This window comes from Barbus barbus (assembly GCF_936440315.1).
Source record: "Barbus barbus genome assembly, chromosome: 18".
In the NCBI taxonomy this organism is placed as follows: domain Eukaryota; kingdom Metazoa; phylum Chordata; class Actinopteri; order Cypriniformes; family Cyprinidae; genus Barbus; species Barbus barbus.
The window spans coordinates 2,130,794-2,202,882 of NC_136746.1; the positions used below are offsets into that span (position 1 = coordinate 2,130,794).

Sequence of the window (72,089 nt, forward strand, 5' to 3'; positions counted from 1 at the left end):
ATTGCCAAGTTTCAAAACATGCTACCTGTTTCTGATGCAGAAAAGCTAGTTCATGCATTCATGACCTCTAGACTGGACTATTGTAATGCACTGCTAGCTGGTTGTCCTGCATCTTCAATAAACAAGCTACAGATAGTCCAAAATGCAGCGGCTAGAGTTCTTACCAGGTCAAGAAAATATGATCATATTACCCCAATTTTACAGTCTCTGCACTGGCTACCTATTAAGTTCCGTATCATTTACAAAATATTATTACTTGCCTATAAGGCCCTAAATGGTTTAGCTCCTGCATACCTAACTTGTCTTCTACCACGCTACAACCCAACCCGCTCCCCAATGTCGCAAAACTCTGGACTTTTGGTAGTACCTAGGATAGCAAAGTCCACTAAAGGAGGTAGAGCTTTTTCACATTTGGCTTCCAAACTCTGGAATAGCCTTCCTGATAATTTATGCCCCCATTTCCAAAATAGGGGATGCAAGAGCTACAGTAAATAAAGTGAGAGTATTGCTTTCAATCAGGTGTGTGTTACATTTCGATTATTGCTCACAGGATTTTCAGTCTGACAAAGAGACACTGAGGAATCACAAAACACCAACCTAAATCCAGCATAGAGGGCTTTAGTGAATGTAGTGTTGAATGTGTGTAAGTGTGTGAGTGTGTGTGTGTCAGAGACGCTGTAGAAGGACAGAGTGCCGGCAGACACGTCAACATATGCTCCTACTCTCTTAGAGGAGCCTGAAGGAACTCTTATGTCAGTAAAATTATCATTGTGACAGCAAGTGAATCTGTCATTAGAGCAGAACAGACTCCAGGAGTTTTCATTTAATCCAAAACCACAATCCTCACTCCCTCCTTTCCTGCTGATTCCTTTATACGTCACTGATATATCAGCATATCCACTCCATTCAGCCTCCCAGTAACAGCGTCCAGACAGACTCTCTCGACACAGAACCTGGGGACACTCATGGAATCTCTCTGGATGCTCAGGATACGGCTGCTCCTCTTCTAAATGTGTCACCTTTCTGTTCTCTTCAGACAGAACAAGTTTAGTGTTTGCTGTGTTTGGATCCAGTGTGAGATCACAGGCATCTAAACACAAAAACAGAGATGGTAACACTTAATTTTAAGGTGTCACAATACAGAGTAATTACCTGATTAAGTACTTAATAGTGGGCATGGTACTTACATGAAACAAAATGTACTTACCATGTAACTAAGTTATGGAACAGCCTGTAATTACAGTTTGTAATTATGTAGATGTAATAGGCAGCTACTCTTACGCATATCTAACAGGCCAAGTCTGTTACACAGCTTCTAGTACACTTAAGTACAATCTTGATACACTTTATTTTAAGTAGCGTATGCCTGTATAATATTATGTATTTTTAATGTAATTAGAAAGTTATTACATGTATTTTAGCTGTGTACTGGTGAGTTAAATCAGACTAATGTGCAGCTGGATATGGTGTACAATATAGATACACATGAAATACACTTAAGTACAATCTTGATACACTTTATTTTAAGTAGCTTATGTCTGTGTACTTCTATTTATAATTATGTTGTATAAAGTCTGCAACACATAAGTAACAATCTTTTGGTTACATAAGTAGCTGTGTAACAGACTCAGTAACAGTAGCTGCCTATTACATCTACATAATTACAAACTGTAATTGCAGGCTGTTCCATAACTTAGTTACATGGTGTGTGTGTATACTGGTTTGATCTACATTGAGGATATATAATGTGGTGTGTATTCGTGTTTCAGGCCTCTTCCTCTACAATCATGAGCACAGCCAACTGTCCTCATAATTATAATCACTAATGAACATACTAAACATGTTTTAATCAAAAATGTAATAATGCAGAAAGTTTTCTGTGAGGGTTAGGGGATTGAAAATATAAAAAGCATTACACATAAATTCCTCATAATGTGTGTGTAGACCTACATTTGTGTAGTCCTGCTGCAATCCTGAGCTCTCCTCCATGATCTACACTATAAAACACAAACAGTATGACATTCTGCACATATGATATGATCAGTAAACACATACACCCATGCAAAAAAAAAAAACAGCAGTTCGACGCTTCCTGATCAACATACTTGAATTTGCAGTTTGGATGATTGAGTTTATCTGAGAGCAGCTTGACTCTCTGTTCTCCTGGGTGATTGTAGCTCAGATCCAGTTCTTTTAAGCGTGAAGGGTTTGAGCTCAGAGCTGAAGATACATAACCACAGCCTTTCTCTGTCACCATACAGCCAGACAATCTACAAACACACACAGCAGCCCACATTACATTAGTTCAACAATCAGACTTTACTTTCACACAGTGGTCTGCAAAGTTTAGTCTGCAGTTTCAATAACAACAGAAAACAAGTGTCTGTGGAAATATACCCGAGTAAAATGTTGTGAAGTCAACAGAAATATTTACAGTATACTCCAGTAAAGTCCAATTTTTTTCAGAGCAGAAACTAAGTATTTCTACATTATCACTAGACACCAGGGTGGCAACGTAAGCATTATATGGTGTGACCATTCAACAAACAACTCATTCTGGAACTGGATGATGGTGGAGCATTTGAAGCAGGAGGGGACTTCACACAGCTCCAGTGATTTGTTGCAGATCACTGTGAAGATGGATGAAAGCTGGACAGCACAGGCTTAGAGGCAGGCTGGAGAGACACCATCTGGGCCTTTGGCTTCCTTGTTTTCTGAAGAATTTGGGTACATCATCTTCACAGATCTTAAGTGCAGGCTGAGAAGCAGTAAGGGGGAGGGAGGGAGAGTGTTGATGGCTGTGTTGTGAGACAATCAGAGCGGGTCTGGGGTATCAGACCAGGCTTTTGCTTTTCAAACCTGAAGTAAAACTCATTCAGGTCTTCAGCCAGTTGTTGATTTGACTCCGTGCTGGGCGATGGGGTCTTATAGCTGGTTATGGATTTCAGGCCCTTCCACACTGATGCAGGGTTGTTGCTTGAAAAGTTGTTTCTTTGCCACTCTTATCTCCCTATTTAGTGTGTATTTGGCCTTTTTGAATAGGGCTCTGTCCCCACTCCTGTAGGCATCCTCTTTGGCCTGGCGAAGCTGTTTGAGTTTTGCACCGACCCAAGGTTTTTTGTTGTTAAATGTTAAATAAGTCCTGGTGGGAACACATCCTCACATAAAAAGTGTAATATGTCAAAGTGTCAGTGAGCTCATCTAAATCAATAGCTGCAGCCTCAAAAAACTCCAATCACTGCAGTCAAAGCTGCTCTGCTTCATTAATCCATCTCTTTACAGTTCTTACTACAAGCTTAGCAGATTTACGTTTCTGGCTGTAGGCTGGTAGAAGATGAACCAAACAGAAACAAACAGAAACAAAATATTATAATATAGATGGATTAAGATACGGAGAGTAGACGTTAACTTTAGATAATATAGCATGATTAGTATTGTGGTGTGAGCTGCCATTTTGTAAAATACATTTTTATGAAGTTTGTCACAGATGTTTAATTATGTTAACACCTGTGACTTGGTTTAAAAAAGAGAGTACACATATCATGATGAACTCTGCTTATTTAACATTTTATTTGTCATTATTTTTGTTCCTTTAGTCAGGTTTGGCTGTCATATATGTATTTGCTTCCTAGTCTCTCATTCAATGTAATACCATCTCAAACCCTCCTCAGTCACTCATTGTTTTCTACCTTCTACTGCATCGGAGTGGATCAGTATAATAATCTGGATAATATTTTCAGATTAACAACTTAAATTCTGCTCTGCACCCCATACAAAACTATTGTATTCCACCAGAGAGGACTGCGGATGCAACACATCATTATTTGGATTAATTTTGGCACTGCTTTTGACATTTTTGTAATAAATAAATGATTGTGATTGCACTTTTCTGTCTATCTCTCCCGAGCCCGCCGCCGTTCGCAGCTCCCCCGAGATATGGCAAGCCCGCCGCCCAAAAATATAGCAAGCCCGCCTGCCGAAGATAAGGCAAGCCTGCCATACGAGAATGTGGCAAGCCCGTCAGAGATGGACAAGTGTCTTCCGGTGCCTGCACCTCGACAGCGCCCTCCAGTGCCTGCTCCTCACAAGTGCCCTCCAGTGCCTGCTCCTCGCAGGTTCCCTCCTGCATCTCCGCTGGTTCCGTCCAGCTCCGTGCTTCAAGAGCGCCCCCAAGAATCCGCGTCTCCCGAGCGCCCTCAAGTGCCCGCACCTCCCGAGCGCCCTCAAGTGCCCGCGCCGTCCGAGCGCCCCAAAGAGACCGCTCCTCCTGAGCGCCCTCAAGTGTCTGCGCCTCCAGAGTGCCCCCAAGTGACCTCGCCATCAAAGCACCCCCTAGTGCCCGCTCCTCCTCAATGGCTCCCAGAGGGGAACTTCCTCCTCGCAGGTGCCCTCCTGCGTCTCCGCTGGTTCCGTCCAGCTCCGTGCTTCAAGAGCACCCCCAAGAGTCCGCGCTTCAAGAGCGCCCCCAAGAGTCCGCGTCTCCCGAGCGCCCTCAAGTGTCTGCGCCTCCAGAGCGCCCCCAAGTGACCTCGCCATCAAAGCACCCCCTATTGCCCGCTCCTCCTCAATGGCTCCCAGAGGGGAACTTCCCCAAGAAAATTGGGGGGGGGGGGGGGGGGGGGGTCTATAGGATCACGGCCTGTGTGGCCAGGCCAAGGGCCAAGGCCACAGAACCTTTTTACCCGTCTTGGCTGCCCGAAAAAATAAGGCCGTGGCCTCTCGAGCCTCCAGTCCCGCCATGGCCTCCCGAGCCTCCAGTCCCGCCATGGCCTCCTGTCCCGCCATGGCCTCCTGAGTCCCCTGTCCTGCCATGGCCTCCTGAGTCCCTGGATCCGCCATGGCCTACTGAGTCTCCTAATCCGCCATGGCCTGCTGTGTCTCCTGTCCCGCCATGGCTCCCGGAACGGGCCCCGCTCTGGAGGCCGGTAGCCCTGCCCCCTGATCCCTGGAGGCCTCCAGAGCGCCCACACCCCCCTCCCCATTGGATGGTGTATGGCGCGTGGACATGCCTTCCGGAGGGGGGTGTAATGTCAGACTATGTCTCGTGTTTCCCCTCCTCTCATGTCCATATTTGGCCTTCCTGTTCCTGTCCTCGTTCTCTGTATCATTAGTTCATTAGTCCCCAGCCCTGTGTTTTATTACTCCGCACCTGTTTCTGTTCTTCCTCGTTGATTTCCCTGTGTTCTTAAGCCCTGTGTCTCCCTGCCTCCCATGTCCTGTATTGTTTGTCTTTCCCCAAGCTCCTCGTTCCGTGTTTTGGATTTCAATAAACATTGTGATTGGAACCGCCGTGTCTCCTCGCTCCTTGCCCCAGTGCAGCGTGACAGTAATTGACCTAAATATGCAGGACATTTTGGTCAGTTAAGTTTTATATAATTATATATTCATTGTAAAATAGGTAGGTTTAGGTTTGGGTGTAGGTGAAGGGGACAAAAAAAAAATCTAAATTGTTTATCGATAAAATTATAAAAAGGCATAGATTCGTAAATTTTTTAAGCTAAAAATACGTAGCAATAATACGTCCCTTTTAAATACGTAAATTTTAAATGTTAAAGTATGTCCAAATTGTACAGTTAAGCATCAACAAAAATGTAGGTTTTGTGCTTCTAAACGTATAAACAATGAGAACAGGCTGGACTCTCAGTTTATCCATGCCCATCTATAAGAATACTATGCCTATCAGAGCATCCATATTTAAATAAGGTCCATTCAGTATCATTCAGCAGCTTATCGCATTGCCTAGAAGCTAATTAGATGGCAAATTTGGCAGGCAAATTTTGGAAATTGTGCTGGAATCTGGAATACTGCAAAAGGAATTCATTCCCCACAGAGTTTTCACACCAGATTCATGTTCGTAAACTTGAACGTGAATTTGCTGCATTGATCAATATAAGCTTCCTACTTTGCTTCTTGCATCGCAATATTATTGACATGGACTCTGTCTGCAAATCATTGCTGAAGTTGTACTAATGTGAATGCCTCAAGAACGACAAGATCTGCCTTCCCCGCATGAAGGAGATGGATATCAAAAAGGGGATCAACCATATTTGTTTTTGCTTCGTAAAAATGCAAAACATTGAAGTGGAATTTCGGAAAAAAATGCAAGGTATCTTTTTTTTTACATTTTCAAACTTCTTTTGACTTGAGCACTGTGTATCTGAAATGCTGTGTCATGCTTGAGACACAGCAAAAGACATGACACGCGAGTGCAAAGGTAGTGCAGTGGAGTGGAAAAACTTGATGTTCTTAAACTACCACTTGTCATAAACACTATGACAGCATCATAATCAAAGTGGATAATTTTTTGCTCAATGTGGCTTATGCATTAAGTCAGTGATATTAAAAGATACAACTCTGCTGAAGTGGCCAGATTATGAATGCAACGTGCAAAGTTTTACATTAAGCATATACCTCCCACTATATAATGTGCAAATGTTATGTTGGAGCTATTTCTACGTGTTCTTACTCTTAAATTTACTTTTGCCTCCACATTCATAGACTAAATATTTATTCCTGCAGGGATTTCAATCTGACTAAAAAGTGATATCAAAATCACTACACACATCATTTAGCCTATATAATATTCAATAATAACATCAAATGCATCAACAATGATAATTTATTACTGTTAAATGGGGGAGACGGACTCAGTAATATGTTGCAATAGGTGCACAATGAATTTTCATAGATAAAATCACTGCTAGTGAGATGGGCCCCGCATGTTCTTTGCGGTAGCCTCACAGATGTGCCACTGTCCACATCACAACTGCCTTTATTTCTTCCTCCATTAATCTATGAATGTCTAAAGCTAAGCTACGTTTTCCTATTAATTCTCATTTCTTAAAAGCAACATATGGTTTTGTTTTGGGGGGGTTATTGCTGCCCTCGAGTTGGAGTTCTTGAACAGTACCATACCGACAATCCAAACTGTATGCTAATTGTCAATCATCTTTGACAATAGTGATCCTGACAGAAATCATGCGTAGCTTAACTCTGAAACATGTAATTTTATTGATTATTGAAAACTATTCACCTCAGTATCTCCAGCTGACAGTTTGGACTCTTCAGTCCATCAGAAAGAAACTTCACTCCAGAATCCTGCAGGTCATTGTTATTCAGGTCCAGCTCTCTAAGGAAAGAGTTTGAAGACTGTAGAGCTGATAGGAAACTCTCACAAGACTCACCGGTGAGATCACATGACTGTAGCCTGTGCGGAGAAAAAAAAACAGACAATGATTTTGATGTGCTTATCAGGTAAGGTTTATTATCTAGAGTACAGATAACCTTTGGCTGCAGTGACATATTTGAAGCATAGCTAAAACCATCAGATGTATTCAGTGATAATTGAAGGAAAATTAGCAAAATTATATGGCGTCATTTAGTTTAAATTTGTTTTTAATAATTCAACTCCTCATAAAACTAGGGCACTTTACTCAGTATTTCAGGCACCAATCAATTTCCTTAATTTATGATACAAATATGTTGAATATGAATTAAATTCTTTACAGTTCTTGTACAATGGCAGTTCCTTCAAAAGTATCCACCTTATTTTTCCAGTAAGAGCAGGTGTAGCCATTTGTAAATTTAATGTGTCTGGCTTCCGGTCTCATCTGCGTCCAGCAATTTTTAGCTGTACAAAAGAGCTTGTTTTGCTGCTTGATATTGCAAACTGGTGTGTCTTAACATATTATTTTAATGTATTATCTTAATTATGAACACTGTGGTTTGTAGTGCAAACAGTTTTACCATTTACTGTTATTCTCGTTATTTCCCTACGGTGGCTTATGAACTGGAAGTCTCTCAAATGACCAGAAAAAAGCTTACTTCCACATTGAAAAATAAGGTGTATATGCGAGTTAAATATGGGAAAATGCTTTTAATCACCACAGTATTCTAATGCCTGTTTGGTACAAAGCTGACATCACTGTGTTTATTGAAGACTGCTGAGGTAATTAAGCTCAGGGTGATTCTGTCTGTCTTACTTGCACCTGTAACACACAACTCTTGGACAAAATTAGTTATTGCATCCTTTCTATTAGTCCCTTTCTTTATAAATACACAAATGGTTTTAGTAAAACATCATTGTAATTGTTAAAGAGAACTAACTAAATTCAAAAGAGTCAAGAGTCAAGCATGCAGTATTTGACACAGAGACACGGAAGAGTTCAAATACTAAAATCTAAAGCTATTTCCTCCTCAACCTACTTTAGTTTCTTCAGTTTACAGTTTGGATGGTTGCACATATCTGAGAGCAGCTTGACTCCTTGTTCTCCTGGGTGATTGTAGCTCAGATCCAGCTCATTCAGGTGTGAGGTGTTTGAGCCCAGAGCTGAAGATACATAGCCACAGCCTTCTTCTGTCACCATGCAGCCAGACAATCTATAAACAGCAACAGCAACAGTCCACATGACATTAATTTGGCAATCAGATGTCACTTTCACAGAGTAGCTGTTAAATTCAACATTTTCTGATGTTATTTTGTACAGTTTCAGTAACAAAAGGTTCTCTGACAATTTAACAGAGTAACATTCATTCACTTTGATTTCACTTGTTACATTCTGTGACGTATTATGTGATGATCTGTGGGCAACTTTGTTGTTCCCTATCGAAAGGGAACTTCCGTTGCGTCGCCATTTTTTATTGACAACTGCTAATGGGGAAACTCCTTTTTACTCTGTTTCTGAAGCCTGAATTGTTAACGTTTGTGTAGCTGCACAAACCAATGGCACTTGAGTCCGCCAGAAGGGGCGGAGCTGACTGGAGTCGGCCCAGCGCACCATTTCATCAGAATCTGCAATTAAGAAGCTGAAGCAAAAGTACAGCCTGCAGCTCGCGCCGTAGAAAAAGCCCCCAGCAGCGGAAGAAGCGAGAAGCCTTCCCCTGCGGCTATCCGGCTGATAAGAGCAATTCCTGTGCAATTTCTCTTCTACGTTTTTGCAAATGTTGCAAGTGTGGCTCGTGCAGGGAATCCTGCACGATGCAGAAGGGCAGTGAGTGTGTCACCTGTCTGGACAGCCTCCATGCAGAGACTGTATTCTCATTGAGACGGAATGATCTCACAGAGGGCATGAGTCTCACTCTTCTCCCCTCGCGAATAAAAAACCCACCAAAAAACAGCCCCGCTCTTCCGTTTCTCCTCTCTCAGTGAGCTTGAAGAAAGGAATGGTGCAGTCACGGAGCTGAACAACAGGTTTGAATGATCCCACACCGGCAAGAACCCGCATGCTCATTCTCCCCCGACACCTTTATCCGCCGGTGTGTGTTTTACAAGTGAGATTAGCACCCCTCTTCGAGCGGCTCAATCTCTCTAGAAGGATCAGAGTAAGAATGCTGTCACCAATGATCAGATCGCTGACAGCTGCGCTCACTGAGACAGGCTGCTTTCAAAGAAAAGTTTGTCCCTGCATCGCTGGGATCCCCTTCTTCAATGAAGATGGCCCCGCAACTCGTGCATCTCCTCTCCCAGTTACCTCAAATGGCGAACTCGTGAGTTCTGAGCGATCAGGCAGGACTGATTTATGTCGGCACAGATCCCGTGTGTTTCACTCTTACCTTACCAGTTTGATCTGCCAATGTATTTTATACATGAGGATCAGTGCCCCTCGCTTCAGAGCGTCTCTGTCCTTCTAGGCGGATCGGAGTAAGGGCTGTCACTAGTGACTTCACATTGCTGACAGCCTTGGATTTGAATGCGCACAGGGACGGATTATGACGCACCGGTACCCTGGGCACGGACTGATTAAAGGCCCCCCTCAGTTGAAATTGCGCTAATTTTTTCTTAAATTCAAATAGTAATGGATTCTATTTACACCAAGTGAAAATAGCAGGACTTTCTACTTGGCGCAAAATAGTGGCAATTATCTGCACTTCCGTATTGTATTACATTATAAAACAGTATGCATTAATAACGTATTGAGTGTAAATTTGTAATAATTTTAATTCAAATTATTAAATGGATGCCACCTTATTGGTACAATAAAGCCCTCCCGAGACCTACCCTAACCCTACCCAATACTTTATTTTCAACTTTTTGGTTATTTCTTTAATTTTTATTGACAATAAATGCTTTTACGATGTGATATGAGATTTAAAAAGGGAGGAAAAAAGTTCAGCAAAACGCGGGTTCGAACCCAGGTCTATCGCGTCAAAAAGCATGTGCTTTACCATCTGCACCACTGGATATTATAATTTAAAGCCGTTTTTTATAAACTTGGCAGTCCCTATCACATGTTGGTGGGCGGAGTTTAGACTCCATTTACATTATCAAAGAACATTATCATTAGCAGAATTAAAGCAAAAACTCTCAAAAACTCCCATTAATCACTGAAGTTGCTTACATTGTGAAATTAATATCTTGCTTATATCGTATGCACTTCTGCACTTTGTTGTTTCTGATGAGAGAAATCGGCAGAGAGCAGAATTCATTCGGGGAGTGCGCAAAGTGAACAAAACAGCTGTCTTATTGGTCATTGTACTCATAAGTTCAACAGAATCATGTGTGATTGGTTATAATGCATAATGCTGTAGAAAAACGCGGCTGTCTCTGGTTCCGTGCCAGGCAGCGAAGATGAGCGAACAATTTAGCAGCTGATGATGTGCTGCACTGAATGATTTAATCACACCGGTGTGATGGTTTATTAAATATAAAAAAATATTATTCGGCTATTTTTTTGTCTTTTGGAAGCTGCATTCAAAATCCACTTGCCTCAAAAATCTGAGGGGGAAATCGCGGTCCGGGAGTAGCGGTGCCAGTGCCATGGGCACATGCCCGGTAGGACCGTGCGTTAATCCGTCCCTGAGTGCGCCACTTGCCTGGGTAACCCCCACACTGAGGCTGCACTCACTGAAACAGATCGCGAGGGTGTGCATCTTGCGCCGGCACAGCTCCCACGCGACCCACTCTCCCCTCAGCGCTTTGATCCACCAATGTGTTTTACACGTCAGCATAAACCGCTTGTTGCACGAGTGGTTTTATCCTTAAAGGCGGATGCACGCAGCACTTTGATCTGCCAGTGTGTATACACGTGAGGATCATCAACACCCCTCATCTACAAGCGGTTTGATATTTTAGGCAGATTAAAAGAGAATACTGACGGCTTCAGATTAGTGCATCTGGACCACGCTCACTCTAACGCTGTGCTCACGGGGGCTGGCTGCTCGCACTGAGAGAGCACTGAGTCTAGCAAAGCAAACTTTTGAGAGGAAAGGAAAAGATAAGTTCTCGCTGAGGCCGGAACTTCATCGAAGTAAGTTTACGCTCGCTCTCCATCCCTCCGTTCAACACTGAGCGGATGGAAATTCTATTCAAGCTGGGCACGTCCTTCTCATTCAGCGTGTGCCCAAGCAAACTACCACTGTGATAGTGGACCCGCTAGAGCAATTCTCCTCTCCTCATACTGTGAATGCCAGTTCCCCACCCTGTGCCGTGAACTGCCATTAGTAGGAAAGTAACCGCTTGCCGCCTGGTTTTTGCATATCAACTGCCTCGAAATGATGGCTGTTTGTCTGGCCCTAAAGACCTTCCTGCCAGCCTTAAAAGGGCATCGCATCCTAGTCTGGTTGGACAACACAACGGTGGTGGCCTACATCAACCACCAAGGCGGCCTCAGGTCATGTCCCCTTCACAGGATGACTCGACATCTCCTGCTTTGGGCACTGAAATAACTCCTCTCACTACGAGTGGTTCATGTGCTGGGCAGACTGAATCAAGGAGCGGATATGTTGTCAAGGAACAATGTAGCTGCAGGGGAATGGAATCTACATCCCCAGACGGTTCAGATGATTTGGTTAGTTTTCGGCAAGGCAGAGGTCGACCTCTTTGCCTCCGGAGACAACTGTCACTGCCCAACTTATTTTTCAAAGCAGTGGGATGCTCTGGCCCACGATTGACCCAACACCCGTCTGTATGCCTTCCCTCCGATCGCCCTGCTACCCCAGGTTATCAGGCGAATCAGAGAAACAAAATGGTCCTCGTGGCCCCCCTCTGGAGGAACTAAGCCTGGTTCCCAGAGATGATCCAGCTGCAGCACTATCTGCAGCACCGTGGTCAAGTCCACTGGGGAGAGATCTCTCGCAAGCACAGGGCAGTTGAATCCTCCTCGCCCTAAGACTATGCCAATTTGGGATTTGTCTATAGTCCTGGGGGCCCTCAAGGGCCCTCCCATTGAGCCGCTTCAAAAGCTGGCTTAAGGGTCATGACTTTCAGAACCGCTCTGCTTTTGGCCCTAGCGTCCATCAAGCGAGTAGGTGACTTGCAAGCCCTGTCTTTCAGAGATTCCTGTCTTGAGTTTGGACCCAATGACTGTAAGTCGTTCTTCAGCCGTGCAGCAGCTATGTACCGAAGGTGCTCTCAACTCCGTTTAGAGCCCAGGTTATCTCCCTTCTAGCCCTCCCCATTCCGGATAGTGAACAGGGACCTAACTTGTTGTGCCCACTCCGGCCACTACGAGTGTACTTTGAGTGTTCTAAGTCTTTTAGACAAACAGAGCAGCTCTTTGTATGCATTGGAAGCTGCTCTAAATGGCTGCCGGTCACAAAGTAAAGACTATCGCACTGGATACTAGATGCTATCACTCTGGCTTAGGCCTCAGCGGGCGTTCAATGCCCTATAGGTGTGAGGGCCCTTTCCGCCATAGGAATGGCATACTCCTGGGCCTGATCCAGTGGAATCTCTATTGGGGAGATTTGTGCGGCCGTTGCCTTATCGGATTTTGGAAGTCCCTGCCCTGCAGGCACAGGTGCTATCTGCTTAGTGCTACTTTTCTCCCTTCAGGCGGGTAAGGCTTATGACAAGCAGACCCCAGATACTTCCTTAGTATCCCCATTAGCAGTCGTCAATAAAAAATTAAGACGCAACGCTCGTTCCCTTATCTCAGGGAACCGAGTGTTTCTTCTGTCTGTGCTATCTCTCTCTATTGCTCTATTTTTCTCTATGCTTTTACTCTGACAGGTGTTGACTGCATATACCTGCACCTTATTTCCTTTGAGATTTCCTCTCCCCATGCAGACACCTCCTTTGCCAACTGTTGTTTTCTTTATTGTTAATAAGTTGATATTTGGTGTTTGATGAAACAGGAGAGATCAAAATTAGAGAACAATTTATAATTTCCTATTAAAACGTCACTGCTATAATTTCCTATTAAATGTCACGCTGAGGCTCCCCCTTCTTTCACACGGAACTCTTCTCTGGGTTAATTTATCTGTCAAGTCCTTGGAGGTGAGATGTCCGTGGGTAAAAACATGAACACAGTGGAGAGCAAATAAAGTTGTGGTTTTGATTAAATGAGACACTGACACTGTTTTTCCTGTTTAATACTGCTGATTGCTTTTATACAATATATTGAATAAAGTGCCATGTAAATACACGTGACGTGACTTCACAGGAGTGCTAATTTGCAGAGCTTGTGTAAACATACCTATGGTGCTATGATCAGATGCTTTTTATAAAAAAAAGCTTTCTTTCTGCATTTTTGTTATGTTTATGTTGTTACTGAGAGGAGAGTGCACAGCACATATTTACATATTCATTTAAACATTGCTTTAACGTTTAACGAAGAAGGAAAAGGAACTTCATTTTGAGTATATCAGGGTATAGTAGTATAAATAGTAGTCCTATTTGCAGTTACCCTAACAGGAGTAAAAGTGCAGCTGCATGAGTTAAATATATTCAGAAAGCACAGTATAAAAAACTTAAATTAGATATTTGAAAAATAACTCTGCTCAAAATTAGAGAACATTTTCTGATATCAGTTATTGGTGTTAATCTGGTACCTGGTGCTATTTTTCTTAATTATATGACAAACCCTATTTAACTGTTTTTTACCACCCTATTAACTGGTTTTGACAAACCCTATTTAGCTGATAGTTTGTTCTTACTTTCCAGTTTTCACTGATTTTGCAAGATAGTGAGCTATTCTTAAGTGACTGAAACCTTCCAACAGCAGGTTGTCCAGCTGAAGGCCAATAGCAGTCATAGCAAGAGAAGTTGGTCATTCCAAATCTGTGATTTCTAGAATGTTGCATCTTTACAATGTCACTAACTCATTCAAGTCCTCCAAAAAGGCTGGTCATCCACGAAAGTCAAATCCACAGAAAGACAGGGTAATACAGAGGCTCTCAATGGCCAATTGGTTCAATACTGCAGCTGGAATTGCTCGCCACTTCAGCGCTGAACAGAATAAGGATCTGTCTCTGCATACAGTGTCTGAACATTTAAGAGAATCTGGACTGAAAGCCCACTCTGCAGTGACCAAACTTCTCATCAGCAGAGAAAATCAAAAGGCTAGAATAACCTTTGGTCAGGAGCATGTTGTGTGGTGAGGGGAGAACTGGTCCAAAGTTCACTTCAGCGATGAAAGTAAGTTTAATTTATTTGGGTCTGATGGGAAACTTTATGTTCCAAGTCAAACTGGGGAAAGACTGAATTTTGGACGATGAAGATTGTATTATTTCTGAAAAAATCAAGTGCTCATACATGTTCTCTAATTATGATCTCCACTGCTATATGCTGTTGGTTATATTTTGTTAATTCTATTCTGCTTTTTGAAGTGTTTGGAAACCTGTAGGTAGGTGGGTTGTCATTGTAATTCATCTTTTTGTTCTCTGATTTACTGTTGTTGTTTTTTAATTTTCTCTTCATGATTTCTCTCTCTTTTGTTACTTTTTCTCTTACCCCTAGATTTTCTGAAGGGAGATCCTAACATGCTTTTATTTATTTATTTTTTTTTATAAACGCTTTGAATTGAATTGTGCAAAACCCAGTCAATTCACTTGTGATATGCACAGGTACAAAAATCGGATGGTGCGCGAAAAGCACGCATGTACTTTTCTGGTGATTAAATTTGTGTCACTCGCAAGGTACACGGACCCTTGCATAAGCATAAAAAACAAAGAATACTTTGGCCTTAAGTGTGTATGTGCATATTAATGCTCCCCTGCCGACCGGAAGAGGCTTGGTTGACCAACATTTTATTAGTCGCTTAGTCAGAGAATAAATAAATAAATAAATCCACTGGCGAAGTCATACAATCCGTAACAGACAGATCGTTAATGGCTGGTCTTTGTGGAAATACAGTACATCAGGCAGGACATCTAAATGCTCGCCTATCATTCATTGACCTCAAAAATGGCTTATCATCTGAAATATGTAAGTATTAGCAACTTTACATGGCCACTCAATCTAATGTTAACCTAGAGATATGTGCGCTATTGAAGTGTGTGTGGAGTGTGGAGCTGAACAGCGCTCACTGCAGGACAGATGGAGGCTCCGGTGCGCTCACTAGCTCTTAAAATTCTCCCTAATTTTTGCTCATACAGATAAGAGCAATACATCTTTTAAATCTGTAAAGACACTACGTTTAGTTGTTTGCATTCACAATAACAACAAAAATTGCACTTTTGTAAAATAATGAAAGCAAACAGGATGCACTTTCTGCCGTCTCGGTCTCTGTGAACTTGAGCGTGAAACTGTGTATATCTTTGCCTTACAGAAATTAAAAATATATATATAGAGAGTGAAATGTCTACTTTCAAATGAACCAATTCAAATGGAAAACAAATATTCTCAGATTATGTAATCCATATGAAACATGCATACAGGTGCATCCACTGCTGCAGAGATGACGAGTCAGTGTCAAGTCAAGTCACGTCACTATTATTTGTATAGCGCTTTTAACAATGCAAATTGTGTCAAAGCAGCTTTACAACAGCTTGATATAAAGCTGGGTGGCTTTATATCAGTTTTACAGTCTTTAGATGGGGAAATAGTGTGTTGAAATAGTGTCATTCTCCTCTGGCCAGACAAAATCAACAGTTTAAATCTAGGCTGCAGCAGAGTCAGATTGTGCAGAGGACTCATCATGTTCCTGTGGTCTTGTCCCGATGGCCGTCTAGGAGACAGGGTCTTCACTGGGGATCAGTCTCTGGGGCTCATCTAGTTGTCCTGGTCTCCGCTGACATTCAGGGCTGTTGAGGTCATCTCTAGGTGCTGAGTGACCATCTGATCTGGATATGGACTGCATCCGGGTGGCTGCAGTGACCATCTGATCTGGATACAGTCTGGATCTGGGTGGCTACGGTGACCTCGGAATAAGAAAGAAACAGACTAATATTAGCGTAGATGCCATTCTTGTAACGATGGAACTAGTGTCTCCGACTTCATCTCCGAAAACAAAGAAAGCACTAGTTTATCAAATTATTGAAATGTTAATGCAGTTACTGTTTTTCCCTGACACATTCATAATCATTACTTCTGCCGGTGCGCTGTGGCAAGCTTTATGCATGTGCTTGAGCACTAATTAGGCTATTTAGGCAATTAAAGGCTCATTATAATGATTTAAATAGTTTATTAATAAATGTGCGATTAGTCGACTAATGCTTAAAATGAATGACTACTAGTCGCCCAGACAAATCCTTAGTCAAGGGCAGTCCTAGGGCATACGTATGCATAAGGGTGTTGCACTGATGTTATATGTCACAACGTGTTTCGTTAATAAAAGACAAGAACTGCAAGTTTTGCATTCCTATCAGCCACCTTTTCATTATTAAGAATGTTCAACATGGTGTCAGAAGACAGCAACAACAATTCTCTCCTTCAGATTCTTCTTTATTTTTCATTGCAAATCAGTGTATAGACAGTTTTGTGTGCAGTGTCCCAAACACAGGACTCTGAAATATCCCATCCAAGCGCACACGCACACACACACAGAGCAGTTGGGGGTTCGGTGCCTTGCTTAAAGTACCACTGTACATTCACTCCCCTACAATCCCTGCTGGTACAGAGACTCAAACTCACAACCTTTGGGTTGCAAGTCCAACTCTCTAACCATTAGGCCATGACTGCCCCCATCAGAATAAAATTCATTCTTGTGTGAGAATACCTGTTTTTCGTGCGATCTTTGGTTATTTCCTATATCAATTCTTTAGTGTGTTTGCTTGTGAAACGTAGTTTGTAGACAATGCAGAGTTGTTGATGATTCTTCCTTTTGAAAAGTGGTCTCCAATCCGTCATGTAACGTGCACACAACAGCAACTAGATGGAACCCCAGACAGTCGTGCACTGTGAGAAGAGCAGCGATGCGATGACTTTGAAAATAGTGCATTGTGTGCCCAGCATTTTTTGTAGAGAACAGATTGAAATACTTGTAAAAAACATTTTGCAAGCTCACATGCCAGTTAAACATGGCAGATTAAATTCGGAGACCTGACCCACGTTCTTTTGAAAGGGAATGTTGCTGACAATTAGCGGCTCTTCGAGCAGGAACATGACGTTTTCATTGCGGTAGTGGAACAAGATAAGTCTGCCAAGATAAGGGCTTATATCCTTCTCAGTCTCGCAGGACCGGAGGGCATATAACAGTAGCTTTCGTTCATGAGTGCAGCGCAGGTGTGTGCACCTGGGGCCTCATTTATAAAGTATGTGTACGCATAGAATTGGTCTTAAGAGTGTACATTCACTTAAATCCACGCCAGTGCTCATATTTGTAAAAACTGTCTTTGACATGGACAAGTGCTTAGTGTCATGTCAGGGTCTGAGCAGACATACTCACTTTTTCTTGTCGGAGTACTGCAGGTTTTTGGAAATGTAAGCTGTTCTTGCAGCTCGCTGTTCTAAATTAAAGGATTTGGTTGATGACTGGTGATTTTTGTATGTTAAACTCCGGCAGAAGAAACACATATGAGAATAAACCAGGAAATCTCAAAATGGTTATTTGATACATTTATGTACTTAGAGTTTTAACAGCCCATTTGCAATAATGGATGAGCAACACATACAAATACTTCAATAATGTTTGCTATGTGCTGTAACGCAATGACTCGCACACCAATGAAGATAAAACGTTAGCTAAGCACTAAGGCTGCCTTGTATTGCCCCTCATTTACAAAGCAGTCTGGAGTAAAATGATTTGAAGAATTTGTAGAATTTGAGGTGCTTTACCTTCAAAATAAAAATTCCACTACGTCCTCTGTGGCTTAGATGTTGGGAGAAAATGAAGACTCTTATGTTCAGTCTTACATCCAAACACAGAACACCAGAACTGCATTGTTGACGTTACAGCTGCTCGGGTGCAGCGAAAATTGAGGACAGGGTACAACCAAAGAACAACTCGCTGATGGCGGAAACTATGGTTGTAATGCAAAACTGTCAGTCAGCAGCCGTGGGCAGGGCCTAAGCAGTTCTTTCAGAATCAAAACGGCATGTCTAGTGAGAATTATTTGCAATATTTTAACAATATATTTCATTTTTACCTAGAACCTTCCCATTCATATGGTGATACAAAAATGTGGACATATCTAGGTAGAGCTTTTCACATTTGGCTCCCAAACTCTGGAATAGCCTTCCTGATAACGTTCGGGGTTCAGATACACTCTCTCTGTTTAAATCAAGATACATCTCTTTAGCCAAGCATTCACATAATGCATCTTATAATCTTGTACTGCAGTTATATCTGATCAAATGTACATTATTATTATTCTTTAGCTTGGGTTGAACAAATCATTTTTGCTTAGATGGAACAGCAGCTACGCTAATTATGTCTCTATTTGTTTCTCTGTTGATTAACATCCCGTGGTAACTAGGAATTACAGAAGCTTCAGTCTGGATCCAACCCTTAAATGATCTGAGATGACCGAACACCTGAGAAAAGATAATGCCAACCCCTCAGAGGACCTCAGAGGATGCCAACGCTCAGACAACATACAGAATTACCTAACTGTGCCATAAGTCAAACATATTAAGGTTCTGCAATATATAAATATATTGTGGAAACTTAAATTCCTGTAGAGCTGCTTTGCAACGATTTGTATCGTAAAAAACGTTATACAAATAAATAAACTTGAATATCTGCATGCTAGCATTTCATACAGTGGGCTTAAAGATTTCGCCCTTTTACAGCAGATTTAGTTCACCAAAAAACTGACAGTCGTAAATATGATTTTGACAGACCTAAATATGATTTTCATTTACAATAATAAATCCTAAAATTCAGTATTAGTAACTTACTTTTCATGCCAAGCTCCAAGGATCTCCAATTCTTGACAAATTTTGAGTCAGGCTTGTGCTCTACACTCTATTGTTAACTGGAAACACGCTCTGACCAGATCATTTGTTGTTGACTCAAGAACAGCTGCAATCTGCTCAGTCCAATTTGTGAATGAATCATTCAGTGCAAATTGTGAACAGGTTGATTAAAAAGAATCTGCTCGTTAACGAATCGGACACTGCTATCACATCTCAGGGTGTTTTTCAAATGGAAGACTGCATCCTACGAAGGCTGCATATCTCGCCTGCCACATCATGAAACGTCGCTGAAGGCCGTCTCAAACAGAAGGATCCTTGGGAGACAGCCTTCGTTTCGCGTCCTTCATTCAGCTGAATTTGAAGGATACATGGGATGTATCCTCCGCAACCTTCAATCACCCACAATCCTTTGTACCCATTCCATTTCATGAAAATAAACTGACGAAAAACGAGTCAGTACTGAGGTTGTCTGAATTTATTATGAAATCTAAGAGAAAAATTATATTTTCGGACATGAAAGGATTGATGTTATCTTTTGTTTCGGTGTAAATTACATACTAAACGCTAAACTGCCAATAATTTAAGCCACAGGGAGATTATAGACGGCTGTGATTCATTGTATTGCATTAATAGAAACCCATTCATTCTAGTAAGTGCACGTGTGTAGCCACGTGCACTTACTAGACCATCTCATTAGGTATATGCCGATGAGGACTCTAGCCTACAAGACTCTGAAGGACTGAACCAGGAAGGACACAGCTTTGGTAGGATCCAGCCTTCCGTTTGAGAAGCACCCTCAGAGTACATGATGATTTCTTCAGTTCAAAATAATGAGGAATGACGTGTTTTTAAGAAATGTAGTGGAGTAGAAAATAAAACATTATGCTTTGGAATGCAGAATTTATAAAAATACTCTGATAAAGTACAGATACTTTAAAATTGACTAATACTTAAAAATACTTTGTTATTGTCCACCACTGGTAAATGAACACAGTGCTGCACTTCACTCCAAAACACACAGCATGTCAGATTGTATATTTATAATTACATTTTATAATCACACTAAACCATATTGAATTCTTACAATCATGCATTGTTAGCATTCATGAAAATGTTATTCCACAACTACGAGTTTATGAAAGATTGGCCAGGACAGATATTTATTTGCATTTGGGTCTTGATGTGTCATAATTTTGAACCCTGGTTAAGATGCTAAGGGTTGTTGCACAAAGCAGATCGATGGCATCACTAGCTCATGCAGTGCTGTCAGAAGCTGTGCATTAAAATAAATGTAGTTAAAAATGCAGCATTTTGCATTCACGACATTTCCACACAATTGTTGTATTTGTCTGTTGTTCTGACACTTCACTGAGAGCAGAAGCCACATTTGGTGAACAAATATTAATGAATATTTACTGCTATAGCATGTTGTTAATTATTTTATCCAAAAACATTTACCTCAGTATCTCCAGCTGACAGTTTGTACTCTTCATTCCATCAGAAAGAAACTTCACTCCAGAATCCTTCAGGTCATTGTTACTCAGGTCCAGCTCTCTCAGGACAGAGTCTGAAGACTGTAGAGCGGATAAAAAATGCTCACAAGACTCAGAGGTGAGATTACAGCTATGCAGGCTGTTTAGAGAACAAAGCAAACAGTGGTTATTAGATATTATTTATAATCTGAAAAATATAATTTGCAAAAAATAAAATAAAATAATAATAATGCAAAAAACAAAACAAAAAAAAAGCAATGAAAGTGTTTGAAACCCAAACCTCAATATCTCCAGCTGACAGTTTGTACTCTTCAGTCCATCAGAGAGAAGCTTCACTCCAGAATCCTGCAGGTCGTTGTTACTCAGCTCCAGCTCTCTCAGGACAGAGTTTGAGGATTGCAAAACTGAAGACAAACTTTTACAGGACTGACCAGTGAGCTTACAGCTATGTAGCCTGTGTGGAGAACAAAACAAACTGCACAATTAATGTGTTTATTAGATATGGTTTATAATCTGGAGCACAGATAACTTGGACAAATCTTTGACTGTAGGGGTTTAAGCTAAATTAATACCATCAGATGTGTTTGAGGATTATTAAATTTAAGACAGAATGTAACGCTTTAAATCTAAGTTTATTTATTTTTCAGTGATTCAACTATAAAAAATAAAATATCAAACCAATATTTTCAGTTTCCATAATTTCTGATCTTATGAATAATAAAATGGCTAAAACTTGAGTATACCTGCCTGATTGTGAAGATACATTGGCATTTAATATCATCACACTGAATTATACATTTCTAACAATTACATTTTTTATAATACAATATTGCAAGTATTTATTCATTTCCATATGGCTAACAATTCACCTGTGTAAATTTAAGGCCCAATTAAAATGTCTAACATTGTATAGAAATGAATGTATAGAATGCACTTACAGTGCTCTTCTGGTGTTTTTGATCACTAGCAGCAGTCTCATCAGTGCTTCATCAGATCTTCGGTATTTCTGCAGTTCAAACTTCTCTTGAGTCTCTTCTGACATCAGGAGCACAAACACCAGACCCGACCACTGAGCAGAGGAGAGATTCTGTGTTGAAAGGTATCCTGCGCTCAGAATCTTCTGGATATCTTCCACAAAGTCATCTTTCAGTTCACTCAGACAGTGGAAAAGATTGATGGTTTTCTCTACTGATTGCTCTGTCTCTATTTTCTTTTTGATATAGTCAGCGGTGTCTTTGACATTCTCTGTTTTCAGTTCCAGTGTTGGCAGTAGTTCCTTCAGGTAACTCTGATTGGACTCCAGTGAGAGACCCAGAAGGAACCGAAGAAAAAGGTCCAGGTGTCCATTCTCGCTTTGTAGCGCCTTTTTGATCGCATCCTTATGAAGCTGAAACATGGAATTTCTCTTAAAAGGCATCATCATTTTCTTACAGAATTCACCAAATGTGTTTGCTTTCTTGTCTTTGTTGATAAAAAACACATATAATGCAGCAAGAAATTCCTGGATGCTGAGATGTATGAAGCTGTAAGTGCTTCTTGCTGTAACAGCCTCTTCCTCCTGAAAGATCTGCGTGCACAACCCACAGTACACTGACCCTTCTTTGATATCTAATCCACATTCCTCAAGATCTTCTTTGTAGAAAATCAGATTTCCTTTCAGAAGTTGTTCAAAGGCCAGTTTCCCAAGCTTCAGAAAAAAATGATCAAAAGCCTTAGCATTGACTTGAGGTTTAGGATCATCTCTGTATTTTTTTTTCATCTGTTGTTGCTGAACAAGTAAGAAGTTTGTGTACATCTCTGTGAGAGTGGTGGGAGTTTTTTCATTGCTCTCTCGAGCCAGCAGAGGCTGAAGAACAGTGAGAGAGATCCAGCAGAAGACAGGGATGTAGCACATGATGTAAAGGCTCCTGCATTTCCTGATGTGACAGATGATGTTTTCAGCATCCTTGAGGCTATCGCAATTTTTTTTCAAGTACTCCTCTCTCTGCTCTTCATTGAATCCTCGCACCTCTGTCACTAGATCAATGTAATCTCGGGGTATCAGACAGGCTGCTGCTGGTCTGGATGTGATCCAGATGAGAGCAGAGGAAACCAGATGTCTCTCAATCAGGTTTGTAACTATGTTACTCACTGTTGTTTTTTGGTCAACATCGATAAATCCATCATTCTCACCAAATCTCAACGTGAAATGGAATTCATCCAGCCCATCAAAGATGAACATGACCTTACCATCACCTTCCGGAAGAGATGGAAGTTTATTAGGACCACTAAAGAAGCAATTGTGAAGCAGCTCCATGAGACTGCATTCTCGTGTGATCAAATTCAGTCTACGAAATGGGATTGGAAATATGAAGACTATATCCTGATTTTCTTTTCCTTCAGCCCAGTCAAGGATGAATTTATTGACAGAGATGGTCTTTCCCACTCCTGCGATTCCCAACATCAGCACTTTTCTGTTTTGGGCTTTGAATATGTCGTTGCACTGGATTGGTGTGTCTGTGGAATTAAATTGTTTGCGACTCGATTCGATCTGTCTCACCTCGTGCTCATTCACTAGTCCTCCAGTCTCGTTCTCCACCACATATAAATTAGTGTAAATATCTGTCAAGTTTTTCATACGACCTCTCTTAGAATTACCAACCAATATCTTTTTGTAATCTTGTTTTAATTTGTCCTTTAGAATGAGGCTGAAATCTGTGTAATCATAAAGGTAAGCTTTACTGTCCTTTGCAGTTGGGTCTGTGAGAAAAAAATAAAAAGACAGGAAAGACTAACTGATCAGATTTGTAATAAACTCCTAATAAACCTAAATGTAAATTCTAACGGTCTGCGATTCTCATAAAAATGTCTACAAAACATGTATAATAGAAACCTGGGCTTCTACAATATTGAAATGAATCACACTCGCAGTGCTTCTATCTTACATTGCCTATTTTCATTTGCTTGTCACCATTAGACTTAGATCGTTTTTAGGCTAAGCTGACCACAGTAACTAAAACTTACCGATATAATCAAACAACCTATAACTAGCATAGCAAACAAAGCTTGAACATTTGCATGCACGATTGTAATCATGCCCTGAAAATGGCAAATAGATTTGATGGCAGTGCTGTTCAGCCTTACTTTAGAATTATATCGTAGTATAAATGTTTTAATTAAGACTTTTAGTCCATTGAAACCCTTTATCCATTCGTAAAGTCACCACTGGGGACACTCTGTTCTATTAAATGCATTTGTATAAGATCTCCCGCTGTTGTGCTTGTAATTGCTGCTTGCTGTTGTATTTTCTCTTGTTCCATGTGAAGACAGTAATTGTCATTTACCCTACATCTTGAATCAGCTCTGATAGGGGCAGATGTCTTCATATTGCTTTCAGGCTGAGTTCATGTAAAACAATCAGACTGATAAACAGTCACTTATATTACAGTCACAGTGAAATACTGTAAATGTTACCTTTCTTGTGGTTGTTCTCCAACTGTTTGGCCAGATCATTCTGATTCATCTTCCTCAGGATTTCCACTGTGATCTTAACAGCTTTTTCTGGACCAAAACATGTCACCATCTTATCCACTGTTTTTAAGTGATCTGCTTTCTCTATTTCATGATTTGATATAATGGGATAGTTATTCTTTAAGTGCCACGTAAACTTCTTTAGATCAGCTGAGAAAAGGTCCTCCAGTGAGTTCAGGAGCAGCTCTTTAACAGATGCTAGATTCATTTCTGCAGGACAAAAAAGTGCTCAAATTGTACTTGGATTATGAATTGAAGCTGTGATCAAATCAGATCTCTCAGAGGCAATGACTGTGAGATGAATGTGTGTGTTTATGGAGAGTGGACAGAGATACAGTTAAGAGACATACAGTACTTGTTAAAGTTTGAAAACATGATTTATAATGTTTAAATTAAGTCTCATGCTTTCCAACTGCATTTTCTTGATCAAAAACACAGTATGTCACGAATCTAGCCACCAGAGGGCTCCTTCACCTGAATACTGACTTTATTTCTCGAGACTCCTATTCCCATAATCCCTGTACCTGAAACTAATGCTGCCTTTACTCCATGTCATAATTAGCATGTCGTAAATAACATGTCATTTTGAAGGATGGCAACTGGTTTGAGCTGGTTTAAACTGGTCCTGTGCTGGTTATAAACTGGTTATGAGTTGGTTCTGCACAGTAAAACCTCCAGTGTTAAATCAACACTCCCAGTGTATATATAACCCACACTCAGAGTGTTAAAAAAGTAACACTGAGTCAGTGTTAAAGTTAATGAGATAATTAGTTTAGTAACTGAATGATGATGCTGAATGTAAATGCTCTTAACAAACTGAACCATTGAAAGAAAAAGAACCAAAAAAAAAAAGACGAGACGAGCAGAAATACAAAAACTACAACTGACTTCAGCCACAGCCTTAGATGAAATCAACACAAGATAAAAGAAGACATTGAATCTCTCAAGATCTCAGCAGAGGATGATGAAACAACTCCATAAACAGTATTACCAGCTTCACTTATTACTAACCAGACTGACTTTAAATGTTGATGTTTTAGCTTTGTTTGAATTACCATTATCAAGGTCAGTGTTGGCTTTAGTTGGGCTCTTGACCCTTGACTTAAAACATTATAATTGCTTTGGCTGCCATAACTGTGTGTTTGTTTAGACGTGTGTTGTGGCAAAAAAAAAAAAAAATCGAATGATTACATTCGATTACGCGAATGTAATCAGGTGTTGGTTATGTTTCAATTAAGACATAATCAGCATATAGTGGTGTGAGCAACTGATTTAATTTGGAGCATATGGTAGATTTAGTACTTAGTAATTTTGTTATTGATCTTGTGATCTACATCGTTGAAGATCGGACTGTTTTAAGAGCAACCTGAAAGACTTCTGAATCTTATTCTGCACTGAAAGTTTTACTTTTCTTTATCAAACAGACTTCAAGAATCAGCATATGAATCTCAACAATGGTGACAATCAACATAAAGCTCCATGTTGCAGTGCATTCTGGGAGCACCAATCAAAACTCATCCATGGCTCCCAGCATGCAATGCGACACGAATAAATTATGCAGCTGTCTTAGTATTTTCTTTTATTTTTGTTTTGCTTTTTTTTATTGTGACTTTTAGTAGCGTGTTTTGTGATGTTCACAGATGATCTGTTTATCTGAATATGTCGATTGTCACCATTGTTGAGATTCATATGCTGATTCTTGATGTCTGTATGATAATGGATTTTTAATCTTTTAGTTAGTGGTGGAAATTTTGATTCTTTCCAGAGACTCGTTCATTTTTCGTTCGTTCACCAAAATGATTCGTTCAGATTCGTTCACTAATTCGTTCAGTGACCATTTTTCCATATTACACAAATACGTCAGCATGTGCGGCAAAATGTGTTGTTCAACTAACGTATTTACTTGTTACAAAATAAAAACCGATTTGGCTTCATTAAAAAGTGTGCCCTTCTCATTAAATTAATAAAATAAGTCTAAATAAGTGATCAAAGTCATTACTCTTTTTATCTTTTAAATTACACTCTTTTCGGATGACCAAAGCACAAGTGTTTTTTTATTTGTTTGCATACTAGGCTAGTTAACATTTAATTGTTTAGGCAGAGATTTACACGTTCAAATCTGAGATTATGTTAAACGAGGAGTTATGTTCTGTATGTAAAATATGAATATAAACAAGCGTGCACAGTACGGATACCTGTGCTTTGCATCCGCTTTCTGCTGATTGATGAACTAGATTGACAGAATGGCCGACCTACCCGGTCAACGAACTGGGTATAGCTACCAGTTCGTTCAATTCGTTCACGAACGGGAGATCTCTCTCTCGTTCAGACTCAAAACAGAGCCATCTCGGTCAATGATGCTATTATATTCGTTCGTTCGATCCAACCAATTACATGCCCCTTCTAAACCCGAGCTGAAATGCTATTTGCTGACGTGAGTCACGTGACGCAAATGAGATGGGATGACGTGACGCAAATAATCAATACTGCCATATTTTTTTATGTTTCACAGTTTTTAAACAAACAAAAGTGCATGACATGACTAACATAATGAAATATTTTTTTTATTTAAAAGTATGTAACTGTTCAAACATAAAACAACAATAATATAAATAAATAAAACAAAATGATAAATAATAAAAAATAATAATAATAATAATATAAAAAAATAAAACAAAGAACCAGTTGTTCGAACGACGAACGTAATAATGAGACGAGATGTATGTATGTAACAGTTCATTTGACTCTTTCAAACTCAAAGCAACTCAATGAAGGGCGTATTCGTTCACTAGATTCAACAAATCACATGCTCCGTCCTCGTATCATACTCGAAGGCTATTGGCTCGAGGTTTAGTCATTCTTTGACAGATGAAACGGTCCAGAGCTACGCATGCGCGCAATAGCGGCGCGCTGCGGTGGAGGGAGGAATTTCAGTGAACGAGAAATATGAGTCAATGGATTACGTGAACGAGAATGATTCGTTCACCTAAAAGATTCGTTCAAAAAGAACGATTCGTTCACGAACGTAACATCACTACTTTTAGTGCAGATTTACTTTTAAAAGTCTTTCAGATTCATCTTTAAACTGTTGGATAAAGCTTTGTATTCCATGTGAACAAGGTTAAGTATTAAACCAATCAATGATGATGCTCTGAATGAGATCTGTTATGAAAAGCCCTAAATGCTGATGATTTCTTTATTAAAATATAACCATCAACAACCATTTGCCATAACTAACGTGTCTAAACCAACAATTATGGCAGTCAAAGAAACTGTAGTATTTTAAGTCAAGGGTCAAGAGCCCAACTAAAGCAAACACTGACCTCGATAATGGTTATTCAAACAAAACTAAAACATCAACATCTAAAGTCAGTCTGGTTAGTAATGTGTGAAGCTTGTAGTACTGTTTGTGGAGTTGTTGTGTGGAGCCGAGATCTTGAGAGATTTAATGTTGTCTTTTATCTTGTGTTGATTTCATCTAAGACTGTGGCTGAAGTCAGTTGTAGTTCTTGTATTTCTGTTCTTTTTTCTCTTTCTTTCAGTAGGCGCGTTTCCATTACCCTTCAAATTGCGCAAATTGAAATTGCAAATTGAAAAATAAGTAGTAAATAATAGAAGTAACTATGCATGTTTGATATAATTTAATGTGTCTCCGTGCGCCTGGTAAAATGGTCTCATTCTCCCAACCATAATGAAAAGCTAAAAGAAGTTATAAAATATGAGAAAAGTGATGGGTCTCTTAAAAGGTGTTTCCCTCCCCCAGATCCTCCATTCAGACTATACCTCCTGTATGTAAAACTAGAACCCATTCAAGTACAAATTCTGATCTCACAGTGTGAATCCCTCAACAGGGAACCAAATTGTAATTATAATGACAGACGCCACCATTTGGTAAGAATATTGAGTTAGCTGGTTATATAAGTAAAAGGTGCAGAAAAGTTCGGGGAGTCTGTAAGCTGACTTCCCACACAAATGCTGTGTGTAGTTTTGTTGACAGGTAATAATTTTTACAAATTCCTCTATTTCTGAATTGTTGTTATGACATGTTCAACTGATGATTTTATTCTTATGAATTGGATTTTGAATTATTGCTTCATTACCTGGTCAATAAATTGTAAAGGTTTGATTGTATTCTGACTGACTCTGAGATTTGTTTTCCCAAGTAGATTATCGGATTCGTATATTTCCACAAGTTTGCGTCAGAGATTAGTGACGACTAATACCCGATATCTAGATTCAAGTGTGCTTGGATGAGGAGACGAGTAAGTTTCTGTCTAGAATCAGCAAATGCTGTTTGATCAGCCTAGATCTGAATGCGTCGATGACCTCTGTTCTAATTCAATGTTACTTTAGATAAGTTTACGTGGAACAAAACAAGTGTTGGCCAAAACAAAGCCATTTTGAAGAAAGGTAAAGTTGATCGACTAACGTCTTTAAATGGTGGTCAAAAAGAAGACTCTACTAAAGTAAACGATTGAATTAAGTTCCTGAGGGGCATCCAAGGAGGCTATGTATTACATATCTTTGATTGTGCACGTGGGAATACGGCAAATCTCAGATATTTAGCCAAATACCTCTGTTGTGCCGGAGACCAGGTGAGGAACTCGAAGCGATATAGTTTCCTGATCTAAGCGGGTAAAATATAATCAGAGTTTAACAGAATAATCAAATATTCGTTCACTTTAATGATGCACAGATATCATTAAAATCTTTTTCATTAATGGAGTCAGATGTAACAATGAGTTATTACATGTGAGAAAATATATTGCATTTAATCTTGTTGTGTTGCGAAAAGGAAAGACAAGCAATACGCAGAGAAACCTTCCTCGTATTATTGGGAACCCCCATTGGACCAATAGACGAGCTTTACACTTAATACGTGGCCGCTCTCAAGTATAAGGGGCTTTGCCTGCCATTCATGCTTAGACAATTTACACTGCACACGTCTGCGGCGCAGTGTGGCTCTGATATGGCCACCGGAGTTGATCTCAGCCACTCTAGTCTTAGTCTCAGGCTAAACGTCTGATGCATATGGCACACTTTTCTTGAATGTCGAAGTCGTCATCTGACTGGTTGAATTAAACCGGATTTCCGGGAGATGAGAGTTGAGTTTATTTTCGGTCCTCCGGGAAACAAAGATGCAGTGGCGCCAAACCCCCTCACGAAAGAAGAAAGCCGCCGTGTTTACAAATGTGAGAGTTGACTTATCAGAGTCAACTAAACGCTGGATTTTCAAAAGTTCACACCATTGAATCTTTAAATTACATCCGAGAGTTTCACACACCGGTCTGTTGGCGACATTTCCACGCCCTGAAACGTAACGAAACAAACTATGATTGGTTGTTTGACATGTCGGTCAAACGGCCTCATGGGCGGGCCTTGGCCAATGAACGCGGCCATCTATGCCAGACCTTCAGCCGTCAGTCTGAAGGTCTGGCTACGCGAGACTACTCTAGTCTGTGCTTGGGTTTATATGAGGCGCGTCACGCACGTTTCTGAAGCAGCTTTCTGTGCTGCTTTTGTAAAGATACATGCACACGCCTCCTTCGATTAAATATAGCCAAAATCTATCAAAATCCCATCAAATTCCGTTGCCATGACTTATCGCGAGAGGAAAAAATTAAGTTTTTGTCGCATAACATCTGTTAATGGAAACACCATCATTTCGCAATACTTTTTCATCGACATTTATAAAATATCACCAAAGTTTTCGCAAATCTGTAATGGAAACGCGCCTAGTGATTCAGTTTGTTAACAGAAGGTGTTCTTCATTAATGCTCAATCATCTCTCAATTAATAAACGAATTATCTCATTAACTTTAACACTGCTTCAGTGTTACTTTTTATCTCTTGAGTGTGGATTATATAAACACTGAGAGTGTTGATTTAACACTGGAGGTTTTACTGTGTGGCACCCATTTTGCACTGTTTGGCCCTCAAATTGGTGGTAGAAATATCAGCACCTAAAGCACCAAGTACCTTCAACCACCTGTTGACAGTCCTCAGAGTAATAACAGCTTTGTAATTGATCTGTAAGATTAGAAAAAACTAAACTGATGAGGAAGGGCATCTGGGACAAAACCTATGCCAAATCTGATGTGTGCATAATTCTGCTGTGCTGAAAACCTGCAAAGATCACGGTGGCCACAGATTGTTGTTCCCATTCAATGCACGGTAAACCATCACACTCTTACTTGAACAAGACAAACTGTGTCTTTTTCGAAATATTCAAGACTCCAGCTTTGATATTTGTGTTTATGATAAACCTAATTTGCAGTGACAGAAATTTCTTAATTTATGTCAGGAGAACTAAATCAATGTGCAGAATCAATCTGTAATATTTGACGTTTTGATTAGAACACACATTCACATTAGTCAGTGTCTATTTGAGCTTTTAGTCCAAGAGTGCATATTCGTAAAAAAAAATACTGATAAAGTTACCTTTATTTCATATTTCATTAGACAAAATAAATATTTATGTTCACTGTTTACTGAATAATGCAATCTGATGAGCAATGGCTTCCAATGCTATCTCCCTGTGTTTTCACTTCTGAGATTGCTGTTATGATTCTGCACATCACTCATATTATGTGTTCATAACCTGTCTCTTCCGACGACAAAGTTCCACTATATTTCTGCCTTCTGCTTCCATACATAACAGAAAATTCAAATAGTTGCCCCATTTCTCTTTGTAACGAGTGCTTTTAATAATGAATGCTTTTTATCTTTATTAAAAATTCCAATATGGAACCATTAGAGGTTTTTGGACAACCAGTAATCATCAGCCTGTTGGCTGTACTACCATCATTATGAAGCAGCTAATGAAAGACCCCAAATTTTTAAAAACTATCCACACCTTTTCAAAAGCCTCCAGCTAATCCTGAACAACTGTGAGTTCATGCCAATTCATCATAATAAATTAAATGAGACTTACAATATGTATAAAATCCACAGTCACATATTTAGGAACATGTATTTCCAAAGACTCAAGTTTGACTCATGGTTATTATTATTATTAATATTTTTTATTTTTTTATAATTCATTACATTAAGAGAACAGAGACGACCAAAGATTGAGGCCTACAAGCCAATCATTTTAATTCCATAAATAGTAAAAAATACAAATTCTTTTCTTTTGCATTCCCTGTCAGAAAACAAACTTGCCTGTGTTCCGGATAATTCGTTATTTTGCACAGCACAAACATTATAAAATGTTCTTATCTTAGGTTTCATTGTGGTGTAATAATGTTTTCTGGAAGGGACTAAAGGACAATGTATTTTTACAAGCTGAATGGTAGAATAAAAATGATTTTATTAAGTTAGATAGACATTATATAACAATTTCAGGTTTTGTTTTAGTCAGAGGTGGAAAGTCCAAGGGTCAGAAAGTAAAAGTCCTGCCATATGTTTATTCAACCCATAAACTCAGCAGCTGATTTCACCAGAGGTGGAACCAAGTAAATCCTTTCAAGTCACAAGCAAGTCTCAAGTCAAATGCCAAGTCCTCAAAGAGTTAAGGTTAAGGAGATAATTAAGTGACTAATTAAATGATGATTTAATTAGTCACTTAAATCATGTTATTGAGAATTACAGAGGATCAGATGTTGATGTTTAATTGGTTAAAATGATGCCACCATCATGGAGATCAGTGTTTGCTTTAGTTGGGCTCTTGACCCTTGACTCCTGTGTCCTTGACCCTTGATCTCTCTCTGTAGCAATGCATGTGCTGTTGTAAAGCAGTGAGGTCAATGCTGTACAGTGAAGAGATATTGGGTAATTTTATATGGTGAGATTATCACCATTGATATAATTCAATTTGTATTCCGTGGCTGAAGTCAGTTGTAGTTCTTGTGTTTCTTTTTTCTTCAATGATGTTGATTGTCGACAGCAGGTGTTCATCACTAATGTCAAATCATCATTTAATTAGTCACTTAATTATCTCTTTGAAAAAAACTCTTTGAGGACTTGGGATTCGACTTAAGACTTGCTTGTGACTTAAAATAAATTAATTGGTTCCACCTCTGGTGAAATCAGCTGCTGAGTTTATGGGTTGAATAAACATATGGTAGGACTTTTACTTTCTGACTGCTGGACTTTCCACCTCTGGTTTTGGTGTTGGTAACATGTCCCACACAAACTTAGTAATTGTTCCACATTTAGTTTGTTTGGTGGTGGTCACCCTACCGCCACCCTCCCCAGGTCCACCTGTATAGATCTGCTATGGGTTATTATCAGTGATGAGCAGTAGTGTTGCTACAAGTAGTGATGCTAGTAGTTTAACTACATTTCTCAGTAGCGGGTGGTAGCGTTTCTGAAAGTCAAGTTCAAATCAGAAATATTACAGCTAAGGATCACTGATCCTGGATCAGTAAGTGACACCATCGTCCTAAACCTCGTAACACCATTGGCTCCTCAAACATTCAGGTGGTACTGCAGCCTTCTAAAGGAATTACTAATTATTTGGATCAGTATTATAAAGTGATGATCGTGATAACTCCCTAGTAATTATTGAAGTCATTGCAAACTTTTGAGGTTTTTGTACGGTTCTGGTTAGTAAATAAAAAAGTGAAAGGGCTTTCACATTTGCTATGATTAGAACTTTCTTGTATTAAAACAAGCCCTGCTCATATTTAAAAAGTAACGCAAAAGTAACGTAACGCATTACTTTCCATAAAAAGTAACTAAGTAACGTAATTAGTTACTTTTTTAGGGAGTAACGCAATATTGTAATGCATTACTTTTAAAAGTAACTTTCCCCAACACTGTTAATGAATGAATAAATAGATAAATAGATAAATAAATGTGATAATAGGAAAATAAATAAATAAATGAATAAACGACTTGATAAAATAAATATGATTAATTTGTAATAAAATTAATTCCCCCCCCCCCCTTAATTTATTTTCAGCTTTTATACATTTTTAAACATTTTTTTAACTTTTATTTTTTCACTAAATCTTTTTTAATGTATTTTTATTATTTATACATTTATTTTTATATTTATTTATATATATATATATATATATTCATTTATTTGTACTTTTCTGTGTGTAACATGTAAATGAGGAAGGTGGTCCTTGTGTAGCTTCAGTGCATCATTGGTTGATCCCAGCTAAGCGATAGAGATGAGAGTTATCAAAGAAAATAGCGGCAAGTAGTAATTCTTTGTCCAGTTTGCTACAGGATGTGGCAGATCAGCTGGAGAGTTGTAAGTTATTTTCACAGAACTTTATTCGCATTAGTGCCGAAATATTTAAATATTTTCCATATTTTCGTCAGACCCTAGGGTGATGACACCCAGTTATTAGACTAGAAACCAACCATCCACTGGGTGTCTGACTCTGGGTCTGACGATGCTGTGGGAGATCACATAAGTAGCTTCAGCTTCCTGTTTTTATTTCTGGAAAATATTTTAAATATTTCGGCACTAATGCCAATAACGTTACAGTCTCTGCTGTAGCCCCTGTGTCCTAAATTCCCAGAATGCATTGCCATTGTGACAAACACATTCCTATTCTCTATTGATATGAATCTTTTGACATCGCACATTTATTCCATGTACAAGCTGTAGTGTGGATCATTGTCAGTATTTGACAAAATAGTTGGCTAAATCCAGTTCAAAACTATATTTAATCTTACTTTTAAAGATGAAGCAGAACATCAAAGGATGAAGTAGAATCAAAAACCAGTCTGGAGCACTTGAATGAGCTGTAAAGAGCACACATACACATACACAAAATAAATACACAATACATTTTTGATAAATTAGCCTGTTTTTAGTAAAATCTACTAAGTTATACTGCTAATAATGCTAAAGAGCTAACCTTAACTGGACATTCCACAAAGCAATTTCAAAAATTAAAAACGCCAACAAAGCAATTATCTGCTTTATTAACGTTAATGTTACTGACAACTGTACAAATGAAGAATATTTTAACAGTATTCTTACCGTGTTCAGACCTCTTCAACCTGGCCGGCTGCAGATTCTCCACTCTGAGGAGGATTTTCTCTGACTGAGATGTAAATGTTAGAAAGTCACATGATTGCTGTTTTGCCTACAGGCTAAACCTGATGGCTAGAAACCCTGTGTAAAGTTCACAGACAAACAAAGAGTAAGGGCTCGGAGAGTACAGTGCCTTGCAAAAGTATTCATACCCCTTAATTTTTTCACGTTTTGTTTTGTTGTTGCCTTATGTTAAACTGCTTAAATTACTTTTTTCCCACATCAATCTACACTCCATACACCATAATTGTAAAGCAAAATACAGGTTTTTAACATCTTTGCAAATTTATTAAAAATAAAAAACTAAAATGATTCCATCAGCCTCATGCTGTGGGGCTATTTTTCAGCAGCAGGGACTCAGGGACTTGTCAGTGTAGAAGAAAAGCTCAATGAACCAAACTATGAGATAGCCTTAATGAAAACCCAGTACAGAACATTCAGAACCTCAGACTGGGCAGAAGGTTCACCTTCCAACAGGACACTAGTGACCCTAAGCACACAGCAAGAGTGGCTTATAGACAATTCTTTGAATGACCTTGAGTGGCCCAGGCACAGCCTGGGATTAAACCCAGTCAAATATTTCTGGAGAAACCTGAAAATGTGCATCTGCCCCCATCCAACCTGACAGAGCTTGAGACGTGAAAATGTGAGGAGAATAATGGCAGGTAATTGTCAAATGCTGATGAGCAAAGCTTGTTGTATCAAACAAAAAAAAAGTTGTGACAATTCTGTTTTTGCTTTGTCAGTATGGTGTATGGAGTGTAGATTGATGTGGGAAAAAAAAAAACTTAAAGCAGTTTAACATAAGGCAGCAACATAACAAAATTTGAAAGAAATGAAGGGGTATGAATACTTTCGCAAGGCACTGTAGGTGTCCTTGTTACACATACTTACTATTATAATAACAATTAATTATATTATGCAAGTAACCCTAAACCATACCCCAATACTAATCCGAAATCTATAGTAAGTACATGTTGTTAATTAATATTACTCAGTACTTAAATGTATAATTACAGTGTAACAAGGACACCAAACAACAAATTGTAACCAACTTGATAAGATCGGTACATGAGTACCGTCGAGCACAATTTGGTGTGTAATTTTGAGATTGTGTTTATAGTTGTTAGAAAATGGTGAATTGTTTCATGAATTGTGTGTTAGCAAAAACTGTAAATATTTGAGATTCAACATTACTGAACATAACTAAGCAATAAACTTTTGAGGTTTTTGTACGGTTCTGGTTAGTAAATAAAAAAGTGAAAGGGCTTTCACATTTGCTATGATTAGAACTTTCTTGTATTAAAACAAGCCCTGCTCATATTTAAAAAGTAACGCAAAAGTAACGTAACGCATTACTTTCCATAAAAAGTAACTAAGTAACGTAATTAGTTACTTTTTTAGGGAGTAACGCAATATTGTAATGCATTACTTTTAAAAGTAACTTTCCCCAACACTGTTAATGAATGAATAAATAGATAAATAGATAAATAAATGTGATAATAGGAAAATAAATAAATAAATAAATGAATAAACGACTTGATAAAATAAATATGATTAATTTGTAATAAAATGTACCCCCCCCCCTTAATTTATTTTCAGCTTTTATACATTTATACATTTTTAAAAAAAATTTTAACTTTTATCTTTTCACTAAATCTTTTTTAATGTATTTTTATTATTTATACATTTATTTTTATATTTATTTATATATATATATATATATATATATATATATTCATTTATTTGTACTTTTCTGTGTGTAACATGTAAATGAGGAAGGTGGTCCTTGTGTAGCTTCAGTGCATCATTGGTTGATCCCAGCTAAGCGATAGAGATGAGAGTTATCAAAGAAAATAGCGGCAAGTAGTAATTCTTTGTCCAGTTTGCTACAGGATGTGGCAGATCAGCTGGAGAGTTGTAAGTTATTTTCACAGAACTTTATTCGCATTAGTGCCGAAATATTTAAATATTTTCCATATTTTCGTCAGACCCTAGGGTGATGACACCCAGTTATTAGACTAGAAACCAACCATCCACTGGGTGTCTGACTCTGGGTCTGACGATGCTGTGGGAGATCACATAAGTAGCTTCAGCTTCCTGTTTTTATTTCTGGAAAATATTTTAAATATTTCGGCACTAATGCCAATAACGTTACAGTCTCTGCTGTAGCCCCTGTGTCCTAAATTCCCAGAATGCATTGCCATTGTGACAAACACATTCCTATTCTCTATTGATATGAATCTTTTGACATCGCACATTTATTCCATGTACAAGCTGTAGTGTGGATCATTGTCAGTATTTGACAAAATAGTTGGCTAAATCCAGTTCAAAACTATATTTAATCTTACTTTTAAAGATGAAGCAGAACATCAAAGGATGAAGTAGAATCAAAAACCAGTCTGGAGCACTTGAATGAGGTGTAAAGAGCACACATACACAAAATAAATACACAATACATTTTTGATAAATTAGCCTGTTTTTAGTAAAATCTACTAAGTTATACTGCTAATAATGCTAAAGAGCTAACCTTAACTGGACATTCCACAAAGCAATTTCAAAAATTAAAAACGCCAACAAAGCAATTATCTGCTTTATTAACGTTAATGTTACTGACAACTGTACAAATGAAGAATATTTTAACAGTATTCTTACCGTGTTCAGTCCTCTTCAACCTGGCCGGCTGCAGATTCTCCACTCTGAGGAGGATTTCTCTGACTGAGACGGCACCTCCGCTAAAAAAAAAAAGAGCGTTCGGATGGAGAATCCGCGCAATGTCCGTGATGAGTCCGCAAAATGACAGCGCGCGGTCCAGAGGCTGAGCATATTCTGGGCGAATGACCGAACAGAGTCTGACTGTACAGCAGAGTTGCCGACTTGAGGGCGGATCCACCCCGCATTCTGTTGCTATCAGGGTCAGTCCATAACTTACATTTCACAATTGTGTCCTTATCAGTAAATGTTATAAAGTCACATGATTGCTGTTTTGCCTACAGGCTAGACCTGATGGCTAGAAACCCTGTGTAAAGTTCACAGACTTCACTGAATGAGTGCCAGTTTGAGCATGTGTATCAAACAAGCAGAGCATAATAGAAAAGAGCGTGTAGAGCGCTACCTCTGGAATGTTCAGAAAGTCCTTGAAGACTCTAGTCAAAGAGTAAGGGCTCGGAGAGTACAGTGCCTTGCAAAAGTATTCATACCCCTTAATTTTTTCACGTTTTGTTTTGTTGTTGCCTTATGTTAAACTGCTTAAATTACTTTTTTCCCACATCAATCTACACTACACCATAATTGTAAAGCAAAATACAGGTTTTTAACATCTTTGCAAATTTATTAAAACTAAAAACTAAAATGATTCCAGCCTCATGCTGTGGGGCTATTTTTCAGCAGCAGGGACTCAGGGACTTGTCAGTGTAGAAGAAAAGCTCAATGCACCAAACTATGAGATAGCCTTAATGAAAACCCAGTACAGAACATTCAGAACCTCAGACTGGGCAGAAGGTTCACCTTCCAACAGGACAGTGACCCTAAGCACACAGCAAGAGTGGCTTATAGACAATTCTTTGAATGACCTTGAGTGGCCCAGGCACAGCCTGGGATTAAACCCAGTCAAATATTTCTGGAGAAACCTGAAAATGTGCATCTGCCCCCATCCAACCTGACAGAGCTTGAGACGTGGAAATGTGAGGAGAATAATGGCAGGTAATTGTCAAATGCTGATGAGCAAAGCTTGTTGTATCAAACAAAAAAAAAGTTGTGACAATTCTGTTTTTGCTTTGTCAGTATGGTGTATGGAGTGTAGATTGATGTGGGGAAAAAAACTAACTTAAAGCAGTTTAACATAAGGCAGCAACATAAAATTTGAAAAAAATGAAGGGGTATGAATAATTTCGCAAGGCACTGTAGGTGTCCTTGTTACACATACTTACTATTATTATAACAATTAATTATACTATGCAAGTAACCCTAAACCATACCCCAATACTAATCCGAAATCTATAGTAAGTACATGTTGTTAATTAATATTACTCAGTACTTAAATGTATAATTACAGTGTAACAAGGACACCAAACAACAAAGTGTAACCAACTTGATAAGATCGGTACATGAGTACCGTCGAGCACAAGTTGGTGTGTAATTTTGAGATTGTGTTTATAGTTGTTAGAAAATGGTGAATTGTTTCATGAATTGTGTGTTAGCAAAAACTGTAAATATTTGAGATTCAACATTACTGAACATAACTAAGCAATAAGCTATCATCTAAATTTTGCTGGCAGTTCCACAATATTATATTGTAACGTAGCATCTCAAAATAATCTTAATCTGGCAGATCAACATTTATGCATACTGTTTATAAAAATTGCTTAGACACTAAAAGTGGTACTTGAGGCCTACTCAGTGAAACCATTCACTCATATACCTAATCTTTAGACTAAATCTGCAAATCTATAAGCATATTACATGCTTTAAACTCTTTAAACTTTTTGCAAAACTCTAAACACATTTCTTTAGAACATTCAAAACTCACAGCTCTTTTGTTTAATTTGGGAAACACTGCTATTTAAATGCCACACCCATTTACTGATGACTTACACCAGAGATTGTCTTATTATTGGGAGATATGAGGGTCTAAGGTAAACGTATTTGGTTCAGATGGCATCAAGCGTGTGTGGCGGCAACCAGTTGAGGAGTACAAAGAGTAAAAAGTGTGTCTTTCCTACAGTCAAGCATGGTGGTGGGAGTGCCATGGTCTGGGGCTGCATGAGTGCTGCTGGCACGGGGGAGCTACAGTTCATTGAGGGAACCATGAATGCCAACATGTACTGTGACGTATTTAAGCAGCGCATGATCCCCTCCCTTCGGAGACTGGGCCGCAGGGCAGTATTCCAACATGATAACGACCCCAAACACACCTCCAAGATGACCACTGCCTTGCTAAAGAAGCTGAGGGTAAAGGTGATGGACTGGCCAAGCATGTCTCCACACTGTAAAAGAAATCTGTTAAATTTACGGTAAAATACCGGCAGCTGTGGTTGCCAGAATTTTACCGTGAAAACCGGTAGCAACATTTTAGGATTTACAGAACTGTTTAAATTTACAGTGAAAAAACGTATTCCATTAACTGATACAATGTTAATATACAAACTTTTCAGTTAACTCGTTTTATTTGCAGAAACCAACTGCCATTTGTTTATAAACTAATATTTATAATGTTTAAGTAAAGTGAGCATAAGGTTATTGAGAACTATTTTGCTTAAGTACATGAAGAGAAGCCTACTGATTTATGCAAAGTCATTAAAAGCATCAATTTAACTCAAATCTCTTGCAGATAACAGCAGCACACACACGTGTGATTAAAATTAGCGAATAGATTCTCACCGCATCAGTAACTACACAGTTTTATATATATATATATAGTGACGAGTCGGCTGCCTCCCCCCTTATTATCATCACCACCCCGTCCCGTATTCGCCGCCCTTCACCAGGCTCCCGACGGGAGTGGGTGTGTGAGAGAGGAGGGGGCGCTGAAACAGCCAGGTCTGGCGGCGTGTGATGAGGCGCACCTGATTTGAATAGAGCCTCATCATTGCCGCTGTTTAAATGCCAAGCGCGCCTCTCCACGGGAGACCGGTCTCTCCCCCGTGCATGCACGCTGGTGTCCTCGTGGGGCCAGGAAGGGAGCGTCGAGAATGGACCGAGTTCCGCACCCGCGAGACGGCTGACGGGCCAGGATGCCGGGCTGTACTATCGCCCGGAAGCGCCGCGGGCCGAAGAAGGACGAAGCCGCTAGAAAAAGCCACCACCCCTCGCGCCCCAGACCCGAGAGGGGAGCGCATGCGACCGCCGGACTCCGCCCCTTACCTGGATCCTTCCTTTCAGAACACTGCCCTCCTTCACAAACCCCGCAGCACCACGAGGACACCAGACCCCCCTGGTTATTTTTTGGACACTTTTACCCCTTTGGACACTTTTTATTTTATTATTTTGTTTAATAAAAGCCTCTCCGAGGCCTGACGCCACACACACTGTGTCTGTCGTTTGCTCCTCCCGCCACAGTGGTGGAGAATGCGGACAAGGCGGAGCCTAGACAGCGCAGTTGGGCAACACCTGACGACGTCATCCCCTCTCGCTCGCAAGAAGGTTCGTGGAAAGCCGCACTGGGACGGAGGAACAACGGAGACCGCCTCCCAGCCACCAAAGGGGTAAGTGACGTTCCTTCTATTTGTCATTTACCCTATGGTTGGTTGAGGCTGTCGACTGATACCCGGTTTCTCTATCCCGGTTCCGGCGCAGTGCGAGAGGGAGAGTTGCCCGGAGAGGAATTCCTGCCCCGCCCACTCCGACCGCTGTAGCCTGGTTGAGGAAGGTAGCACTCCTGTGTGGGCGGCGGCCTGATGACGGGGATGTCGCTTGGGGAGGGGGATGTGACGAGTCGGCTGCCTCCCCCCTTATTATCATCACCACCCCGTCCCGTATTCGCCGCCCTTCACCAGGCTCCCGACGGGAGTGGGTGTGTGAGAGAGGAGGGGGCGCTGAAACAGCCAGGTCTGGCGGCGTGTGATGAGGCGCACCTGATCTGATTAGAGCCTCATCACCGCCGCTGTTTTAATGTCGAGCGAATATAATCCCCTGTACATTTTAAACTTGATGAAATTACTGATTTAACTGGGATCTCATATTTCTGAAAGACACAAATGTTCCTAGATTTCCATAGTGCTTCTTTAAAAATATTTATAATTGCCCACCACCGTATCCATTTTTTACAATGAACCTTTTCCAATTCTCCATAACAAATATTACCTTCGCTTGGCACACTGTACAAATTTTGTAACCATAAACAAATAGAAACCCAAACCTTCTGGGCGAAAGCAAATTCCCACAAACAATGGGTCTCATTCACTAATAAGTGCGTACGTTTTTCGTATTTATACGCACATTTGAACTTCTCACGAAAACTTTCCGCCTAATTCACAACACGTGCGTACGCACATGAGCTTGTTCTTAAACTCGTTCTTCTGTTAGTGAATCTGGAGTCTTCTAAAAGAGCGCCCGCGTGCACGAGGTTAGTGATTAGCATAATACACGCCCAAACCAGCTCCATATAAGGGTTTTCCGCAAAGCGGCACTCGTCTAGAGAAAGACAATTATGGCATCGAAACAAAAGACAAAGAAAAATAACTTTAACGATAATGAACGTGAGGTTTTGCTGTCGGAGGTGGAAGCCAGAAAAAATGTGTTATTTAAAAGCAACTGAACAGCCATTCGTCACTCTCAGCAAACATATCTGTGCGCCAGAGTTGGCGCTAGGGCACCTCCATCGGGGGGCATTTAAATTTCTAGGCGGGGGGCACAAATCACGTTTTGTGTGTGTGTGGCGGGTGTATTCGTGAAGAGCGTGCAATCTGTGATCGCGTGCAGTTGCTGACGCTCGCTAAAGCGTTCAATGGCTTTCTTATGTGCGCTGTTTTATCGGTACTTTCGCTTTCAAAATCGATCGTGTTCAGCAAGGAGGGGAGAGGATGGAAAGTGGGGAGGCACAGTAACTCGTTTGGGGGGCCACGGCCCACGAGTGCCCTTCTTGGCACCGGCCCTGCTGTGCGCTCTCTAAAGACGCGCTCTCTCCTTAGAGCACGCGCCGCAATGTCTTCAAGCAGTACCAAGTGTGCCATGCCTCCAAACACAAGGTGAGAAACAATAATCACCGTTTATATAAGGATAGATCAGGTGATTTGTTGTTTGGACCTCTAATTTTATATATATATATATATATATATATATATATATATATATATATATATATAATTGGACCTCTAATTATACTGTATTATCAATTTTAACGTCTAGTTACTTTTCACCCACCCTGTACATAACATATCTAATTATATGTGGGGTTCTTTATACATGCTTATAAGGCCCTGGGCGTACATGATTATTGCGTACGTGTGGTAAGTTGTTCTTGAATTTTTTCGTACATTTAGAATAAATTTTAGTACGAAAGTTTTTGATGAATCATGATTTATTCGTGAAAACGCATGTTTAGTGAATGAGACCCAATGTCTTATTGTCTCTTCTTCTCCACAGTTTACTCTAGGACACAGAGAAAGAGGAGAACAACCTCTCCTCTTCAAAAAGGTAAACAGTTCAAAGTACAGCTTGCCAACCGATATCCTTATGGGAATTAAACAATAAATCATCATTCACATTCCTCCAAACCACAATACATTCTGATTCAATGAGACGACCTACACGAGTCATTTTAAATACAGCTGGGGAGAGCTTTTCCTCTATTAACTGTCTGTTTAAACTCCCTATCTGAATATTAGACCAAGATGATCTCTTTAATATCTGAATTATTTTATTAAACATAACTGGTCTAGTTTCTGCATAGGGAGTATTTTGAGGCATTCTCTTATTCCAAATTCTCCCCACTTGTCGGCCTACCTAAAACTTCGCGAAAAAACTGCTAAAAGTAGTCACTTCATCATCTAGACAAGAGTTCAAGACAGGAAAGAGAACCATAGCATCCAATTCGGCTTGTATATTGGGGACCGCTAAAGCTCCTTTCTCGATTTTTCTACATACAATTTCTCGTTTCAACCTGATTAGAATTCCATAAAAAACGAAAAATCTTTTACTATACTGAAGTTAAAAACCATCATGGGGCTGGCAAGGTTGCGGCTACAAAAGTAAGAGCTGCTACAATCTCTGCATTAATGATTAACACTTTACCCCTAAAACTAAGATTTCTGTCCTCCCACTGTTTTATTTTCCAATCTTTGTTGATAGTCACCATTGTTGAGGTTCATGTGCTGATTCTTGATGTCTGTGTGTCTAAATGGTGCTATAGCTCTAAAGGTTTTGTGTATAAAATGTTTTTAAATTCCATCATAATAGTTTGACAATTTATCTTGTGTAGTAATATTACTGTCATAATATGAAATTAATTACAAATCATCCATATTGTTTGACACTAACTGAGATCAGTGAATCAGGCCATTAGTTGATGATGACCAGCAACAATTAATCAAAACTACTCAACAATTTCTCTTGGTTTTTTTTGTCATAACAAATATGTGTCACAAACACAGTTATAACAGCCAAAGAAAAACTAACACTAAAGAGTCAAGGGTCAAGAGCATAACTAAAGCAAACACCGATCACCAAAATGGTGAGGTCAAACAAAACATTTGAAATAAAATATAAACCTCTGCTAATTCATAGATATATATGACAGAAATGAAGTCAAACTGGTTAGTACAGTTATTCACTGTATATAGTACAGAAACTTACTGTTAATCATTTAACAGGTTTTTACTGTGGCATTTTTACAGTCTTTTACCGTTAAAATCACGATAATGTTTTACAGTGCAGCCCTAAACCCTATCGAGCATCTGTGTGTGTCTGTGTGTGTATATCTTTCTTTTGGAGGCTGAATATGCTCAGGAATGCATCTGCCAACACTGTCTAACTGCTGAGTCAAGTCAAGCCACCTTTATTTATATAGCGCTTTTAACAATACAGATTGTGTCAAAGCACTTAACAGTATCACATTGGAGGATAGAGTGTCAGTAATGTATAAAATCATCTGGCCAGGAGATAATTGTTTATTTATGTTTACTTATTGTTTTAATTAAAATTTTAAATGTATTTATTTCTATTTTATATTGTTGCAATTTCTTTTTTTTTTTTTTTTTTTTTTTTTTTTTTTTTTTTTTTTTTCTTGGCCTGTCAGTAACACAGATAACACATGACAGTACGTATGTGTAGTTATGCTATCATCATTCACAGCCTTTTTTTTTTTCTTTTTTTTTAAATATAATTTTTTTTTTTATTAATTAATTAATTAAATTTTATATACCCTTTTATTTAACCATACTATGACCGACAAGACCAGGGGACAGAGAAAACAAGAGAGAGAAAAAAAATAAAAAAAAAAATAATAATAATAATAATAATAAAAAAATAATAATTATAATTATAATGATAATAATAAAAATAATAATAATAATAAAAAAAAAAAAAAAAAAAAATTGTGGATAAAGTCAACAGAGAAGGGGGAGAGAGAGAGAGAGGAAAAAAAAAAGAGAATGGGGGATAGAGAGAGAGAGGAAAAAAACAAAACAAAAAAGAAAACAGACAATTTGCTTCGATACCTGCTGACAAAAAGAGAAAACAACAGAAGACACAACAGAAGACACAACATCAGAGAAACTGCAGCAACAACCAACATCTGTATGAATCACAATAAATTCTAAATGTTAAATGTTATTGAGCAACACGCATAACTAATATTACAAAATAAGTTTTGAAGCAACAGCAGATCAGAACAATGTGTGTCTGTGAGCACCCGTTCTTACACCAATGTGAATGCTTGAGTGTACACCTGTGTGTGTGAGCGCGCTTGTGTTCATAAGGTTCCTCCATGTAAATGTTTAATAGTGTGTGTGTGGGGAACAACAGCCCCATCCCGCAAGGCATGAAGCAGGCATGGAAGAGACCCAGGCCCCAAACATCCGGAGGCCCCCCAGGGCACGGGACCCCCAGGGGAACCACCGCAGGGACAACTGCGGCCCCCACCCAGAAAAGGGCAGAGGAGAGCCCGAAGGTGGGACATCCGACAGCCACAGTGTAGACACCCCAGGGTGCCGTGGCGGCAAGCCCGCAGGCTCCGCCGGCAGCCGACCACACCAGGGCAGACCGAGCCCTGGGCCCGGAGATCCAAGGGCCCCCCACCCCCCAACCGGGGCCCAGCAAGGCCAGTAGGGCCAGGCCCCGCCAAGCGACCGCCGAGAGTGGGCCAGCGCTCACCCGAGCATCCTGCCCCGGCGCGAGAAACCACCAATGCACCGGCGGCATCCTCCACCGGCAGGGCATGGTGGTGGGGTGGGGGTCGACTGAGATGATGAGTGAGGTGGAGTCTAAGGCCCGACCTGACACATAGACGTAGACGAACAAGCACACATATACACAAGCATACGTTCCCACCCTCATGCACGCAACGAATATTCTCACCCTCGCCCCACATGTAGACACACAAAAATGGACATGGTACCCACACTCACACTCCCTATATGCACTCTATACTCCTAGATCCAGGCACCACCACCCCCAGAGGGGTAATCAGCGCCCGATCCCGGAGCTGAACCCCCTTCGCTCTGGCGTGGGGACAGGAAGACCACCCCGGTCCCCGCAGCAGCAGAGAAGACCACCAGCCCAGACCCCGACCGGGCGGCCAGCTCATCCTCGCAGCCCCCGGCCCTGGACAGAGAACAGAGAACAGGGGTGTGAGATAAAAAAAAAAAAAAAAAAAAAAAAAAAAAAAAAAAAAAAAAAAAAAAAGAGACCCCATGCTTCACCTCACCCGCTCAAATGTAGTGTTGGTGTGTGTTGTTCTAAGGTGCTTTAAAACAGGGGTGCTTTAAAACAGGGGAGGGGCACCCTCCACAAGCTTGTGTCAGCTCGTCCCCTCCCTAGAGCCCTCAATGTCTATGTGCAACTTAAAATTGAGAAGTGGGCACTGGCACCAGAGGGAAGGCTGAATGAACAGACCGCCCTCCGGATGCCATTCAGTGTGCCCACCCCCAAGGCCCTATATGTATGTGTCATGTGACAGTAAGTAATGAGAATGTCTAAGCTGTAATGTGTGATTGAGATGCAGGTGGCCACGAGGAGACAGAGGAGTACCACCTCCCCCGCATCCCAGCGACACACCCGCACCTCAAAACCCTACCTATGTGTTGGTGTGATGGAGCGGGAGAAGTGAAGCCTTAGGGATGGGGAGGAAAGCATCAGAGGGGGCAAAATACCCCCCCCTTCGGAGCCAGCTCCCCCGCTGACCCCCATAGGCACCCCCGTTACCCCAAATCTGCCCAGGGCGGGGGGCCCAGGCCCATCCAGACCAGGGCCCATGGCAGCCCGGGGCGGCCCACCAGACCCCACAGCAGAGGAAAAACTACCCCACCCCATCACTCATTCAACTCCCAGACTACATAAGACAATAAGACACCCAGGTTAGGCCCGTTTTCCCTGCCTCTATTGGATCCCCCCCGCGGAGGCACCGATGCATCGAAGACCCCCACACCAGGGCCGGGCCCAAGCGCATGCACCAACCCATGCTCCCGGCGGCACACCAACCAGGACCCAAGCCCCCCAGGCCCAGCCGTAACCCCAACCGGGAGGCAGAGCGCCCCCAGAACCCCAAGCCCCCCCCGGACCAACCCTGGAATAGTGCAGCCGCCAGGCCGGCAACCTACGTCCGCCGGCACAGGCATCCCCAGTAGCGCCGCATGCAGCCGCCAGAAAAACAGCACCCAAGAGTCACCAATACCCCATCCAGACCAAGATCGCAGCCCCAGCGCCGAACCCCCCAAGAAACCCACCCCCAGGGAACTCCCAGATGCCCCAAGCCCATATGGCCACCCCAACAGCAAAAACCACAGCCGGACAGAATCAGGACCCCCACTCACACTAGGTGATGGAGCTGATCAAAGGAGTCCAGAGAGATTGATCTAATGTGGCAGCAGAAGCTGTGTCAAGACTAATATAATCCCACAAATAATTTCTATATTGGTTGATATTAAGATTATTTTTATTTTTCCAGTTCATGAGGACAGTCTTCTTAGCAATGCATAGGGCAGTGAAAGCCATGTGGATTGTGTTACCTTCTGTAGTGACACCATCTAGGTCGCCCAACAAGCAGACTGAAGGAGAGGCTGGAATAGAGCATTTAAGACACTTTGATAAATCTTCACAAATCCTGTACCAGTACCTCTGAACAGGTGGACAGAACCATAGAGCGTGGATGTAATTGTCAGGTGTATTGCCTTGACAGTGTGAGCAGTTGTTAGAAGCTGTAAGACCCATCCTGAACATCCGATGACCTGTGTAGTGCACTCTATGCAGGATTTTGTATTGTATTAATTGTAAACCAGGATTTCTAATCAGTTCAAAGGTTTTTAAACATATCTGAGACCAGAAATTATGGTCCCAGTTTACTGCTAGATCTGCCTCCCATTTTGCAATAGGAAGTGATACTGATTCATCTATTTTGGAAAGTGTCCTGTATATTTTAGACATTAATTTGGGGGTTTTGAGATTAAGAAAATCTGCCACACTTGGTGGTATTTGTAATTTGATATGATTAGATTTAAATTTCCCTTTTACAATAGATTTAATTTGTTGATATTCTAAAAATCTGTTTTTGTTAATCCCATATTGTTTAACTAATTTGTCAAAGGGAATAAAGTCTGTCCCTTCTAATATATGTTCCAGGTATTTAATACCTTTACAACTCCAATCTGTGAGGTTCATCATATTATTGTTTAGTAATATGTCAGGATTGTTCCAGATGGGGGTACGTTTGCATGGGATTAGTGAAGACTCAGTCATTTTTAGAAACTCCCACCATGCTGTCAGAGAAGAGCTGATACTGATGCTTTTGAAGCATACGTGTCGTTTGATGATCAAGCTAATGAATGGCAGATCCGAAATCTCTATATTATTGCATAATGCCTGTTCTACATCTAGCCAAGGCTCATCTAAGAGGGTGTGTTTTAACCACCCTGAAATGTGTTGAAGCCTGTTGGCTAAGAAATAGTGGTGAAAGTTAGGTAGATCTAGTCCTCCTTTATCCTTGGTCTTTTGTAGCGTTTTTAAGCTAATACGCGGGGGTTTACCTTTCCAAAGGAATTTAGAGATGGAGGAGTCCAGAGATCTAAACCAGTCAGGTGATGGTTTGCTCGGGATCATTGCAAATAAATAATTAATTCTTGGCAAAACCATCATTTTTATTGAGGCGACTCTTCCCATGAGTGATATGGGTAGAGACTTCCATCTGGTTAGATCATCTTCTACCGTCTTTAAAAGTGGGATGTGGTTTAATTTAATCAAATCTGTCAGCCTAGGAGAAACATTAATACCTAAATATTTAATATTTCCAGATTGCAGTGGAGTGGAGGAATTCTGGAAGGAGCAATTAATTGGAAGAACTGTTGATTTTAACCAGTTTATTGAATAATCTGAGACTCTTGAGAAAGAGTTTATTAATGTAATTACCTCAGAGAGAGTGGTTTGTGAATGCTGAAGAAAAAGTAACACATCATCTGCGTAAAGACTAACTTTATGTTCTACATTCTTGCATTTAATGCCTTTAATCACTGTAGCCTGTCTAATTGCTGCTGCTAGTGGTTCAATAAAAACTGCAAACAGTGAGGGGGAGAGGGGGCATCCCTGCCTGGTGCCCCTCTTAAGATAGAAGCTAGAGGATGTTTGGCCATTTGTCCTGACACATGCTGTTGGAGAGTTATATAATATTTTTAACCAGTTTATGAAAGAGTTTCCAAAACCAAATTTGTGTAAAGTTGCAAATAGAAAATTCCAGTTAACCCTATCAAAAGCTTTTTCTGCATCTAGAGACAATATTGTAATTTGAAGGTTTCTATTGCATGAATAGTCTATCAAGTTAAGTAACCTATGTGTATTTGTTGAGGAGTGCCTCCCTTTTATGAAACCAGTTTGGTCGGAATGAATTATGAGAGGGGTTATCTTCTCTATTCTTTTTGAGATAGCTTTGCAGATTATTTTAGTGTCCACATTAATAAGGGATATTGGACGATAGCTGGTAGGCAATACAGGGTCTTTGCCTGGTTTTAGCAAGAGACTAATGTTGGCAGAATTCATATTTGGTGGAAGTCTACCATTTTCCTTGGTTTCCTGCAACATTCTGTAGAATGTTGGTGACAGAATTACCCAGAATTCTTTATAGAATTCTGCTGGAAAGCCATCTGGACCTGGAGCCTTTTTATTGGGCATACTGTTCAAGGCTTCCTGAAGTTCATCTGATGTCAGTGGAGAATCCAATGTCATCGCTTGATTTTCTGATAATTTCGGAAGAGTTATATTGTCAAGAAATTGGTCAATTTCGTCTTTAGATGGGTTTATCTGTGGAGAATATAAAGATTTGTAAAAGTCCCTGAAAGTGTTGTTTATTCTTTCAGGGTCATATACTGTATCCCCAGTTAAATCTTTAACAGCACATATAGTTGTTTTTTCTTTATTTATTTTTAACTGGTTCGCTAGGAATTGACCTGATTTGTTACCATATTCAAATTCTTGCCAGCGAAGTCTTTGTGCTAAGAATTGGGTTTTTTTATTAATAATTTCATTTAATTCTAGTTTTGCTTTACGTATTTTTTTCAGCATTTCCTGTTCCTGGGAGGATACGTAGGCTTCTTCTAAAGTTTTTATAGTTTCTTCTAATTCCTGAATATATTTATTTTCTCTTTTCTTTTTATGCGATGAGAATGAGATTATTCTACCTCTCATCACAGCTTTGCCTGCTTCCCAGAGAACAGATGCTGATGTTCCAGGCAGGTCATTATAGTCTAAATATAAAGCCCACTCTTCTTTAAAATATTTAATAAAATCATCGTCTTTAAGCAATGATGTATTGAATCTCCAGTTATTACTTGGTGGAGTGGCCTTCTTATTTACTAGAGTTAAAGAAACAGCAGCATGATCGCTGACAGCTATAGGGTTTATCTCTGTGTCTGAAATGTCACTCAGCAGAGAGCTGCTGACTAGGAAATAATCCAGACGAGAGTAAGAGTGATGGACATGTGAGAAGAAAGTATATTCCCTACGGTTGGGGTGAAAAGAACGCCATGCATCGCAAAGTCCATAGTCGCTCATGTACTGTTTAACTATATTTGTGGATTCCCAATTGCGCTGAGTTCCAGCTGTACTCAGCCTGTCCATTTCTTTATTTAGTCCAAAGTTGAGGTCTCCCCCAAGAACAAATGCACAATCTAGGTGTTCAGAGAGTGCGGTAAAAAAACCGTGAAAAAAAGAGGGGTCATCAACATTTGGACCATATATACTAACAATACATAACTTTTTGTCAAATATAGATAATTTAATGATTAGAAATCTACCTTCTGGATCTATAACTGGATCTATAACTGGATCTATATTGTTGCAATTTCTAACAATAGGAGTATTATGTAGTTAGGTATTTTATTATATTTTTAATTATTTTATTTTAGTTTTATTGTATTTAATTCACAATTTGTAAACTGATGTTCACAGTTCAGTTTTAGAAATAGCAATAGCATTTGTATTATTCTATATTCACTGAATCGAGAATCGAATTAAGAATCGAATCGAAAGCTTGTGAATCGGAATCAAATCGAATCGGGACATCTGAATCGATACCCAGTCCTATTTGTGACCTTAAAAGAGAAAGATATACACAGTAAATGCCTAACATGACCTGATTAATTCACAATATGTTTCGTTTGTTATAAATGCAATCTATAAAACAATAACCTCAAAATAAAAATGTTATAATGTTCATGTTTTTGACCTTGACAAGAAACCAGCAATTTGTATCATTATTATTATTGTTATTATTTTTATTTCATGTTGGTGTATTGTTTGTGAAGTACAACTGTTTCCATCTTATTTACAATTAAATATATATATTTTTTATTATTATTATTTGGTCTTATTTATAGCCTTTAATAACTGGGAAAATTTACTTTATTTTTTTTTGTTTTCAGAAATATTTTCACAAATTTGCAGTTCATGTCTGAAGTGGGTTAAATATATATTCGATTTGGTTGATTCATGAGACTTTTTAACTTGTGAGGACACACAAATATCCTTACTAGTCAGTTATCTAGTCGGATTATTCAGTGTATAAATGAGGACATTTGGCCCACAAGTATAGCTTAACAAGTGCACGCTCACACAAGATACAACAAATAATACTTTAACTATTGATAAATTACTTGATAATGCCATTCCTTCATCTTCTCAGGTACCCCAGCAGACTGAAAGAAGCTGTGAGGTGCATTAAGAGCTAATGATGAAGCAGTCTATGGACTCATAAGTTTGCAAATCTTCATACGAGAGTGGCTCAGCTGAAGGAGCGATGGCATACTCAGAACTGGAAACTCACAGTAAAAAACAATCAATACAGAATGGATGCAAGAATTTCCCTGGCTAAGGTACAAAAAAAGACCAATTATGTAGTGAGTATAGTGCAACTGTTATGCGTCTGGTGGTTGTAGCAAATAAGGCGCTCGACGAAGGAATAAACAAAAGGAGTAATCCTTATTTAAATGGCATCAACACACTCTTAGACATTGAATCAACTTAAGAACGGACAAACACTGAGGGGAAACTCAGGACTTATAAAGGGACTAGAACAAAGGAGCTAACTAGATAATTGATTAAACACAGGTGATGAGGATGATAGATAATTAACTAATGACTGGGAAAACCAAATATGGGCAAAACAGGGAACCAAACAGAAACCAAACCGTTACAGATATCGCCCCCCTCCCGGAAGGTAACATCGGGGGGGGTGCCCTGGAGGCTGGACCTGGACCAGGACAGGGAGGAGACAAGGGAAGCCTCCAGGGCGGATCAGGAGACTCAGGAGACCATGGCGGAACTGGAGACTGTGTGTGTGTGTGTGTGTGCACTTTGGATGGGTTAAATGCAGAGCATGAATTCCGAGTATGGGTCACCCTACTTGGCAGTATGTCACATCACTTTCACTTTCAACATAGCTGATTTTCTAGAGCTAATCAACATAAATAATTATTTAATAATTAGACAGAATTATTACAACTGCCCATTTCACAGAAACATTTGTCTGCCACTCTCTCTCTTTAAGAGCCTGTAAATGTCAGATAATCATTTACTGCATGTACTTTGTGAGTTTTGATGCATGGACACAGTCTATAGAGCCTACAGCAAAATGGTCAAATTACAATATTAAATGCAATGCAATGCTTGCTGCTGTGATAGTACAGTGTTTTAAATATACTCATACGTTTTTTCTGTTGTTGTTGTATTTTTATCTGTGGGATGCCTCATACCAGCAGAAAATTATTTGTATGTTATGCATACTTGGGCAATAAATGTTGATGTTGATAAGAAGCTATCATTATTGCTAACAAATCGTATCTCTCTGACTGTAGACCTGCTAAAGGGCAGTGTTTATCCCTGAGTATAAAACTCTGTCTGAATACCTAACCGAATTATAAGTTTCTATGCACTATACAGGACTTTTATTTTGTGCTGGCTCTGTGATGTCATAAGACTGCGCCGCGCTCCTGCGCCTGTGATTAGGCTGAAGAAAGGTTTGTGTTTTTTAAGCGTTTAAAGTGTATAAATCAACACAAAGCGTTCAGTCTATTTATAGGCTGTACTAGCGATGTAAATGAACTATGTATTATTGAATGCAACATTGCAATGCTTTATTTAATATTACAGAACGGTTTTTTGTGAGTATAACCCGTCCACACTCGCTAGCTGCGTCTCAGTTCGTCCCCTATATTGTGAAGCAGAAGTAAACACCAATTCAGTCTCTGGAGAGTCGTGTTCGGAGAAACGGAGCTTTTTGAAACTCCGATTGAACCAAATACTTAGCAGAATGATTGTGTTTCGAAGCGCTGGCGACACCTGCTGCTCGAAACTGTGTAAATGCAACGAGAACACAAACGTGTAATGACATAAATACATGGACTTTATATAAATTGTGTTCTTTTATTAATTTCTAGGGTAGTGTTTCACGGCTAATAAGGTTATTTAGGGCCATTAGCTGTCCCTCGACTGCCCCTCTTGCCAGTCTACTGACCGCTGAACTATAGGGAGCTTTTTGAGACGCATCTAGAGATTTAGTTTGGATTTATTTTTCTCTCTGCTAATTATTCTCAAACGCACAGAAAAACTCCCAGTGAAGCAACTACGAGAAATACGTGACATACTATTATAAAGATGGTGTTTATTAAAGAGGAGAGTGAAGACATGAAGATTGAAGAAGCGTTCAGAGTGAAGCATGAAGATCCTGAGGAACAAACAGGTTGGTTTTCATTCCCAAAGCTCAACTTGGGCTGTTGAATTTGATCCTTGTTAAAATGTTGAGCTCTATGTAAATGAATGACAAGAATGTCATATGAGTGTCTTAATTAAAATAGTTATATTTGACATGGAGCGTGTCGCCTCGTGTGGACAGACATGTTGAGATCACATGACCAGGCCAATACTAATGCTGCCTTTAAGTGCACCTGAGAAGATCCTGCTTACAAATTTGGCGTTCCTTATCACAACACATCACATTAAATTAAGAAAACAATACAGACGTAATCTAAACAAAACAAAAGCATGCTTACCATACTTGTCACCCCTCTGGGATACTCCCATATTTTATCATTCTATCCCATTATCATCCCCTTTAAATATTTTCCAGTATTTTTAAAAATCCCACTGAGCGTATTTGGTATGTTTGCTACATTCGACTCTGGTAAATCTCCTGTAATTTGTATGGCCCAAACCTCATTATATGAATAATCCCGTCAACATATTCCAAGGTTTTCCAGTTGCCAGACCTGGTATGAAAGGCATCCTTTTCATCGACACATCATACAAATTTCAACCCATTTGTGGCGCCAACTTGGCAACCTACAATCCAGTGGCACTGTTGATATCTGCGCAGGTAGAGTGGGAAGGAAGCAAGCATCACTGGTAGAAATGGGAGGAGAAGACTCAGGTTGTGCTCCAGTGGAAAAAAAAAACAACTAAATATACATGTAAATTTATGAATAGCTGGACGGAAGAATCCTGGAAGCCATATCGACAATGCATATGCCTTTTGCAAAGTGTGTTGTACTGATTTTAAAATCAGACGTGGGAAAAATACACAGCACATTTAATCACAATGGCACAAATGCTATGATTTAATTGATTAAATATGAGGGTTGCAAGTTTCAAAGTCAGATAATGCATAATGCTGTAAATAAGAATCTGAAAAGAAAGAAGCTTTAAATAAATATTTTAACGTGCATAAATAAATCCAAGCACCACTATAGATTTAAGTTTCACTTTCCATAATCCGTGACCGACAGAGGAGCATCTTGGCGGCAGGATGAGGGATTTGAAACTTTAACAACACTTGACACAGGCAGAGTTAAAGACTGGATTTTTCCAGTCAGGTAGGGTGCAAGTGATTTCAAAACATTTCAGCCAGTGTGTATATATATATATCGTGTATATATTATTTATCTCGTATAAGATGCATTTTGTTGAGTTACGCTGCAGTAAAGCACTTCATTGTAGTACTACGGTGATTATCTCTTCAGCGCACAGCACGAGCAGCACAAACGACAATGCAGAATATTAATAACTACTGGGACAGTAATATAATAAACATTATAATGAAGTGTGACGTGACATTCAGCCAACTATGGTGACCCATACTCGGAATTCGTGCTCTGCATTTAACCCATCCAACGTGCACACACACAGCAGTGAACACACACACACCGTGAACACACACCCGGAGCAGTGGGCAGCCATTTATGCTGCAGCGCCCGGGGGTTCGGTGCCTTGCTCAAGGGCACCTCAGTCGTGGTATTGAGGGTGGAGAGAGCGCTGGACATTCACTCCCCCCACCTACAATTCCTGCCGGACCTGAGACTCGAACCCGCAACCTTTGGATTACGAGTCCAACTCTCTAACCATTAGGCCACGACTTCCCACGAACACTATTATAATAAAACACTGTTTTTTGGTTTGTTTGTTTATAGTTTAATTGCCGTGTTTTTGCATGAAGAATGTCCACAAAAGTTCATTCCGAGCCACGCAGACACGTTGTGCATTTGGGGCATTTTGTGCAGATAGCCTACAAGTCGTAATATTAATGTTATGTTGGATAAATAACGATGCGTATTCTATATGAGATAAATGAGTTAAATCCCGTTGATTAAAAACTGCTATCATATGCTTACTGGTCATCTCAGCGCGCGCAGCTCAAAACAGAAATGCAGAACATTTATAACTACTCTCATATACATAACGAGCACTATTGTATAAGGTTTCGCTGACGTTTAATGTTAACTATCTTTTAATGAAAACATAAAACATTATTTACCCCGTTTGTATCTGCGAGGCGTCAGTTACACATTTTCCCTGTGTGTTAATGTCAGTAGGCTATTTATGACTGTCGAATGTCTGACTACTTGACTCTTGGTAATGCATTTTGCCCCCCGCCCCCAAACGCAAGATTCGAAAATTCAGATTCGAGTATAAAAATCTTTAGTCGGGGACACCTTAGTATGTATAGAATCTAGCATACATGTTGGTTGAGATCCTTTAATGTTTTATGTTGTTTTTGATGTCTGTTGCTTTGGGCCATTAAACTGGGTTTAACATGAATTTGTCTTTTTTTTTTGCTTAAGACCTTATGGCACTGAAAGATGAGAGTGAAGAACTGACTGAAATGGAAGAGAAAGACCAGAAACTTGATTTCATGTTTGGAGAAAAATCCACAAAGACTAAGAAGGCTTCCTCACGAAAAAGAGGTCAGAAGAACGAATATAACAGTTATTTCACTTGCCGTCAGTGTGGAAAGAGACTGACTAATAAACAAAACCTTGATGTCCATATGAGAATACACAATGGAGAGAAGCCTTTTACCTGCCAACAGTGTGGAAAAAGTTTTACTCAAAAACAAAACCTTAAAGTGCACTTAAGAGTTCACACTGGAGAGAAGCCTTACACATGCACTCACTGTGGACAAGGGTTTACACATAAAGGAAACCTTAATGCCCACATGAGAATTCACAAAGGAGAAAACCCTTACAGCTGCAAACTGTGTAGGAAGAGCTTCTCACGAAAAGAAAGCCTTAATGCCCACATGAGAAGTCACACCGGAGAGAAGCCGTTCATATGTGGTCAGTGTGGAAAGGGTTTGAGATGTAAAGAAACTCTCAATTGCCACATGAGGATTCACTCAGGAGAGAGCTGTCTTACATGTCATCAGTGTGGAAAGAGTTTCAGTCATAAAAGAAGTCTCAACACTCACATTATAATTCACACTGGAGAGAAGCCTTTCACCTGCCCTCAGTGTGGAAAGTGTTTCACACTTAAAGGAAACCTTAAGACTCACATGCGGCTTCACACCGGAGAGAAGCCTTACAAGTGTCTTCAGTGCAAGATAAGTTTCACATATCAAAGAGACCTGAAACGTCATTTGCAAACTCATTCTGAAAATAAATTGCGTGTGACAAAGTTAATGGAAAGGAGCACTTTAAAAAATCTCTGGAGGAAGGCAATTTCATTGTGATCATTGTAACAAAAATGTTCATTTGCCACTCTCATGCAGATGTGAGTTTGTGTTCTTTGTGTGCAAAGTGTTATGTGTTAAATGGCTCTGCAGTTTAATATGTACCAGAAAATATGTATCTGTGTGAAATGAAGGCTACATTCACATCACAGATGAATGTGGAACAAATCTGATTGTCCAGCTTCATGAACACTTCTTGTGTTTACATCCATCACCTCTTTATACTCTGGCTTTTGGCTTTTTATTTTATTTTGCCTTGTACACGTGAACTCCTGTGGCCATTACGTGAACTTACGACCATCTCCTTTGCTGTATTTTTAAAGCAGCTCATACAGTCATTCCAGGGACACTCCGTTTCATTGGTTCATATTGGTACGTGGTACGGAATGAAAATATTAAACTTCTGTCTTGCTGTGATGTGCCACAATGTTAAAGGGGTGTTTTTTTCTAGGCTTGATTGTGTTTATGGGGTGCAGTCTAACATGTGTTAATGCTTTGTTTAAAAAAAATAACAAAAACAAACATTTTTCACATAATTTACCTCTCTGTCCTTTCTCCTTTGAACGATCTGATGATTTCCTGGTTTTATGAAGCACCTCCCTGCGTCCCAATGTTCATACTCTCCATCCTAAATAGTATGTGAGATAACAATAAGTGTGTCCCAAAGCATAGTATGTCGAAAAGAGTATGCCAAAAGTCCCCGGATGGTCTACTGTTTCAGGTTGATTTTTGAAGTGTGGATCCGTGCACACTCTTATGGCTAAAATTGCCCACAATCCATTGCGCTTTGGCGAAGGATTCGGTCCAGAACTACAAACACATAAAACGCGTTAGAAAAACTACAAACGTTGCAGATGCGTGCGATTGACGGTTAGGTAGGGATAAAAGGGGTTTGAGATAAAGGGGTTTGCGGTACTAATAATCAACATTTAACCTGGTAAAAAATATTTATTTATTGTTATCCGTGTTATATTTCATCTGCAACCGCAATGTGAACTTTTATAAACGGCCGTTAACTTTTAAATGCATCATTATGCAGAAGATATGAGCAAAGTTCTCCGCATGAAAGACCCGTGACTGGCAGATCAACAAGCTACTTCTTTTCTCTCTAATACCGTAGGAAGTTAAATTAAATCAAATGTGGAGGATGTTAACTGGGACAAGATGATTGACAGGCCAGTGTACAGTGATGAAGCGTGTAAAAGGTGCGACAGAGTGGTCTGGTAAAGACGCAGTTGTGTGACGTGATAGTATGTCCCAAAGCTTGAATACTCTTCTACTACACACTCAAAAGTGTGTACTTTTTCTTCACCAAAAGAATAGATACTTTAAGGGTGTAGTATAAGTAGGCACATTGGGACTCCGCATCTCTCTCAGAAATACTCCATGGGCTCTGATTGGTTAGCTGGCCCAGTGTGCTGTAATTCGATAAACCGCCCCTAGTCCGTGTCTAAAGGTCCCGCCCCTCAGCTCAGCGGCATACTATTGTATTGTAAACAATGGCGTCGTCAATATTGCTTATCAATTTGAGCCTGAATGAGACCCAGAGAATATTAATGAAGAGGATCGTGGAGGACCTGTGCAAGCATGGCTCTTAATGGTATGTTTTTAGTTTGTTGTTGTCTCATACTTTTAGATACACTGTTAGTTGTAAATGCTACTGCTTCTGTTAGCTTTCAATATACGGTTTTATCCTGATTAAAGTTTTAATACAGCATGGCAACCACACGCTCGTCCATGTTTATCACTTCTCATAGCTGTGACAAAAATATGTCTGTCTATACCATAGACTGTAAAAAAAGATGTGGTAAGTTTGATTTTAGCTAGTAATTTGATGCTATAAAAACGGGGCGTGTCGTTATGGTTCATTGGGTCTGCGGGAGTTTGGGCGGGAGTTTGATTCTGCGGCTCCACCTCACGATTGCGCAGACTCGGGCTCCAAACGAACCTCTACTGAGCAGACTCGGGCTCCAAACGAACCTCTACTGCGCAGACTCGGGCTCCAAAACGAACCTCTACTGCGCAGACTCGGGCTCCAAACGAACCTCTACTGAGCAGACTCGTGCTCCAAACGAACCTCTACTGCGCAGACTCGGGCTCCAAACGAACCTCTACTGAGCAGACTCGGGCTCCAAACGAACCTCTACTGCGCAGACTCGGGCTCCAAAACGAACCTCTACTGCGCAGACTCGGGCTCCAAACGAACCTCTACTGAGCAGACTCGGGCTCCAAACGAACCTTTACTGAGCAGACTCGTGCTCCAAACGAACCTCTACTGCGCAGACTCGGGCTCCAAACGAACCTCTACTGAGCAGACTCGGGCTCCAAACGAACCTCTACTGAGCAGACTCGGGCTCCAAACGAACCTCTACTGAGCAGACTCGTGCTCCAAACGAACCTCTACTGCGCAGACTCGGGCTCCAAAACGAACCTCTACTGCGCAGACTCGGGCTCCAAACGAACCTCTACTGAGCAGACTCGGGCTCCAAACGAACCTCTACTGAGCAGACTCGGGATCCAAACGAACCTCTACTGAGCAGACTCGGGCTCCAAACGAACCTCTACTGAGCAGACTCGTGCTCCAAACGAACCTCTACTGCGCAGACTCGGGCTCCAAAACGAACCTCTACTGCGCAGACTCGGGCTCCAAACGAACCTCTACTGAGCAGACTCTGGCTCCAAACGAACCTCTACTGAGCAGACTCGTGCTCCAAACGAACCTCTACTGCGCAGACTCGGGCTCCAAACGAACCTCTACTGAGCAGACTCATGCTCCAAACGAACCTCTACTGCGCAGACTCAGGCTCCAAAACGAACCTCTACTGCGCAGACTCGGGCTCCAAAACGAACCTCTACTGCGCAGACTCGGGCTCCAAACGAACCTCTACTGAGCAGACTCGTGCTCCAAACGAACCTCTACTGCGCAGACTCTGGCTCCAAATGACGTCATTTACTCACGATGACAGCAGCCATACTGAGATGTTTTGGCTTCACTTTTCTATAGTGGAAGGAAGCGGAGACGCGTCCATCTTTTTTACAGTCTATGGTCTATACACATAAGTGTATAATTGGACCAGTTCATTATTGGAGCTGAGCTGATAAACTGATGATCTGAATGAGTGAGAGAGATGCAGAGCTGAGCGTGTGCAGAGCAGGGCGACACGAGGAATAGTATTAAGAACCACTGCTTTAGAACAGTGATTTTAAAACTTGTGAATCCTTTAGAATGAAGACAGAATGGCGATTCATATGTGAATAGATTTTCTCGTGCACCCCTAGTTTTGACGGCATGGCAAGAACTCTTCATCTTCTCTAAATCAGCACAGCATGGCCCCGCCTCCTTTGTTTCAGGTTCTTTGGGCTGGGTTTATGTAAATTTACAACGGGAAGTAACTCGTTGTCCCTACGAGCCATTTTTGTAGGCATTAAACTGCCATAATTTTAAAAGACAGTATCTCTGTTTGCATTGAAATTTCAGCGTCATAACTTTGCAGATATTGTTTATGCTCAAACAGCAACATTACACACTAACGTTAAAAAAGTGAAATCGCAATCAACCACCCCTTTAATGAAAAATTATAAATAAATGGACACAAACTGTACATTAATTATGAAGTTCTTTTTGCACCAATATCAGTCCCGGCTCTGATTCTTCAATAGAGATAACAGTTCCTCTGTTATTCCATCCTGTCGGCTATGGCAGAAATGTCTGTTTGTTCTGATATCTTGATAAACAAAAATTTGATTTGAATCTTCATGTCAGTAGCACTGTCATCAGATTTTTGTATGATATTCAAAATCAGGTAACAAAACTCTATTAACTCAAGTCTACTATTAGCCTCAGATGTTGACCGAGAAAGCTGCGAAATAGCAGGAAGCAAGAGACAAGTTGCTGATAAAGCATTTGTAGGATTTATTGAATAATCCTATTGGTGTATGCATTAATGCTTAGACTTCGTCTGGACTTTACCCATACTGAACTTTGTCCTGTACTTCATTCTGGAATTAGTCTTACCAAGACAAATTCAGCAAGTGTTATTTTACCAAATCATAAGCAGTGAAAAAATATAGCTGCAAACAGCAATTAAGGAGGCCAAGGACAAAGAAGGAGCAATGAGTCATGCCAGCATGTCTGGGAGCATAAAACCAACTGCAACAATGAGTGGTTCAAGACATTTTTAGATTATTTTAAGCAAAATGGCTGAAAAATCACAAATATAATCACTAGTAATATGATTTAATTTCTTATCTCTTTTGACCAATAGGAGGCGCTGTTATCAAATTATTATGGTGTGGTCAGTGTGAGATGACAATAATCAAGTTTCCATCCAGATTTTGCGCTGTTTTGTTATCGACAAAGAGATATGCGTTACAAAAAACTGCGAAATTTGCTGTCTACAGCCTGTTTCCATCCAACTGGCCTTTTACCGCTAAAATGGTGTGTGTCATGACGTCATCCCTAAAAAAAACAATTGTTGCATGAGTTTTGGTGTATCACAAAAAATGTTGTATTACTTGATCTTAGTGCTGCGTTCGACACTATAGATCATGACATACTCATAGATCGATACTGGTACTCTACAAAACTATACTGGTATTCAAAACTATACTGGTATTCAAGGGCAGGCTTTAAGATGGTTTAGATCCTACCTGTCCGATCGCTACCACTTTGTTCATTTAAATGGGGAGTCATCTCAATCATCACCAGTAAAGTATGGAGTACCACAAGGATCTGGCCTAGATCCTCTGCTATTTTCAATATACATGTTGCCCCTTGGTAATATTATTAGAAAATACAGGATTAGTTTTCATTGTTATGCTGATGATACTCAACTAGCTCAACAAGACCAGATGAAACTTCTAAACTATCTAAGCTAATAGATTGTGTAAAAAATTTAAAAGATTGGATTGACCAATAATTCCCTCCAATTAAATTCAGATAAGACAGAGATATTACTTATTGGACCAAAAAACAGTACACAGAATCTCTTGGATTACAATTTGCAACTAGACGGATGTACTGTTACATCCTCTAAAGTAAAAAATCTGGGTGTTATATTAGACAGCAACTTGTCCTTTGAAAATCATATTTCCCATGTTACAAAAACAGCATTCTTCTATCTTATAAACATTGCCAAGCTTCGAAACATGCTACCTGTTTCTGATGCAGAAAAGCTAGTTCATGCATTCATGACCTCTAGACTGGACTATTGTAATGCACTGCTAGCTGGTTGTCCTGCATCTTCAATAAACAAGCTACAGATAGTCCAAAATGCAGCAGCTAGAGTTCTTACCAGATCTTCTATCACGCTACAATCCAACCCGCTCCCTAAGGTCGCAAAACTCTGGACTTTTGGTAGTACCTAGGATAGCAAAGTCCACTAAAGGAGGTAGAGCCTTTTCACATTTGGCTCCCAAACTCTGGAATAGCTTTCCTGATAACGTTCACACTGTAAAAAGGTTGCTGTAAATTTTACAGTAACTTACTGGCAGCTGGATGCCAGTAATTTACTGTAAAACTGTTTACAGTATTAATACTGTAATTGATTTTACAGTAGTAATATTGTAGTAGCACTTACAGTACATTTACTGTATGTTCATTTACAGTACAATTACTGTAGATTCATTTACAGTACAATTACTGTATGTTCGTTTACAGTACAATTACTGTATGTTCGTTTACAGTATAATTACTGTATGTTCGTTTACAGTATTAGTACTGATTACAGAATTAGTGCTTTTTCAATTTGAGTTTAGCTTTATTTACTTCAAAGAAATTTTATTTTCTACCTGTAAAAAAAAAACTATACTGTACAGCACTGTAAACTATATTTTTTATCTAACAAAATCACAAATAGTCTTGAACATTTGTCTTTAAAATATGCTTTTTAATTGTTGTAAATTTACTGACAAATTTACAAATAGCAAACGTGTTGTAATTCATTCCTTGGCTAAAATTTAGAAATGCTAAATAGAAAAACAAGCCTTATAAAATAACGTGTCAAAATAAATCACAAATACTCTCAAAAAATTACAAATGTCAAATGCGTTGTTATTCAGTCCATTGGGTATTTGTAACATTTAGACATGCTGGAGAGCAGAACAAGCCTTATAAAAATCAAACAGTAAAAAAAAGAAAAAAAAAGTGCATCTGCATATGTATTCTCATACATAAAAAAGTTTTTTTTACTATCAGTTTTTGTTTTTTATTTTAGTAATTTTGCCAAGAAAATTCAACTAGTTCTCTAATGAACGATGCCACAAGGGGATTCAAGATGGTGATCTTTCTCTGGACCCTTTTTCCTGATGCTATGTTGATCCGTGACTTTGATCGGCATTTGGTGCCATTAGGGTTGATTCTCAGAATGAATCTGTAAGCACAAGAAAAAAAACATTTATCAAACCACTGTTTTCCCACCGTTTCAAGAAAGGAGTTAACACCATAACCAGGGGTGCAAACTCGTCAGGGGTGAAAAAGGTGACAAACTAAACCCCCCACATAGTACATTTCACACACAATGGTAAGTCAAACTGCTTTATAGGGAGAAAATGTTACACACTGCAAAAAATGCTTTTCTTACATTTTGTCTTGTTTCCAGTCCAAATATCTAATAATTCTTAAATCAAATATTTTTTTCAGAAAAAAATAAGTCAAAATAATCTTCTTTTCGGTTTGAAATAAGTTTATTTTGCTTACCCCATTGGCAGATTATTTTACTTGTTTTAAGGAAAAACTCACTTAATTTTGACTTTTTTTTCTGAAAACAAGACAATAATGTTTACTTCTCTAGAAAATGCTTCTTGATTTAAGAATTTTTAGATATTTGTACTAGAAACAAGACAAAAACTAAGTAGGAAAGCATTTGCACCATTCAAGGATAAACACCTTTATATGATTAAAAGACGTTTGAGCGACAACTACGGTCTACAATCAACAAGGATTGTTGCTAAGATGTTACATGAACTTAGTCAGGGCAAATAAACCACTGTAAATCTTAATTTCAGCACTCAAATTTCTGAAGCAGCTGACGAGCTAAACGCGAGGTGTTTCTCGGTCTTGAAACAGGCTGTTATAGGCTGACATTTAGTGCTGCCTCCACTTGAGCTGAGTGATACTACTCTACATTAAACGCTATGCTTTACTTGCAGGTGGAACAGTTCTCAAATCGACTTCATGTCAGAGTAATAGCTTACTGATATGTGAGACAAATGTTAATGTCGAGACTAAGGAGTATTTTGCAAAGGGTAGCGAACAAATGTAGCGATAACATAACTTACAATTTTCATAGCTACCGCAACAGCAGCCTCACGCAAAAAACAAACAAAATAAATAAAACAGCCTCTCGCGGTAATCACCATTTAAACTGGAACACCATAATTTACAGCAGAATGCATTCTGTCCTGCTCTACAGCAAACTTAATTTAGCTAAACAGGCTAATCGAACCACCAACATAGCCCAATTACTTCAAAAATAAGTTGCTTGCCGTTAGCTTGTTCCTTCACATTTTACATAGCCTCTGGAAATATGGACAGTTGCCTGCAGCATCTAAAAGTTAGGCTTCAGGAGTGAGATTGGTTGGATGAGGGAAAGAACATTAAGGCAAGCCAATCAGAGGCAGAGTAGGGCGGGTCCATTCCTTTGCCAACAGGGGGAAAAAATGCTACAGGTGACGTGACACAGATGACTTGAAGATACTACGAAATATAAATCATTTTTCAAGTTATCACCATGTATGAAAATTATAAATGTATATCTTCTGTAAAAGTAAATTTTGCACAAAATGTTGCTATTTCATATATAAATCTATATAAAAATTACTAAAATTTAAAGATACCACACATCCCCTCAAAATGGCACAACTGTACACTAATTAGGCAATGTAGTGAGTGATGTTACATGTTTAACACTTAAACTGCCAGAGGTCACTGTATACCTAAAACCGCCAGCGAGTAAAATTTACCCATGCACATGACTACTGTTTTGATATGGCTAAAAACCGTATTATGTCACTGTACTATGCCACTGTCTTCACAAAGTAATGACTAGAGTCAAAAAATTATTATTTTTAGTCATTAGCTGTTTTTGTCCTGGTTTTTTAAGTTCACTGCTATTTTATGCAGGCTACACTAATCACTTTTCATAACGGTGAATAGAAACTAGCTGCATAGGATGTATGATGCAACGACAAATTCAAGTGCAGTTTCAACTAATTAATTATTAATTTGTTTAGTTATATAATTTATAATTTGAATAATATAACAACACCAATAAACTTGGGGTAATCATTAAACTGTTTTATTCATTACATCATAGTTCAGTTTGTTTTTCAGGGAATGGGCAGACTAGAATAAATAGCAACAGTAGCGAACAATAAACAATAAATCAAAAACGTATAATTAATCCAAAGTTTGAACAATAAGGAGTAGGCTAAAACATCTTAATTTAAACATTCGTTGTGTGACTGTTTAAAGTAAGCCAGCACATTGCTCAACGACGGTGCGACAACAAAGGCATTATATAGGTAAATTTGACCCGATGGCGCTTATAGGTATAAATGCCCTGTTTTTAATCTGGTTTTATGCTAAACAATTTTTTAACAACAGGGGATCCCAGCAAGCAATTTTGCGTCTAATAGACGTCTAATAGCCGTCAAAACACAGCCCAGACGTCTAGGCTAAAACGAGGCTAATTTTGGGCTGTCAGTGAAAATCTAATAGACGTCTAAACATAGCCCAAGAATAGACAGCTATTGAATGACTACATATATACGTCTAATAGACATCTAAACATAGCCCAAGAATAGACAGCTATTAAACGACTACATATATACGTCTAATAGACAGGCAATATGGGTCTAGGCTAAAACAAGGCTGATTTTGGGCTGTCAGTGAAAATCTAATAGACGTCTAACCATAGCCCAAGAATAGACTAGTCATCAATTACACTACATATACATGTAATAGACAACAAAAGGAGGCATAAGGATTCTTTTCACTCAAATATAACAGGTTCTCAAATGAAAATCCATCCAAACTACTTGAATATAAAGGGATTTATTAAGAACAATTATATTAACAACTTAGACAACATTCAAACATAAAAATTAACAAATAAAATATTGCAAAATATGTAAAACAACTTAAGATACTAAATTTTTTAATTAATTGTTAGCTTTATAGCCATAACCCCCGCCCCCTGCTCTCCCTGGTGCCTGTTTAAAATGAGCAGAAATGGCATTTTTTATTTCCCATTCAGTCGCCAATGGAAAGTTGGTCATCACTGCGTCTGCCAAATGAGAAAAAGAAAACAATTATTGCTCAAGAAAAGCATTGTGGACAATCATTTTTAAAGGGGTCATATAATGGTACATGCACTTTTACATGTTGATTGTACTTAAATGTGTGTTGGCAGTGCCTGTACACAACCATCATAAAATGATAGATATCCATCCAGTGTTTTTTTTTAATCTTCTTGTATGTTTACCCCTCTCTGAAATCAAGCTGTTCGATTACAGTATTTTTAATTATCATTCTAATGAAGGTGAAAACAGATTTTATTTTCCTTTCTTTAGTTCTTCCCTCATTTTTATAGGGATAGTTCACTTTGAAATTAAATTTTGGTATGTTTTGGCTTACCTTAAGGGCATCCAAGATGTAGGTGTCTTTGTTTCTGCAGTAGTTTCAATTTTGATATTTTTAGGTCAAACCGTTCTTGTCTGTCAGTCATATAATGCAGGTCTATATGGTCACCACCTGAAAGAGCATGCACAGAGAAGTCCAAATTAAACAATGACACCTACATCTTGGATGCCATTAAGGTAAGCTAAAACATACCAAAATTTAATTTCAAAGTGAACTATCCCTATATATCATTCTTTATCACTTACTCGTATAACTCTAATGAACAAAGTTATAGGGGTAGTTCACTTTTTTTAAAAAAACTAAAAAAACATGTAATCATTTACTCCCTTTCACTTGGTTCCAAACCTGTATGGCTTTCTTCTTTGGAACACACACAAAAAATATATTTTGAAGAATGTTGGTAACAAGACATTTAATGGTAGTCATTGACAAGTGTACTGTATATTCAATTGCTGTAGCCTACTTTGTTGACTGATTGCTGGATAATTTGCAATAAACAGTGTCTTTAAATCAAATAAAGTGGATTACATCACTCCACTTCTGAGGTTTTCACACTGGCTATCTGTCTGTCTAGTATCAAAATACTATAGCTGGTTATTAAATGAATTAACATGTTAAGGCCAAAGTAAATGTCTAATCTTCTGATGCATTATGAACCATCCAGAGCAGACCTCTCAGGTCATCTGGGACAGTAGCCAGCTACTTTTATATCCCCAAAGTCAAAACAAAACATGGAGAAGCAGCATTCAGTTTTTATGCACCATATATCTGAAACAAATTCACTGAAAACTGAATGTATGCTGCATATTTTAATTCTTTTATCAAGTTTAAAGACTTCACTGTTTGCCACTACCTTTTATTAATTGTAAAGGAAAATTTTTTTTTTTATAATTTCTTTTTTATGTTTTATGTAAAGTACTTACAAAATTTGCATTAAATCAAAAACTATTATTTCTTACTCTAATCTAAAAACAAAAATATACTGGTATATTTAATAATAATAAAAAATAGTAATAAGTTTCATAGTTTCTCCACATTGAATTTAACTGTTAGATACATTTTAGAAGGGCACACAGTTGCAATAACACGTGCAGGTAACGTTAACTTGTTGGAGAAAAATAGTACTCTGCAATGGTAATGTTAAAATGTCACGGTTTCTACATATTATAACAACTAACTAATTTAAACAATGAACATACCAAAAATAAAACGCATACTTACAAGATCGAAGTAGAAATGTGACGCTTTTCAGAGTGTGGCTCGCCCGTTGCTCTCCGACAGCTGCCTCGTGTAAAACAAAATGGCGGAAATGTTTATCGCGAGATCTGGGCATCTGGCTAAAGTGATCTAGTCGCGCAATGCCAGTAGTCCCAGTAGTCATGTCTCAGTAGTGTTTTGCCATCTAGCGGTTGAGAAATGCAATTGCATTTGATTTAATTTGAAATGATAGACAGTCATATCGTAGATTGTGTATGAATGTTATGTTTATGTGTGACAGCAAACATTAAGCTGTGTGAGCGAAAACATTTCTAAGACTATTATTCTTATACTATATGTGGTCTGAATCAGGGCTATAGCCAAGCCGTACGTAGACCAGATTGCCTTGATTACGCCAGGTGGGCTAAAGCAGACCGCATATAGCCGTCCAATTCGGAGCTAAATCGTGACTACAGATCGACCATGTCGTGAAATGACACATTGAACCTTGTAGATATCATTACCAATGCGAACATGATGGAATATCAACCGTTTCATGCACTGCCTGGCAAAAAACTACAATTAATCAGTTCTGACTAAAAGTGGGCTACAAATATCCGGGTCTGAATACGAGCTAAATCGTGGCTACGCACAGCCTACACATATAACATGTAAAATAAAGCAAACCAAACAACTTGTAATCACAGTTGACTTTGCTTACATGATGGAATATCATACATCTCACAAGTTATTTTGGAGAAAAATACATTTATCCAGATTAAATGTTATTTGGGCTAAAAGTGGGTTACACATAGCCAGACTATATCGGGTCTATATTTAACCGAGACGTTGAAATGACGGCTATTGCTTGCTGGGATTGTAAATAACACAATTTTAGTAAAAGTAAATGACTGGGAGACTTGGAGACATAAATATGTTATGTACATTTGAAAAACAGCCATGTTTTTAAATGTAGTTATTAGAACATTATTGTTACAAGATTACATTTTACTCTCTGGAGTTTCTGGAAACCACTAGGGTTAACAACCTCTTTTCAGTTTAGACAGGTTGGCAATTACAACAAAACCACAGTACACATTGCATTTTCCCACTGATTTTCTACTTCACTGGTGGTTAATATTAGAATGCTTTTGAATTATTTTATGATTACCTTTGAATGAACTCCAGTGTAGTAGCAGCCCCTTCTTGGTACTGCACATTGAATGCATAGTAGCAGCCAAACAAGGCTGCTAATGCTGACTGAAAATCCATTAGCTCGTGTGGTCCTATGATAACTCTGCCCTCTATCGTTAGCATCCACTTCTTGGAATGGAGAACAGAATCCCCTGTAACAGATATCATCAAAGCAGCTTTTTAGTTTTTTTTTTTCTTTCAATATTGATTATTACGATAAGTAATTCTCCCGTTGTTGCTTCAATGCCTGTTCTGGTGACTATGTCATGTGATGAACTGATTGTTTAAAGGAACTCTGAGTGTGTTTGTAAATTGACGCCCTGATGAAGGCGAGTTAGCCGCAAGGCGGCGGTGCACAAATGTGTTGTTTTTAAATTCTAAAGCCATGCGAATAAAGACTTTTTAATTCTATATTTCTTATTTTGCCCATTTGGTTCCACAGTGTTTATGGATTTTCAGTCTTTTATATTTAAACTTTGTGTAAGTTATTTGTTATTTTATATTAGGCCTATAGCATGGCGCATTTTATTTGTTTTGTTAATAAAAGTTCTGTTTAATATAAGTGAGTTTGTCGTTGTACTGTTTTGGACTGCATTTTTCAAAAACATCGTTAGCCTAAATTGATCGTAGAACCTTTGTCAACCATTGAGCTATGATCAACTTAGGTTTACGATGCCTTTGAGAAATGCAGCCTTGTTGTTATTCGTTCAAGCAATTGATGTCGAATTGCAGCTAATTGGAAAGTAAGATGTGCACTGGCATTTACAAGCTATTTGTTTCATACTGTCGGTTGATCAGTGGGAAAATTTCATCACCGTCACAACCCTATTATATAGTCGTTTATTTTTGGTCTTCTGAGAATGAAATTGTTGATGCTTTTTATAAAGCTAAGAGACAAGACGCATCATTTGAAATGAAGCACAGAAAACACGACATGCCATCAGCTACAGTACTGCAAACCACCAATCTAAGAACTGGGATATTGCAGCACACAAACCACAACTGTGTCCAGAAACTGATGTTGCTGCATGAAAAGACAAACTGATAAAGATGGGATGATGCTTTGTGTGCCTTGAGCCAAAGCATATTGCAAGATTCTGTAAGATCAAAATGTGCTGTAATGTATGTGGACGGCATATAGTGCCTACAGACACCACAGTGCTGTATGTGAGAAAAGAGAGACTTCTGACAATGAGGTTTCTTCCTTTGCTTCACATTCAGTAAAGATACAGCCTGCTAAACAGAACAACATTGTGCTACTGCAGACTGTAAGAGAATGGACAGAAGGACCTGGTGGACACAGAAGCATTTGTTGTTTACTGGATGGAGGCAGCCAGAGAAGCTTCATCAGTAAGAACACAGAGCTTTAAAGTTACCTGTGATAAAGCAAGAAACAGTGACTCTTCATACTTTGGCTCTGTAGCATCAGTGACAGCAAAACACAACACAGTGAAATGAACTCTGCAGAACATCTGGAAGAAGGGGCAGAAGATTGAAATGGAAGCACTCGAGACACCCCAAGTGTGCATAGCTGTGATGAAGATTCCAGGGGCCTCATTTTTAACAGTTGCATACGCACAAAACCTGCCCTGAAAGAGGCGTACACCACTTCCTACGCAAAAGGTGGGATTTATAAAAAAAACTAACTTAACGGGAAAATTTGCGCACCTGCACGCAAACTCTGACCCATGCGTACAGACTTTTTTTCCTGGAGAGAAAAAAGTAATAAAGTACACAACGATTTAACCTGTTTTCATTTCATCATATTAACTATTCCAGTCTCATTAATGGAGATAAGCACTGAAATTACATAAAGTAATTACGCAGAAGTTAAACCAAAATTATATGAATTTAGATATAGCCTATTTGTAGCAGATGTGCTTGATCACTTTTCCTGTGGTACGTTAGGCTATGTTTTAATGACAGCGAGGAGTGCTATACGTGCATAATAATTCATCTTTAAACTAAACTACACATCATGTTATGAGAAAATATTTTTAGCAAGAACCACGATCAATGATGCGCACTTACTTCGATATTATGGCGGACACTGCTGGATTCGGTGGAATGGTCTATTGTTCAGTTTGAATAGGTCTAATGATAATAGCTTACTGTACTACATGGAGGTGTTTATGTCATGTGAAGGCATCTCCACAACATTAGGAAAAATACCACTGTATTTGAAGGATACAACTTGAAGAAAACATTAAGATTTGTTTCCTTTTTAAAATAGCCTACTTTGTCAAGTCAGATAATTGTATTTACACTGCAATAAATATAGGCCTATATTTTTCTACTAAAATAGCTAAAAGATGTTCACCTTATCAGCAAAACTGCCTTAATTTAACAAAAAAAAATTTTTTTTAATATTATTTGGCCAGTGGAAATTAATGGGATCAACTCTATTCTAAATTATTTTTCTGAGAACTATTTTAAACAGTTTTTTTTATTTTGATATATTTATTCTAAAACATAACAAGGATACTGGATGCATCCTTGTTATGTTTTTAACATAACAATGATAGCAATAAAAATTAATGTGTATGGCACAAATGGCATTTATAGTCCATATCTCATATTTCCTTAATGTGCTGTACCTTTGACAATGTTAAACATGGTGTCACGTGGATGGGAATATGCATGGAAATGATATGCAGATGAGGTTATGCATAGTAAAACTAAGCGTTGTAAGCTCCATATATGGTGATTTCAGGGAGGAGACAGGGTGGAGATTCACGTACGCACAATCTTCCCCTGACTGTGATTTACAAAGGGATTTTTGCGCAGGTTCTGTTGTACGCATAGTTTTATAAATCTGAAAACTTTTGTGCGTACGCAAAATCTAGCTTTTGTGCCAACGTACACTTTTAGGATTAAATCTACGGAGAGTTTTATAAATGAGACCCCAGGTGAGCACATCCATGCATTGAAACGAAAAGGCTTGCAGTTAGCAGATTACCCAGATGACGGCACTTATAATACAGAGTTGTTGATGCTGATTGGGGCAGACTGTGCAGGGCCCAGTCAAAATGTCCAGTGTTGCCGATGCAACCTGCATGCAAGTAACAAGTACTGAAGAGACACTTGTTTCAGAGAGTCTGAAAGCTTTCTGGGAAATAGAGTCTCGGTATCACCATGAAGCGGACAGACAGTCCTGAGGAAAAGAAGGCTCTTCACAAATTTGAACTCGGTACAAAGAGGGATGCCGTGGCATCCAGACTAGAAAAGATTTGAGGGCCTTAAGAGAGGGTTGCAGTCGGATATAGTGTTGTGCCACTGATATAATGAAGTTTGTGAATGACTAGGGCATTGGTGAAGATGTGCTGGATGAGTCATGTCTGACCACTGTGAAATAGCCGCACCAGGTTTTTCTCCATAAAGAAAAGGTAACAACAAATCTCAGAGCAGTGTTTGATGGCATCTCAAGTGCAAGTGATGTTGAGAATGCATTCCATAACTGCTAATGCCAAACAGAATATGTCTACAGCTGGTATGGACTTTGCAAATGGATGACAAACTGTCCTGCATTTAAGGAGAAATGGAAAACAACGACAAATTAACTTGCACCAGAGACAGAGACACCAGTTGTTTATTTAATTTTGTGAATTAAATTAGACTAGTAATAGTGTTTAATTAATTGTTTTCAGTTATGAGATTATATAGTAATTTATTGTGCTGTTTTGCTTTAAGAATACATTGCCCATAATGCTGTGCAGAACTGAAAGTGCACAATGAGAAAAAGTAATGATTCAGTGTGTGTGCACTAATAACAGTGAATTGCTTCCTGTATAACTTTGTGCCAAACTTCAGTAAACAGTTCTTTTGTTTTTTTAATTCAAGCCATCGGTGGTCATTATTGCTTGCTCAACAGCAGTTAGAGGTCATAGCATGTTCAA

General features: G+C 39.3%; 2 protein-coding genes across 4 annotated transcripts; one reads left to right on the forward strand and one right to left on the reverse strand.

Annotated features, from left to right (window-relative positions):
* Positions 1-390: 390 nt before the first annotated feature.
* On the reverse strand, positions 391-36,842 carry LOC306883961 (NACHT, LRR and PYD domains-containing protein 3-like). Of its 3 annotated transcripts, none has more exons than XM_079439513.1 (12): positions 36,700-36,842; positions 33,971-33,990; positions 33,661-33,729; positions 23,965-24,231; positions 21,450-23,250; positions 20,792-20,965; positions 20,477-20,650; positions 8,206-8,379; positions 7,034-7,207; positions 2,106-2,270; positions 1,951-1,997; positions 391-1,090 (listed from the first exon to the last, which is right to left on the reverse strand). In XM_079439513.1, exons 3-12 carry the CDS (start codon positions 33,680-33,682, stop codon positions 516-518), a joined length of 3,573 nt encoding a protein of 1,190 aa, XP_079295639.1. In that variant the 5' UTR covers positions 33,683-33,729; positions 33,971-33,990; positions 36,700-36,842; the 3' UTR covers positions 391-515. The 3 variants fall into 3 exon arrangements, with proteins under 3 accessions (XP_079295639.1, XP_079295637.1, XP_079295638.1); XM_079439511.1 differs by lacking the exon at positions 36,700-36,842 and adding an exon at positions 36,376-36,444 and having other exon boundaries at positions 33,971-34,034; XM_079439512.1 differs by lacking the exon at positions 36,700-36,842 and having other exon boundaries at positions 33,971-34,052.
* Positions 36,843-52,119: 15,277 nt separating this feature from the next.
* On the forward strand, positions 52,120-56,693 carry LOC306883997 (uncharacterized protein). The gene is made up of 3 exons (XM_079439585.1): positions 52,120-52,176; positions 52,762-52,898; positions 55,273-56,693. Exons 2-3 carry the CDS (start codon positions 52,814-52,816, stop codon positions 56,157-56,159), a joined length of 972 nt encoding a protein of 323 aa, XP_079295711.1. The 5' UTR covers positions 52,120-52,176; positions 52,762-52,813; the 3' UTR covers positions 56,160-56,693.
* Positions 56,694-72,089: the final 15,396 nt, after the last annotated feature.

What these genes read in the sequence shown, in the direction of transcription:
- LOC306883961 (XM_079439513.1), bottom strand. Translation starts at nt 33,682, where the DNA reads ATGTTCTGCTTCATCTTTAAAA. An exon ending in AAAAACACCAGAAGAGCACT is followed by an intron (nt 20,966 to 21,449) that starts GTAAGTGCATTC and finishes TTCTCCACACAG; the next exon opens with GCTACATAGCTGTAAGCTCA. An exon ending in TGTAAACTGAAGAAACTAAA is followed by an intron (nt 7,208 to 8,205) that starts GTAGGTTGAGGA and finishes TTCTCCGCACAG; the next exon opens with GCTACAGTCATGTGATCTCA.
- LOC306883997 (XM_079439585.1), top strand. Translation starts at nt 52,814, where the DNA reads ATGGTGTTTATTAAAGAGGAGAGTGAAGACATGAAGATTGAAGAAGCG. An exon ending in AGATCCTGAGGAACAAACAG is followed by an intron (nt 52,899 to 55,272) that starts GTTGGTTTTCAT and finishes TTTTTGCTTAAG; the next exon opens with ACCTTATGGCACTGAAAGAT.